Source organism: Garra rufa, chromosome 13, assembly GCF_049309525.1.
Source record: "Garra rufa chromosome 13, GarRuf1.0, whole genome shotgun sequence".
Lineage (NCBI taxonomy): Eukaryota > Metazoa > Chordata > Actinopteri > Cypriniformes > Cyprinidae > Garra > Garra rufa.
Window position 1 is genome coordinate 3050821 of NC_133373.1, and position 72089 is coordinate 3122909.

The following is a 72089-nucleotide window of genomic DNA, read 5'->3' on the forward strand; positions in this document are numbered from 1 at the left end:
GTGAGAGCAGAATGTGAGATCGCTTGGCCTTCAAAAATGATGAAGAAATCAATGGTGTGTCAGCCTGCTACAGTAAGTATAGCGCAGGGTTATATCAGAGACGCTCTACACATGGCCTTTAAGATAAGCTAGTTTTGACTCTCTGTCATTGCTAGACACATAAATGCTCTTCTTTTAAAAGATTTTATTTCAGTTTTCAATGGTGAGCCAGCCTCCAACTCCAAAGGCTGCATTGATGTATAAAATTTGAAATCTATGTAGTGTGGGTCAAAAGTTTATGTATTAAATGTTATCATAGCACACGCTTCAGAATATCACTATTATCCCAAATAATGGCTCCTTTGACAGCTATTGTGCGAGGACAATGTGTAATTACTGCATTGAAGAGTCGCACAGCACAGCTGAAATGCATCAAAAAGAGCAAGTCTTATATAAAGTCCATTTGGTAACATTTACTGAACGTTTTCCACTTGACCTTTATGGCCTGTTCCTGCTTCCCCTCTGCGTCACAGACCCCTGTTATTAATGCCAAGCCATGAAAGACCTTGCCTATGAGCCATGTAGAAATACAGACATAAGCATCACTTTTTAACAAGGCAATCATAAACAATCCCAATCTTGCCAGTGAATGGCAAATAAGATGCTATCTGGGGTTGGTGCCACTGAGAATTGCTTCTATAAATGCATGATTCCATTCTTTCAGGAAATACGCTGCATGATTCATAGCCTTACCTGTCACATAAATTTTTTTTTTTAATCTTTTAGTATTTTCCAGCAGCTCTTCTTCCTTCAAAAAACAGATAGCAAAATGTCCAGCATAATGAGTAAATTTGCCCTGGAATAAACGGTTGTTATTTTAAGTTTAACTAAAAATGTACATCAAAATCATTTTATGATGGCCTTGGGCATTTTTGAAGGAAGTGTTCAAATCGCTTTTTGATGTTGCGGTTGACATTTATGTGATGGAATGGGACATTATTTAAATGTACCGTGACCCTGAAATGCAGGGAGGCCACGCAGAGGCCAATGCACATACATTTTAAATGAACACTGTTGAGCTCCAGGGCTACTAGTACACATGGACCTCCATCTCAAGCATATATTTATATATTTACATTAAGTTGGTTAAGTTTGAGGCAAGTAGTTTCTATTTTAAGAAATAAACAGTTTTCCAGAAAAAAAAAATGTAGAGATAATTTATTCACCCCCTTGTCATCCAAGATGTTCATGTCTATTCTTCTTCAGTCGTGAAGAAATTATGTTTTTTGAGGGAAACATTTTAGAATTTTTCTCCATAAAGTTGACTTCTATGGTGCCCCCGAGTTTGAACTTCCAAAAGATCCCAGCCGAGGAAGAAGGGTCTTATCTAGTGAAATGATCGGTTATATTCTAAAAAAATAAAATGTTCAATTTATATGCTTTTTAACCTCAAATGCTCGTCTTGTCTAGCTCTGCGTGTACTCCAGTTCAATACAGTTAGGGTATGTCGAAAAACTCACATTTCATTTTCTCCTCCAACTTTAAAATCTTCCTACATCGCTGCAAAAGTACTGACCCAGTGTTTACAAAGTGAACGCTGAAGGAAGCTCAAACGCCCTTTACAAAAAAGGTAAAACAGCAAAGTAGGATGGTTTTGAAGTTGCAGGAGAAGATGAGATGGGAGTTTTTTGACACACCCTAACTGTCTTGAACCGGAATACACAGAGTTCTCAGAGAGCTAGCCAAGACGAGAATATGAGGTTAAAAAAAAAAAAAAAAAAAAAAGTATATTATTTGTATTTATTTATTTATTTATTTTTTTGTAGAAAATAACCAATTGTTCCGCTAGATAAGACCCTACTTCCTCAGCTGAGATCATTTAGAGCCCTTTGAAGCGGCATTTTGGAAGTTTAAAGTCACAGGCACCATAGAAGTCCACTACATGGAGAACATTTCTGATTTTTTTTTCCTCAAAAAACAATGTCTTTAAGACTGAAGAAAGAAAGACATGAACATCTTGGATGGCAAGGGGGTAAGTAAATTATCTGTAAATTTTTGTTCTGGAAGTGAACTTCTCCTTTAGGCACTTTTCTAAGCCATTTTGTGTTTTAAATGTGTTTTGGTCCTTTAAATACCCAGATCATGCACTTATGTAATCGTAAATACTAAGTGTGGTATGTTGGACACTTCATGAACTCTAATGTCGCTGTTTTCCTTATGTAGACAAAGGCGAAGGGCTATCAAACTCTGATCGATGCTGGATGGCAAAATAACTTTTTAAATATAATATACTAGATTGTTGAGTACAGTTAGTGCCTACGTTTTCACAGAAAAGAACATTATTCAGAGCAGTTCTGGTACTAAATATATATTTTTATATCTAACAACGTTATCAGCGGGGATATGAAAAATCTTGCCACCTAGGCTAATTTCTTCTTATTGTAGTCCTTGTAAGGGCGTGAATATGTAATGTTCCCCATTTTGGCAAAGGTCTCTCTGCTGATGCCTCATCTCAGTAAATATGCTGATTGCTCTCCCATAGTCCTGCCCTGAACCCTACCTTTGCTCCTCATTTGAATATATTAAAATATGGAATATGAACGTACATACAGTGGTGTGCTAATTTCATTGCTAGAGCGTAAAGACAGGTTAAAGATGTTCCTGCAAATCTCAGCACTTCCGCTGCTCAAAATTCCCATGGCGCAACTTATACAACTTATTTTATGAGCTCTTTTAACCCCATCTACATGTCCTAAGTTTACCCTTGAAATTTGCAGCTTAAATGCAAACACGTCTAGTTGAATGTCATGTTTGTGCTGCTTGTAAAAAAAATATATATATATCACCGGAGCAAGAAGCTGCAATGTTAGCATATACGCTAATTGGTCACAGATCACGGTTGACCTGATTTCTCTGTTTTTCCTTATTGTGTCACTCCCTGTCATGTATTCCGGCAAATGAAAGGATGAAGAAAGCGGCACAGATGGTGTTTTATGAGAGAGGATTTCTCAGCAGACGTTTCTTGAATGCTTATTTAATGTTAAATGCAATAAGTGTTGGGGGGTTGGGAGGTTGGACAGTCTTTGTTTCAGAGGCAAGTGCTCAGCATATCAATCAATGAAGGCAAGCGAATGGTTTCATAAATACCAATGAATACAGACATGCACTTGCCCACAGTCTCCGTACAATCCAGACCGTTGGGAATTAGCAAGCACGGAAAAACACACACACAACCCAAATTACTATGAAAACATGTAAACACAATCAGATGGAATATGGCCAGAGTAATTTTGCTCATTGTTCGGTAAATGCGTGTGGACGTCTGTGGCGTGTCTGTCAGACAGTATTTCTCATTCTGTTTTCCCAGATGACACTGCTGTGTTGTTCAGTACTCAACCTTTGTTTTGGCTCTTCAGAAGGACTCTAAATTAGATTGTACCAAAACTATGATTTATACGATTTCGCAGGACTATTTGGATATTTCTTGGCAGAAAGGACGTTAGATTGCATCTGCTTGAATGATAAGCGTGCTCAGCACAACGAATACCTGTTTAACACTGAAATCTGAGAGATGCTGGAGGTGTTCCCAGATACATATTTTCTCAGATATACATAGTAGAAGAGGCAAGAGCTAAATTTCATATTAGGGCATTGTCACAATTGCTATATATCTTATTAAATCACAGTCGATTTCAATTATACCAATATGTGTTTTCAAAGACTGGCATGAAAGAGAAGACGTTATTTTTGTTTTCTTTGTGCACAAAAAGTATTTTTGTAGCTTCATAAAATTAAAGTTGAACCAGTGCTATAACATGGACTACTTTATCGATGTCCTTATTACCTTTCTGGGCCTTGTTAGTTGTGTTGCTGTCTATGCAGGGTCAGAAAGCTCTCGGATTTCATCAAAAATATCTTCATTTGTGTTCCAAAGATAAACAAAGGTCTTATAGGTTTGAAACATGATGAAAGTGAGTAATTAATGAACTAACCAGAGCCTAAAACTAACTTTTTGCCACACCTGCCAATGGCCGGTGATGTAATTTTTTTTTTTTTTTTTTTTTTTTTTTTAACCTGGTCATGATTTATTTGATTATGATTAATCACATATTTATATTGTCATAATTTCACATTGAACCTACAAATTAATGATGAAACAAAATAAATACAGTATATTTTAAATATGTGTTTAATGGCATAATACTAAGTAGTATTGATACCAATACTGCTACTGGTGTCTCTATTAAATATATTTTCCTCAATTTTACCTATTAATTATAGCCATTTAAAATTGCGGTATAATTGAAAGCCATCATTTTTTAACATTTAATAGGTTCTGAAATATATAACAACGTTTAAAGTGATTTTAAAATCTTCACAAAACCTATAAACTGCATATGCACTAAATATAATACTAAATATATATACACTACCGGTCAAAAGTTTGGGGTCAATAAGAGTTGCAATGTTTTTAAAGAAAGTCTCTTATGCTCATCAGTGCTGCATTTATTTAATCAAACATATAGAAAAAAAACTGTAATATTGTGAAATGTTATTACAATATAAAATAATGGTTTCTATTGTAATTTACTTTAAAATTTAATTTATTCCTGTGATTAAAAGCTGAATTTTCATCAGCCATTACTCCAGTCTTAAGTGTCACATGATCCTTCAGAAATCATTCTAATATACTGATTTATTATTAGAATGATCTATATTGGATCTATATTGGATTATATATTGCAACAGTTGCCCTGTATTTATTATTTATTTAGAAATTGTGATATTTTTTCAAGATTCTTTGATGAATAAAAAGCTCAAAAGAACAGCATTTATTCAAAATATAAATATTTTCTAACAATGTAAGTATTTGCTATCACTTTTTATCAATTTAACACACCCTTGGTGAATAAAAGTATTAATTTCTTTCAAAAAAAAAAAAAAGAAGAAGAAAAATTTACTGACCCCAAACGTTTGACCGGTAGTGTATATGTACTTTATAGATTAAACTATACAGATTAATCTTTATTCAAGCTACTAAAGTTAACCAGCATTTAGAGCAGTCGAGTGATGATTTCTCTTTTTCTTTTGTTCTTTGATTTCCATCAATGACAGATTTCAGCAGGTTTCACTTTTAAAGCAGGTGGATCTGACATATATCCAATTTTCCCAACTATTTACGGTCATTTAAGACATTATAACTAGTTTAAGACTAAGTTTACAAGGTAGCTCACCAAAACCGTGGTGACAAAGACATAGACAAAAAGTTAAATACTAATACTGTCACAGAATTCAACATCACACTCATTCCAGCAATGGTTAAGAATGATAACTGGATAATGTCATGATGCTGAATACATCATTGGTCTGCGATCTCAGCACCATAGGCGAGTCCAGATAATACCTCTGTTGAAGTCTTTTCGATGCCCATCTTTCCCCATTAACCCCGATCATAGATATCCATTATACCAACTCTGCTACTGCCCCCGGCAGAAATCACATTTTAATTGTGTCTGCTTAGATTTACTGCTTTCATGTAATGCGTTATGAAAAGCATATAAACTGATTAGCAAACCACAGCACCCTGATCGCCCTTCTATTAGTGTAACGGCTATAAAATTATGAAAATAGCTGACAACACGAAAGAAATTTCTGTCCTCCTGCTGTCAGCCCTGTAATATCTCTTCTTAAATTAGATAACACGCCAGTCTATGCAAATATGCGGATAATAATAATAAAAAATACCACAGAAGCTAAAAGTTAACAAGGGCTGTAAGTTTATAACATCAAGTAATCAGTTGAGTGATCTCCCCTGTGAAAACAAACGCAATTAAGTTTCCTCCTTGAAATGACACTACGAAACTAAATTTAGTCACAGAACTGGAGACATATAGCAAGGAAGCACAAAATAATGAACACATCTGAGTGTAATGAAGCATTTTAGGGGGGAAAGCTCAAAGCTATTCCATGTTTTCATATGGAAAGAGCAAAAGGCATTTGGCCTCTCCACGGAAAGTGCTGGAACCCATCGGGAAGTAAATAGATTAACAACAGGGAGCTGCTGAATGATCGTAGTGGTCAATCAGAGAAATGAATCGTAATTGTCTCTTAAATGAGGCAGTGTGGGCCGTGTTGCTGCATTATGAGGACAGGGTGATGGATTCTTAAAATGCGAAACCACCCCAGCTGCCCATGATTCAAATCAGTTGGGGCCTGTGTCCTGGTGATATATTGAATTATTTTTAGTAGTGAAAGTTTCCGTGCCATTTTCATTGCTCCGGCATGCCTGAGATCAAGGAGAAAGATGGAGAATGGCTTGATATATGATTATGTTAAACCAAACACAGCCGAAATCAGGTCTGATAATGTCTATGGGAAGTACTTTCCGACTCACTCCTTAATCTCAGGCGTATGGTCAAGCTTTAAGACTCTTTATTGCCCAGCGAGGCAGTTTAAATACTGAATGATTAAAATGGGTGGTGGCCAGCCGCTATTGTTGATTTCTATAAAATGGTATACCAGCTAAATAAACAGTCACTCAAGAAAACAAAGGGGAAAAAAGGATGATATGGCAACTGATGATAGCAGTGGACAGTCTTTAAAATACTGTTTTTAGCAATAATATTTTTACTGTAGTTATGATTTTATTATATTGACATTTATTAGATGTTCTTGGTGTGTTAGATGTATATTTTTTAAAAATGACATTATTTAAAACATGTAATAAACAATACATTAAGCAATACCAGTTAAAATACTGTGTAATACATGTGAATAGAAAAAAACACCAGCAAATTACAACAAAATGACAAAGACAACAGAAATATTCACAAAGCAGCCAAATACAGAAATGTGCAACAAATACAACACAACCAAATACTGAAATGTACTACAAATATTTGCAATGAAGCCAAATACAGAAACACGCTGCAAATACAACACATCCAAATATAGAAAGGTGCTACAAATACGAGTAATGCACTGCAAATACTCACAACACAACAAAATACAGAAATGCACAGCAAATACTCACAACACAGCCAAATACAGAAACGTGCTACAAACACTTATAACACAACCAAATACAGAAACACGCTACAAATACTCACAACACAACTAAATACAGAAACACGCTACAAATACTCACAACACAACCAAATACAGAAATGCACAGCAAATACTCACAACACAACCAAATACAGAAACACGCTACAAATACTCACAGCCAAATACAGAAACGTGCTACAAATACGTATAACACAACCAAATACAGAAACACGCTACAAATACTCACAGCCAAATACAGAAACGTGCTACAAATACTTATAACACAACCAAATACAGAAACACGCTACAAATACTCACAACACAACCAAATACAGAAACACGCTACAAATACTCACAACACAACCAAAAACAGAAATGCACAGCAAATACTCACAACACAACCAAATACAGAAATGCACAGCAAATACTCACAACACAACCAAATACAGAAACACGCTACAAATACTCACAGCCAAATACAGAAACGTGCTACAAATACTTATAACACAACCAAATACAGAAACACGCTACAAATACTCACAGCCAAATACAGAAACGTGCTACAAATACTTATAACACAACCAAATACAGAAACACGCTACAAATACTCACAACACAACCAAATACAGAAACACGCTACAAATACTCACAACACAACCAAATACAGAAACACGCTACAAATACTCACAACACAACCAAATACAGAAACACGCTACAAATACTCACAACACAACCAAATACAGAAATGCACAGCAAATACTCACAACACAACCAAATACAGAAACACGCTACAAATACTCACAACACAACCAAATACTGAAGCACACTGCAAATACTCACAACACAACCCTTAAACATTTGCAATCTGGTCTGTGCATACAGTATGTGCAGTGCAATTTTGTATTTGGTTGCAATGTGAGTATTTGTAGCGCATTTCTGTATTTGGTTGTGTTGTGAGTATTTGTATTATTATTAGCCTAAATAGCTAAAATAAGCAGACGAAATATACAATTACTATAAATGTCAATTGTTATGTAAGCTGTCTAACTAAATTAACCATTGTTTTACTATAAAAAAAATAATAATTTGTTACTGTTATTAAACCATGGTGACCACAAATTAACTATAATTAACCATAGTTTAAAATCATTGTAAATATGCAGAGCAGTGGCACACCTAGCATATTTTCATGTCTCACATGCAGATTTCTTCTATAAAATAAAAATTTCCCATGGCATCACACCACATTTTTTCCACTTCTAATCACCTTTGTTCAGAGCCAATCGCGGTACTGTTACCATTCCCCTCACGCGAGCAGAGAGAGCCGTGTCCTCTCCGCTCATGAATATTTAGAAGATAAGCAAAGCAGTCGACATTCCTATCCCCCCCACCCCCAGGAACAACGATTTCTTCATCAATATGCATTTGCGAGGACTTCCGGAAAAGGCACTTCAAAGTTCATCAAGAATTCCTTTTGTCTTTTCTGTGAATCCTGCACGGCCAACCATGCAAACTTGCTCTCTCTCCTTCCTTTTTTTCCTGACGTCTATCAATAAATTATGGCTGAAGGCTTGATGTCTCACTCAGAAGATCTCAGTGTGGGAGAAATGCGAGTCCAGAGACTCCAGCTCCTCAGCTGTGAATCACACGCTTCAGCTGCGGCACACAATTAGGGAGAAACACTGGCCTATATTTTTCTGAAATACCCACAATAAAAATGCTAATCCAGATTAAATTTTTGCATATTGTGCCCTCATTAATATGATAATGTGGACAGAAGGAAACTGATCTGAGACTGTTATCGTTGGTCCAAGTCAAACTCAATATGTAAGTGACAGGATGAAAAGGCAAATGGCTAGAGATTTTACAGAGAAAGAGATACAATGTGAGGGAGGAAGGTTTTCACTAAATATTGGAGTATTGCATGGCCCAGTATATGTTAATAAAACAAGACGCTGGAAAGTTTTCGACAGAAAGGAGAAATTCATCTCCTTCAAGCCAACAGCAATTAGTCATGTATGACATGAGCGCTTGGGGACGTTAAGCCACTCAAAGGCTGTTTTAAAAATGTTAACAGCTTTACAAATATATGCAGATTAAGTGGAAACAACCTATAGCTCCACTTTCTGGGGGGCAACAGAAAAGTTAACTTTGTACTGCATACAAGCGATCCTAAGAAGTGAAGAGTCTGTTGGCATACTAATACAAAAGGTCTAAGAGTTTGCTGACTCTGTTGGCTGTGAGAGTACACAGACTCAGAAACAAGGAAGGTATGATGAATCGAAGGTCACTGTTCTTTATTAGGACCTTGGAAGTTAATAATGCATCATGGCAGTGTCTGATTGATTGCATTGAGAGTCAGGGAAATAATTCCAACAGGGGGCTCTTGCTCCCTCTCCAGGCCCCGCCCGGGGGAGGCCTTCTCCGCACAACACCTGCAACTCTGCCCCTGCCGCTGCTCCGGATGCATAATATACCCATCATTCTCACTCGGGTGAGAAGAGAGCATCGCTGGACTTCATCCAGGAGCCGGTGAAGGACACAAGAAATATATGTGTGTGTGTACAAAAGGGGAAAGGAATGTGTTAGCAAACCACCTGAGAACAAGTCTTGTGGCAGTACACCATATAAGACTTAACTCAGAGTAAAAATTTACTTTGTGCTTTTATTAGACTTTAAATATTTGCATTGGTAGATTTTAATTATGATGCTGTTTTCTCAGTTTTTTTTTTTTCAATTAGTTTTTTTCTCCTACAGTCAGCCAGAAATCCACTTAAGTAGCACTTACAGTTTTATTTAGGAGTTTGTTCTTATATCATTTTTTTGTTGGCTGTTGACACTGTTCTGTATGGAAGCCTTTTTCCACCACTGAACAAAAATTTTAAAAGTTTATTGCGACTTTGTTATTCAGAATTGCTCAATACAAAGTCGTAATTTTGACATTTTATAAGATAAAAACTTGCAACTGTGAGTAATAAAGTCAGAATTGTGAGATATAAACTCGCAATTGCGAGATATAAACTCTTTTTCTCTGAATTGCGTAAAATAAACTCACAATTGCCAGAAATAAAGTCAGTATTGCGAGATAACTTGCAATTCTGACTTTTTTAGAATTGCATTATACAAAATTTGCAATTGTAAGTTATAATCAAAATTGCATGACAAACTCACACTTGCATGATATAAATTCACAATTCGGACTTTTTTTCAGAATTGCATGATATAAACTCACAATTGAGAGAAATAAAGTTATAGTATTACAAGATAACTTGCAATTCTGACTTTTTTTTTAGAATTGCATTATATAAATTTGCAATTGTACGTTATAAAGTCAAACTTGCATGACAAACTTACAATTGCGTGATATAAATTCACAATTCTGAATTACATGATATAAACTTACAATTGAGAGAAATAAAGTCAGAATTGTGAGACAAAAACTTGCAATTCTGAGTTTCTTTTTCTCAGAACTGCATTACATAAACTTGCAATTGCGAGTTATAGTCAGAATTGTGTGAGAAACTTGCAATTGTGAGACATAGATTTACAATTCTTTTTCTACTTTTTCTCTGAATTGCGTAAAATAAACGCACAGTTGCAAGAAATAGTCAGTATTGCGAGATTAAAAACTCGCAATTCTGACTTTTTTCCTCAGAATTGCATTATATAAACTCACAATTGCGAGAAATAAAGTTAGTATTATGAGATAACTTGCAATTCTGACTTTTTTTTAGAATTGCATTATATGAATTTGCAATTGTACGTTATAAAGTCAAAACTGCATGACAAACTCACAGTTGCGTGATATAAATTTTTCTGACTTCTGACTTTTTTCAGAATTGCATTACATAAACTTGCAATTGCGAGTTATAAAGTCAGAATTGCGTGATAAACTCACAATTGTGAGATATAATTTCACAATTCTGACTTTTTCTCTGAATTGCATAAAATAAACTCACAATTTCAAGAAATAAAGTCAGCATTGCAAGATAAAAACTAGCAATTCTGACTTTTTTCCTCATAATTACATTATATAAACTCACAATTGAGAGAAATAAAGTCACAATTGCAAGACAACTCGCAATTCAGACATTTTTCTCACAATTGTGAGTTTATACTTTACAATTCTGACTTGTGTGTTATACATTTTTTTTTATTAAAAAATTTGAATAATGAGTTTATATCTCGCAAATCTGAGAAAAAAAGAATTGCAAGTTTGTATCATGCAGTTGTAAGAAATGAAGTAAGAATTGTGAGTTGTAATCTCGCAACTGGGAGAAAAAAAAGCCAGAATTGTGAAATAAAGAGTCGCAATTACCTTTTTTTTTTTTCTTCCAGTGGTGGAAACATGCTTACAAAATTCTGATTCATGGAATAATAAAAATATATCCAAAGCCCCCTATAGTGAAACCTTTGACTCTTAACAAAATTAAACAAGAATTTTGAACCTGTCTTTATCCAACATTCAGGTTTCTCTTTTGGGAGGTTATGAAAATGAATGCATATTTAATTAGATAATGCCCTTATTTGCATATTTAAATATAACCTTTCAGAAAACTAGTAAAAATGTTTGCAAATCGTAATGTAATCAATCAACTCAGGTAGCACAATAACTATAAATTACATTTTTACCCTATTCACCTAATGTGTTTTACCTTAAGAAATAAATATCAATTACATAATGCTGTGCATACAATACAATGCATAATGTTATATTATTTAAATGTTAAAAATAGGTTTCTTTTTCCTCCTCACAAAGTCAAACGGAACTGAGAAAAAAAAAACAATGATATTATTTCCATATGCAATGGAATCAGACCAATTCTTGAAGTTTCTGAGGACTGGGTGTTGAAAAGCGGCTGTGATTGCATGCAAGATTATACATGCGATTATAAAGGCTGTTGATGTAGTGCTTGTAGAAGTACCGAGTAAATCAAAAAGTAATCAACTCAAACTCCTTGCACAGGAAGTGGCCATGGCTGACCACATCGTCTGCATTCATAAACACCCTCTTAATGTCAAATGCTCTCAAAGGGAGGGTCAGAGAGTCAAGGGCTTTTGTGTATGTAGGTGTACTGGTCTGTTATTCAGACCACGGAAGAATGATTAATACAGATGGAATAGATTTTATACACACAAAAAAAACATCCCGTCATATACTTAATAGTTTTTTCTTCTTCTCCAGATTATCCAATTAAAAGGAACCTTACATTTTTACAGTTTTAATTCACTACTACAACAGCTCTTATAGATCTAAGTTAATATTTAGTACATTCAGACAAAATCTGGCTAGATAATGTAAAATAAGAATGAACAAATCATGATTTACTTGCTTGATTAGTAATATAAAACTAACATTATTTCCTCCATAAATTGTGCAGGAGACATGAAATGCTAAAACTGTGGTTGACAGGAAAATGCAAAGCTTTTCTGGAATTGAGTGACAGAGAAGTATTGCAGAGAGAGTCTGAAAGCATCCACGGCAGGTTGAAAGAGCCGTAAGGGAGAGAGAGAGAAATTAAGAAAGGAAAAGAAACTGAGAAAATGAAAGTCATTGAGACTGACATATACAGATGTCTGTGATGCAAGGAGCCAATATAAAAAGCAAACATCAATGTACACAACACTGCAGCGTCTCATCTTCTAGAATATTCTCTCTGTCTCGCTCCCACTCTTCTCGCCAGCCAATTCACTAACAGAGAAAGGTTTTAAGAACTCTTGAGTTCAGGAAGTTTAAGCTTAGGTAGCAGAGGATTTCAGAAACAATTATGTTGCATTAAAGTGGCATGTAAATAAGATAAGCATGCATGAACACTGCCGTCCAAAAGTTTGGGATCAGTAAGATGTTTTTTAAAGAAGTTTTTCTGCTCATCAAGGCTGCATTTATTTGATTAAAAATTCAGGAAAAACACATAATATTGTTAAATAGCGGTTTTCTATTTTAATATACTTTAAAATAGAATTTATTCCTGTGATGAATATTAGTGTCACAGTGTCACATTATTACTTATTATTACATATTTACTTATTATCAATGTCGAGTTTTTATCCTGCAATTCTGACTTTATTTCTCACAATTGTGAGTTTATATCATAATTCTGAGGAAAAAAAGTTAGAATTGCAAGTTTGTACCACACAATTCTGAGAAAAAAAGTCAGAACTGTGAGATAAAATGTCTTTTTTTTTTTATTATTCAGTGGTGGAAACAGCCTTCTATACAGAATAGTGTCAACAGCCAGACAAAAAAAAAATGTTTTTAGGAATAAAATGTTGTATAAAATCAGGCAAATTATATACACTGCCGCTTGAAAGTTTGGGATCAGAAAGATTTTTAATGTTTTTTTGTTTTTTTTTAATGTCTCTTATGTTCAAAGTTTTTTTTATTTTAATATACTTTAAAATAGAATTAATTTCTGTGATGCAAAGCTGAATTTTCATTAGCCATTACTTCAGTCTTCAGTGAAAGCATTCTAATATACTGATTTATTACTTTTATTATTAATGTTGGAAACAGCTGTGTTGTTTAATATTTTTTTAGAACCTGTGATACTTTTTTCTTTATTCTTTGATTAATAAAAAGTTTTAAAAAAGTACAGAATTCACACAATTCTGACATAATTTGTCAGACTTGCAAGTTTATATCTCACAATTCCAAGACTAAAAGAAGAATTGCAGGTTTGTATCATGCAGTTGTGAGAAATTAAGTAAGTGAAATTGTGAGATAAAGAGCCGCAATTACCTTTTTTGAAGAATTTTGAACCTGCCTTTATCCAACATTCAGGTTACTCTTCTGGAAGGTTATGCAAATTAATGAATATATGCATATTTAATTAGATAATGGTCTTATTTGCATATTTGAACATAACCTTTCAGAAAACTAGTAAAACAAATTGTAATTCTTAATGTAATCAATCAACTCAGGCAGCATGATAACTATAAGTTACATTTTTACCCTATTCACCAGAAGTATTTTATCTTAAGAAATAAATATCAGTTGTATAATGCTGTGTATACAACATAGAGTATAATGTTATATCATTTAAATGTTAAAAAATAGGTTCCTTTTCCTCCTCATGAAGTTAAACAGAACTGAGAAAAAAAATTCACCAATGATATTATTTCCATATGCAATGGAATTTCTTTAAAATATAATTTATTCCTGTGATGAAAAGTCATTTTCAGCATCATTACTCCAGTTGTCAGTGACACTTTATTACTTATTATTACATGATTACTTTACTGTTTGAAACACCTGTTCTGCTTAATATTTGTTCTGGAACCTGTTATACTTTTTTTCTAGATTTATAGATTAATAAAATGTAAAAAAAATATTTCAAATATAAATGTTATGTAACAATATACACTACCATTAGAAGTTTGGAGTCCATTTATATTCTCTCTCTTTTTGAAAGAAATGAATACTTTTATTCAGCAAGGATGGGTTAAATTGATCAAAATTGATAGCACTTATATTATTAGAAAAGATTTCTATTTTGAATAAATGCTGTTCTTTTTAACTTTTTTTTCCAACACTGATAATAAAAGTAATAAAACAGCATATTAGAATGATTTCTAAAGTATCGTGTGACAATGAAAACTGGAGTAATGGCTGATAATAAATCCAACTTTGCATCACAGGAATAAATTCTATTTTAAAATATATTAAAATAGAAAAAAAATATTTTAAACTGTAATAACATTTCACAATATTACTGTTTTTTGTTTCTGTATTTTGATCAAGTAAATAGCCCTGATGAGCATAAGAGAATTCTTTAAAAACATTAAAAATCTTACTGATCCCAAACTTATGTGTTAAACCATTCAAAGATGTATTCAAAAACTTCAGTTGTTCAAAACAAAAGTATGTGCTTAATTCCGATGGTAGAAAAACAATGTAAGACATACCATATTACCTACTCAACAACGAATGCCTAAAGTAGTTGCCCTGAATTTAATCTGTTTGCCAGACTCATTGCCAAGCAATATTTCCCGAATAGTTACTCTGGGTATAATCTCCTTTGAATCTATTGTGTTCAATAAGCCACTTCACCACTCAGACTCCATCTTAAGTGGGCAGGCATCACAAATATGATTTAAATAAGGTTACTTGTGAGCTGAAAGCTCTGCCTTGTAATATTCTCAATAATGTTTCAATAGCTCCGCTGTGAATGCAGTCATTGGCGTAGATCTGCTGAATGACACACGAGTAGTACCCAAAGCAGTCTGCTATCAAAGAGATAAATCCCTTATGAGCTTCAATATGTATGAAACATCCTGTTCATATGCGATATTACAAAATAGTTTTTGAACTCAGTGTTTGTTCATCAACAACAGATTCACCGGTGTACAGGACTGACTCGTCCTCAAGTCAAGGCTATATTATATTATACTCTATATTTATGAGTCATTTGAATAATTCACTCAACCAATTAGTTCAAAAACGCTGACTGACTTGGGAATAAAATAAGTCTGTGTGAGTAAATTGTGTGAATCATTCACTTAACTAATGCGTTATTTAAAAAAAAAAAATTAACCAATTTAAAAAAAAAAAACACTAATTGATTGAGGCTTTTTTTTACCATTGATGGAGAAAAGGCAGATTAAAAAACTGGAAATAGTTTCTGAAAATATAAGATATTCAGTATTAACTTCTTGTGTATTTAACTGTTGTATAAAAACACTTTTCTCTAGACCTATTTCCCATAGTTAGCATTTCTGCTGACACCTGTAAATTCACTGTATTGTAATCATACCCACAGCTGGCCTGTCTCCTTCTATAAAAAATAGTATCTATCTTACCTATTTTGACTTGCAGAACATTGACTGCTGGTTGGACAGAAATCCTTACATTCAAATCTAATTCATGCAAACCCTCAAACTGCAGAGTTGGCAACCCTGCATGTGGCCAACCTGTCGCAGGTACAGAAAATGAATGTCAGTATAGAAAGAGGAATACAGCAATTTAGTGTAAATCTTTTAAAATACTAAACCAATAACTGATGATCGCTGCAGAGGCCAGATACACAAATATACAATTGTTTGGAAATTAAATAAATAAAGTATTAATTAAAATTAATGTTATATTTATTTCTATTTCTATTCCAAAAATTTGGGATCAGTAAGTTTAATGCTTTTCAAAGGAGACTTTTCTGCTAATAAAGGCTGTGTTTATTTAATTATAAATACAGAAAAAAAAACTGTAATATTGTGAAATGTTAATGCAATTTAAAGTATTGGTTTTCTATTTTAATATACTTTAAAATATGATTTATTCCTGTGACGCAAAGCTGAATTTTCAGCATCATGATCCTTCAGAAATTATTCTAATATGCTGATTTGTTATCAGTGTTGGAAACAGTTGTGTTGCTTAATATTTTCTTGGAACCTGTGATACTTTTTTCAGGATTCTTTGATAAATAAAACATTAAATAGAACAGCATTTATTTAAAATCGAAAACCTTTATAACAATAAACACCTTGTTCAAAGTTTGGGTCAGTATTTGTTCTTTCTTTCTCTCTTTTATTCAGCAAGGATGTGTTAAATTGATAAAAAGTGATAGTAAAGACTTATATTGTTAGATTTCGATTTTGAATAAATGCTGTGCTTTTTAACTTTTCATTCATCAAAGAATCTCGAAAAAAAAGTATCACAGGTTCCAAAAAAATTATTAAGCAGCACAACTGGTTTCCAACATTGATAATAAAAGTAATAAATCAGTATATTAGAATGATTTCTGAAGGATCACGTAATACTGAAGACTGGAGTAATGGCTGATGCATCACAGAAATAAATTCTACTTTAAAAGTATATTAAAATAAAAAATATTTTGAATTTCAATATTTCATAATATTACTTTTTTCAGTATTTATGATCAAATACATTTTTTATGAGCATTTGAACTTGATGAGCATAAGAGATGTTTTTAAAAAACATTAAAAATATTTTCTTCCTAAAAACATTGTCAGTTTTTTTGTTTGTTTGTTTGTTTTTTTGTTTGTTTGTTTGTTTGTTTGTTTGTTTGTTTGTTTGTTTGTTTGTTTGTTTTTTCTGGCTGGTGACACTATTCTGTATAGAAGCTTGCCTCCATCACTGAATAAAAATATATATATATTACCTTTTTTATCTCACAATTCTGACTTTTTTTTCTCAGAATTATTATATAAACTTGCAATTGTGAGAAATAAAGTCAAAATCGCAAGATAAAAACTCACAATTTTGACATTTTTTCGCAATTGCGAGTTATAAAGTCAGATTTTGAGGGGGAAAAAGACTGACCTATGAACATAATAATACAAATGTAATTTAAAAAATAATAAACATTTTTAAATTGCTATAGTCAAAGGTAAAATATTTCACGGTTAAAACCTACAAATGAGGGTGAAACAGGAAAAAAACATCCCATTGCAAGATAAAACTCGCAATTCTGACTTTTTCTCACAAATGTGAGTTTATATTTTTAACAATTTTGACTTTTTTTTCCCCTCGCAATTCTGACTTTTTCTCAGAATTCTGTGATATAAACTTGCAGTTGCGAGTTATAAAGTCCAATTTTAAGGGGGAAAAAGATTGACCTATACGATTGAACATCATATATATATTTTTTTTTTACATTTTTAAACTGCTATAGTCAAAGGTTAAATATTTCATGGTTAAAACCTACACATGAGGGTGAAACAGGAAACAAACACCCCATTGCAAGATAAAAACTCACAATTCTGACTTTTTTTTCTCACAAATGTGAGTTTATATTTCACAATTCTGACTTTTTTTCTAACAAATGTGACTTTTTCTCAGAATTGTGTGATATAAACTTGCAGTTGTGAATTATAAAGTCCAATTTTAAGGAGAAAAAAGATTGACCTATACGATTGAACATCATATATATATATTTTTTTTTTAATTTTTAAACTGCTATAGCTAAAGGTTAAATATTTCATGGTTAAAACCTACACATGAGGGTGAAGCAGGAAACAAACATCCCATTGCAAGATAAAAACTCACAATTCTGACTTTTTTTCTCACAAATGTGACTTTTTCTCAGAATTGTGTGATATAAACTTGCAGTTGCGAGTTATAAAGTCCAATTTTAAGGGGAAAAAAGATTGACCTATACGATTGAACATCATATATATATATATATATTTTTTTTTTTACATTTTTAAACTGCTATAGTTAAATGTTAAATATTTCATGGTTAAAACCTACACATGAGGGTGAAACAGGAAACAAACATCCCATTGCAAGATAAGAACTCACAATTCTGACTTTTTTTTCTCACAAATGTGAGTTTATATTTCACAATTCTGACTTTTTTCCCCTCGCAATTCTGACTTTTTCTCAGAATTGTGCGATATAAACTTGCAATTGCGAGTTATAAAGTCCTATGAACATAGTATATATATATATATATATATATATATATATATATATATATATATTACATTTTTAAATTGCTATAGTCAAAGTTTAAATATTTCATGGTTAAAACCTACACATGAGGGTGAAACAAAAAAGGAAACACATCCCATTAGTCAGTGATCCTTTAGTTCAAAGCTTGTTCCAGACTCCCTGTCACATCTTAATCAAAGGCATCTCTTATTTACAGCTACTGCGAAATACGCAGCATTGTTTAATCCTCACAGCTGATGTTGGACCTTTTAATTGGCATTTCGACTTCTGCAGGGAGGTTTACATCTCTTACAGGTAATTCACTGGGAAGTTTTCATCCCGGCTGTGTTTAAGTGTTCAAATTGGTCTCGGCTCTGTTGCTCCCATTGTATACCCATAATGAGTCATCCTTTCAAAAAGCGGTGTCGATGACCGTAGTCAGAGACTCTGTGAAAAGGCCCAGACTGCACACGGGGCGCCATCAGCAGCGAATGCCATTCACAGTGTGTAAGGGATAGGTCAAATCAATAGAGTGTTTCCCCTATTTTCCTGTCAACCTCTATTGTTTGCTCCGCTCTGAAAGCTTGCGAACACACTCACAAAAAGGCTGCCAGCCCTAAGGCTGTAAAAATAGCAGGCGACCTGTGCAGCAAGCAGAGGACGGGAGAATATTTCTGAGAAGTGGCAGGGAAAGTGACGCCAAGATCAGGCGATTAACACCGCGCAGAGGGCGTAGCGATGCGAGAGGGGGGCTGGCAGAGGAGGAAAGCGGCACACCTGCTCAAACTCAATCTCCAGTCAGAGGGAAAAAAAAAAAGTAGGAGAGAGACTGTGAAATTGAGAAAGAGAAAGTGAGGGAAGGATGTTAAGGGAGGTGTAGATAAGGAGTTCGGAACAATCTCGTCCTCTGTCATGTGTACATGCTTTTACCCGCATCAATACTATTGGCTCCAGTGGATCTGTGTGATTTTTAGTAATGTCCAATTCAAGAACTAATCCATTTTTTTTTTTTTTTTGCCTATTCAACTAATCGGTTAATCTGGATCACAAAGCCAGATAAATCGGACTGACTTACTCAAACTCACTAAACCAAGAACCCTGACACGTCCAATCATCATGACCAGGTTTAACAATTCACTGACTCACTAAAGAAAAAACTTTTTTGAAGCATTAACAAAGTCCCTTTAAAGGGATAGTTCTTAGGACATGATAAGGCTGGCAGACTGCACCGGTTTTCATTAAAAATCTTCGTTTGTGTTTTTCTGAGGAAACAAAGTCACCTACATCTTGGATGCATTGGGGGTATGCAGATAAACGTCAAATTTTCATTTTTGGGTGAACTATCCCTTTAAGGTTTTTGGCATTAACCTGGTTCATTATGAGTTAAAGGAGAAGTCCACTTTCTTTCTTCAGTCAATAAGAAATTATGTTTCTTGAGTTCAGGAATTTTGCATATAATGTCTTTCAATGGTTCCCCCAAGTTTCAACTTCCAAAATGCAGTTTAAATGCAGCTTGAAAGGGCTCTAAACAATCCCAGCCAACGAAGAAGGGTCTTATCTAGCAAATTGATCATTTTCAAAACAAATTGACAAGTTTTATACATTTTAATCTCAAACGCTCATCTTGTCCAAGTCTGTGTGATCTCGTTTTTTTTCCGGTTCAATGCGGTCAATACAGTTAGTGCAATTCCTGAATTTCTTTCCTCAAGAAACAATTTCTTATCGACTGAAGAAAGAAAGTCACAAACATCTTGCATGACAAGAGGGTGAGTAAATTATCTGTAAATGTTTGTTCTGGAAGTGGACTTCCTCACTGACTCGTTAAACCAAGATCAAACTCATTCAGACATGTCTGACTCATAAAGAGCTGGTTTTAAAACTCACTGTACTTTGTCTTTATGAGTCAAGATAGTGAGCTGATTCAGAAATTTTATTATTGTTTATAGTAAATGCAAATTGCATTTGGTCTGAAGTTGTTATGAGCAAAATCATAGCTGCAACACGCAACAAGATGCGCTGAACTACAATAAATAACACATTTTCAATAAATAGAAAAATAATATATAGCAATATGTTCCTACATTAATCTTTACTAGAACATGTTACTTCATATACAGGTTTTACTCCATTTAAAGTCACAATATGTAAGATTTTCATTTAAAAAAATATGTAAAAACCTCTTGGACAGTGTGATATTTCATGCGACTGTGTAGAGCTGGGTGACAAAATCATAATTATTGCAATCAATTACACTGTAAAAAATTATATACTGTATGTTATGAAAAATAGTGAAGTCTTGTTTACTGTAAACACTGAGGTTATGACTGTTGGTCATCAGTCACTTCAGCTTTGTATCAATTAGTGTCATAACAAAAAAAGATGTGGCAAATGGATTTTTTAGTCTGGTGAACAAGTCTATGGCAGTGTAATTACATACAGTACAGTATGTGTTGCACAAAAGCATTGAGCCATTACTTGGGTTGCAAATACTGTGGGTTTGTTTAAATTTCTTTTTAGTGCAATTCTTTTAAACACGTAAAACTGTGCACCGTTAACTCGCCCAATCAATTGACAAATAGTCACATATCAGTAATAGGCTAATATAGCATTAAATTTCATGTTCCGTGCAGCTAACTCATTACGATGACATTAAAATATGGGATCAAATGTAAAGGTAATAAAAAAAAAATTAATGATCTCATCCATAATCATGATTCATGAATTCCATACATCTCTGGATGGTGAAAACGACATCTCCCACTGTTCCACACTCTGAAAATGCGACTTCTTACATATTGTGCCTTTAAAACATTGTTCTACTATTTAAAACCACTATATGATTTTTCAACCAGTTAAATGAAATAAATGATTCACAGAAATGAGTTCAATTTCGATTTTTGTTAGCTTTTCTAGCTGTTCTCATGTGATTTCTTTGCAAATCAGTGTTCTCTACATGCATGTAGCAAGATGTATGAGCTTTAGGCTACATGGATCCAGTGAGCATATATGAACACACAGGTCAAAGTGTGTAGCTTAAGCCAAGTTGGCCCCACATAGAAAACAACACACATAGACCATGCATAACTTTCCCGCATCTAATTACGTCCTGAGTTGCTAGTGTTATTCCAGCCATGTTTAAAGTGTGACCGAATTGCTGGCTTCAGTCTGCCGCTAGCGGACCACTGAAATTGAATTAGGCAGTAAGCAATATTAAAAAAGGGCACAGGAATCCCCACGGGCCTCCCTTAAAACACTGAATAAGTCAGAACTTTAATTAAACTTTCAATACACACACAGAAAGTGTACTTTAGCTTTTCGTAATTCTGGGACAAGCAAAGTCTGTGCTAATACAAATTCCATCCGAAAGGTTGTGGTAATATTGAAGCAGGTTATTGTGAGTCTACAGTATGTGCGAAGTTAAATATCACAGAACATTTATCTGATTTGGTTCATTTTGAAAAAACAAATTCAGCGAGTAAATAATAAAATTAAAGCTATTAAAAGTGTTTTAACAGAAATTATACTAGATTTTGTCATGAGTGAATACGTACCTGGCTAAAAACTGACATGCAAAAGTGCATAATGTTTTATGTATTTGATGCAAATGTGTATTGCAATGAAGACAATAAAAAAAAAAAAAACAGAATAACATCACCTTACATCATCCATCCATGTTATTACAGGTTAAACAAATTTCGAAAAAGTCGACCTGAAAACCTCACAGACTATATTACTCAATATTTAGAGGAGTATCTCATCATTTATGCATCAAAGCATGGTATGGTGCGAAATGCTACCTGATAGGACCTTCACCGTGCAGCATGAGGTAAAAACTTCTGTCTGTCTGCCTCTCAGATCTTTCTCTTCCCCTACTGTGTGCTGGAGGGGGCAACCAGGAATGTGGCAATTCCTTTCACACTCTTTTACGAATATGTTAGTGTCTGCAGACGGCACAGAGCTCCTGAGGTGAGACAGAGAGAGTTAGTGAGCGAGACAACGGGTAAGTTAGTGTTGTAATCAGCAGTAGCGGAAGAAGTAATCAATGCCATCTTAACTGTAAATATGCTCCAACAATACAATTTTAGAGAAAACTAGGTTTTGAACATACACAAATCAAGTTCAACTTGAATTTATTTGCAGATCTTACTCTAGAAGCACCAAGCGGAATTGCAAACATAATGACTGTTTTCAAACAGGTTTCTCTCCCTTTTTTTCAATTGATTTGACTTGACATATTCCTCTCCAAATTAAAGATAAGACAATAATCGATGCTAATTGACTGACCCCTAAAATGAGGTTAACTGTTTTAGGGGTTGACCAACATGTGTTATTTAGGGCCAATGCCGATACAGATTATTACAGATCAAGCAGACCGATAACCGATATTTTGAACCGACATTTTTTTAAGAATAAAAAGGATCTGACAAAAACTTTCTTTAAATGCTTTATACGCATTTCAATTATTTATCAGCAAATCGTTTTGAAAATGACCAATACCGATAATCATAACTCAATTTTAATATCGGTGCCGATGATTGGTCAACCTCTAAGCTAATTTTGGAAATCTTTTTAGATTAAAAGGGTTAGTTCACCCAAAAATAAAAATTATGTCTTTATTTCTCTCCCTCATGTTGTTCCAAACCCGTAAGACCTTCGTTTATCTTCGGAAAACAAATCAAGATAATTTTCTTTTCCCCTACTGTGTGCTGGAGGGGGCAACCAGGAATGTGGCAATTCCTTTCACACTCTTTTACGAATATGTTAGTGTCTGCAGACGGCGCAGGGCTCCTGAGACAACGGGTAAGCGAGACAACGGGTAAGTTAGTGTTGTGAACAGCAGTAGCGGAAGAAGTAATCAATGCCATCTTAACTGTTATATGCTCCAAAATTACAGTGGTAAAGAAAACTATGTTTTGAACATACACAAATCAAGTTCAACTTGAATGTGTTTGCAGATCTTAATCTAGAGGCACCAAGCGGAGTTGCAAACATAATGACTGTTTTCAAACAGGTTTCAGACTTGACATATCCCACAAATTAGAGATAAGTCAAAATAGTGATCAGTGCTAATCGACTGGCCCTACAATGAGGTTAACTGATTTAGGGGATGACCGACATGAGTTTTTCAGGGCTGATGCTGATACAGATTATTACAGATCAAGTAGACAGATAACCGATATTTTGAACCGATATTTTTTGAAGAATAAAAAGGATCTGACAAAAACCTTCTTTAAATGCTTTATACACATTTAAATTATTTATCAGCAAATCGTTTTTGAAAATGACCAATACTGATAACCATAAAAATGTTTAATATCGGTGCCGATAAATCGGTCAACCTCTAAGCTAATTTTAGAAATGTTTTTTCTGTCAATAATTACTCACCCTCATGTTGTTCCAAACCTGTAAGATGCTTGTTTATCTTCGGAAAACAAATTATATAAAGATATATATATATATATATATATATATATATATATATATATATATATAAAGATCTTAAAATAAAGATATTTTTGATTAAATCTGTGTGCTTTCTGACCTTGTATTTACAGCAATTAAAGTGACATGTTCAAGGCCCAGAAAGGTAGTAAGGACAACAGTCCATGTGATGTCTGTGGTTCAACAATAATGTAACAAAAATAATGAATATAATGAATAATGAATATAATGAAAATTCAACAATTTATTCTCTTTAATTCAAGTCTTCGAAAAACACACAATTGTATAATTAAAATCGAGTGTGATTAAAATTACTTATTGAGAGATATAGTCATTGTGACAGTGGCCCAATATGAAATTTAGCTCTGTTCTCTTCTACAGTGTATATCTGAGAAAATATGTATCTGGGAAAATCTCCAGCATCTCTCAGACTTTATTCAGTGATGTATGCATGTGGTACTCTCGTGAACGCACATCAAAGACTGACACGGAAGAGAAGAAAATGTTGTCGTTATTTTAGTTTTCTTTGTGCACAAAAATAATTCTTGTAGCTTCGTGACATTACGGTTGAACCACTGATGTCACATGGACTATTTTAACGATATCCTTACTACCTTTCTGGGCCTTTAACGTGGTTGTTGTGCTCGGATTTCATCAAAAATATCTTAATTTGTGTTCCAAAGATGAACGAAGGTCTTACAGGTTTGGAACGACATGAAAATGAGTAATTAATGACAGAATTTTCCTTTTTGGGTGAACTAACCCTTGGTATATCATGGTATATCAATGGTATACCAGTTATTTTTTAATATACCAATATTTTTGACCCTATAAAACCTAGTGTACCATGTTTAATACAGAAATTTCTAAGGCATCTAAATTACCATGATTAAAACTGCTGAAAACCTGTTGTACACACTCTAATACATGCCTTCTGTTGTCAGATTCAAGTCTGGTCAATTCTGATACTATAGTGATTGCAATCGTGTCCTACTTCAGGTCATGGCACATGTGTCTCTTTGCTGTAAACCTTTTCACCTTTAAAACTTTAATTTAGGATTTGACTGATCCAAATACTGTAGCTGCTGGAATGTTCACCAGTTTTAGAGAGTCTGACCTACAGCAAAAACATGATGCGATACATGGATGATCACATCCACCTCCAGTTGAGTGTGAGAGGTGCTGTGATGGAGCGGCCCACCCCAGCACTCAGAGGTGAATATGTGGGTGAGCAGACTGCGTATCGGTCAGTGATACAGATGGAGAGAGCAGTATGCGTCCTGGCAGCAGACATATAAATCTATGAGCAGTTCAACCTACATGTCACAGGTACACGTGTGGGTGTAACTGCAGCCACTTTTACATCCTTTTATTTTCTAATATTTATGTGAAGGTCACAAACTGTCTTGAAAAGTTTTTAAAATGCTTTTGGAATTTATTTTTTAATTGCCTTAAAGGCCTTCAGTCTGATGTTTGCTCGTGGTTCAGTCACTTTCTTTCTCTCTATGCATTTAAGATTCTGTCCCCGGAGAAGCAAACGTCTGTCCCCAAAGAAAAGCTCTTTGCTGCCATCGCAGTTGCCCCTGTTTGTTTTGAATTGAAGCTTTTGAGTTAATAATTTAAGAGCAATGACTCTCATACATGAATCATTGTCAGGTTAGCATGCATGAGCTATAGGTAAGTGCTTTCTAAACTCAATTTAACATCGAATAAACGTCACTAAAATCAGATCATGCAGCGTGAAAGCAGTGTAGTGCTTTGGTTTCAAAGGTCTCAAAAAGTTGAATTCAAAACAGCAGCTCGTGCGTGTTTCTTCATTCATTTGCCTTCTTCGCAGCTCACCTTTCTGCGATCTGAATCATTGTTTGTTGTAATCTTAAAACATATGCTAGACAAATGAACAAATCAAGTGTTTGAGCAATCATAATCATCTCTCTAATAAAGGGAAAGCAATAGGCACGGCGGCTTGACTGTGAGCTAAATTGTTACATTACATCTGATCAGAGCCTCCGGTGATTCCCCTCGCACCCGAGAATGCGTGTTTCTTGCGGTGTCTTGCTTTCTTCTCGTTCTGCATGGCTAATGGAAGACGCAGATGAGGCTTTGAAAGGGTTTCACGGAAAAGGCTCTCTCCTCTGCTCCCCAGAGAGACAGGACGGGAGAAGAGTCTCTCATCTGCGGTTCCACTTCATTTGAGTCTGTGAATGCAGTGAATGGATATGTAATTGTTCAGAGGCTGCAAAATAATGGGATCACTTTGAAATAAAACACAAAGTTAGACAATGGTAATTTAATACACTTAGTTTGTATAGATGTGTGTATGTGAGCGTCCCAGCTCTAAAAGATCTTGGTTCTTCTACAGTCTTTACTGATTGTGCATTAGATTCCTCCCTAGTGTCCTCATCCTGGAAGAGACCAGCTCAGTCGGGATGGGAGTTCGCTTGTTGTAGTGGATGGCCGTAATACCTCAACTCTCTACAGATTGTTCTGGAACGGTAGGATGACTATTAAACATGTTTTAAAGGACTGGAAACTTCATTAAATCATTTGGCCCTTGCAAATTGATGTCTCATCCAGCAAAAGCCACGAGGAATTGCGATAGAAACCATTTTTTGTTTAGGACAGATGGAGAGAGCTTCGTTCCCATGCATTCATGAGAAATTGATGCAACAAATATGTATCCTGCTGAGAAAAACAGCCTACGATGGTAATCTGGTCTCCCGGCATGTCCAAGCTGAATAGGCTGGTCTCTTTTAATAGTTTTAATGAGTTTTGGATACTTTTCAGGTCAGCAAGACCAATTTAAACTAGGTTAGCATAGTTTATTTTACTGCAACGATACAGGAAGAGTTTATTTTTGCTACAACTGGGTTTGTATGAATCAAAAAAGCCACACAAGTCAACGTGATTCAAGAGAAACGTGAAAGTAGAGGTGGTTACATACAGCACAGTGCAATGAGCACTGACCAATCAGAATTGAGTATTTCAGAGCCAAGTAATAACAATCCACATAAAGCTCTAGCATAGACTACTTTAACTTAAACATTACATGCTGTGAATACAAATGTAATGCGAACTTGATGTGCACAACTGGTAATTCAGCTGAAAGACTTTCATCTGCTTATTTAACACATGCTTGGCAATGGCATCTCTGCAAGCGATTAGCATTTTAGCAGCTATGGGAAACGTTAAAAGCCCAATGAAGTGCTTGAGAAGAGTGTCAGCTTGTTAATTGTGGGCGCTGTGTGTAATTTGTTGCTGGAAGGTGTGTTCTCTCACCGCCAGCAGGCATGTTAATAATTCAGTTCCTGCAGATTAAGAGATAGACATTTCAGCTGAGAGGAATGGATGGAGAGCACTTGTGAAAGTGCTGGAATGCCTTTTGACGGGATCGCTCTGGCTGTATGCAAAGTATCAGAAGACATGTCATGTCAAGTCATGTATGTTTACTATTCAAAATCCTATAGATAATGTGTCATGGCAACAAGTTCTGTCTAACCTGCTGACTGTAGTTTATCATCCTGCTTATTGCATGACTGTTTGTCTAATTAATATGTGGACATGAAATATTAATTTCAGTTCAAATCGACTCGTGCCAGCTGATTTTGCAATGTGTGTAGGGCCCTGTTATTTTTGTGATGCAGAAAATACGGAAGGAATTGTGGAACCCAGTCATAAAAATAGAATTTTTAGTGCCTGTGAATATTAAGCCGCATAAAGACTTTTTAAATATGAATCCTGCATATTATGCATGTCTCTGTGTGAATGAATGGCCAAGACGTGCGGTTTCATTTACTACACACATTTCGAAGCGCGCACAATGCTTGCGGTATTTTCAACAATATACAAACAGAAACGGTCTTCACAGCGACCCGTCAAAATAAAAGTTTGGTTTAACTTAAAGAAACTGTGACAGAAATATAGTACTTAATGTGATTATAATACTTCTTTTTAAAACATTATTATTTTTTACAGAATATTTACTTTTGATTAATATTTTACCAATAGTACAGAGTCTAGAAAAATTTGAAAAAAAAAAAAAAATGTAATCCAGGAAAAAAAAAAAATGAATTCACTCACCCTCATCCCAAATCTGTATAAAATGTATTTCTTCTGTTGACCACAAAAGAAGCTATTTTGAAGAATGTTACCAAACCAAGCAGTTGCTGGTAGCCATTGACTTCCATAGTAATTCCTGTAGCTAGCACAGAGTTGAATAATAGTTGAATCTAATGTCCCTATAAATCAATTATTAGTTTATTAGTAAGGCATTTGCATTGCTTGTTGTATTGTATTTTTAATTGAGCTTTATACATCATCTGAAATCTGAATAAATAAGCTTTCCATTGATGTATGGTTTGTTAGGATAGGCAGAGATACAACTTTTTGAAAATCCGGAATCTGATGGTGCAAAAAAAATCAAACAACTGCCATCAAACATGATCTTTACTTATGATATTTGGCATAAAAGAAAAATCGATCATCTTGACCCATACAAAGTATTTTTGGCTATTGCTACAAATATACCCGTGCTACTTAAGACTGGTTTTGTGGTCCAGGGTCACATACTGGTGTAGTGTTGCCACAAAAGGCATTCATCTGAGTAAATATCTGACCACTCAATGCAGCAATTGGCCAGTTAGAATCAAGAGACAATTAAGAGATATTCCATTTCTTATACAGTGTATATTACACATTGTACAATGTTTCATAGAAATTCAACATCAGTTAAGTACCAATTAGATCACTCTTAAACACACATCCATATGGGATTCAAAATAAAGCTGTCATTCATAACACCTAATGCTTCATAAAGCATCAACTGCACTGATAGGCGAGTAACATGCAGCATTAAACTGCAGCAATGTTGCAAAAGATCAATGAAAACCAAACTGAGACACAGGGCACATTTAAAAAACACTGTAATCTCACCACAGGTCTAGCAGCTTTTCTGCACCATGAACAAGTGATGAGTTCCGAAAGTCTGCTCGTTTACTTCCTTTCCCTGAAATTGATTCAAATATATTCCTCCTGCAACAGCATTCTTGCACCTCGGTTGAATCACAGAGTTTGCTTAATTAATGCAAATTTCCCACAAGTGAGAAAGTGCTGGAAGAGAGTTGAGGAAGTCAAGTAAACTGTGATACCATCCACGAGCTGCTTAAGGATATACGTGCACTTGCAAAATGAGCTGTAAAGAAAACAACTCGACAAAACTCTTTCTGAGTTTAGCCGTGCTCTGTGGTACTTTATTTTTAACGAATTCCATCTGCGAGCTCTCTCATTAGAGAACGAGCATCTAACCTATGCATAAACTAGTTTTATCTAGAGCTCCTTATGATGACTGAACAATTACATTAGCATTACAATTGCTTACAACTTTGTTAGAGCAATTGTAACAATACGCGTAATTATTGTCTGCTTCAGGGTGTTAGTTTAACATCATCATTAGCAATTCCTTTAGGAGTGAAACTGTTTTAAGAAAAAACATAGTTAAACACAACTATAATGCAGGCATTTGATTCACTAGCCTATTTTCTGAACCTTACGGCTTATTAGAGAACTGAACTGATTGTTTAAAGCACATCTGCTACTAAGCATCCACTGGTTTACTCTTTCAAACACACTCCATACAGACAATCGCACAGTTGAGGAGATATGATCAATACACTGTATGTGAGAAGGCATCTGGCTTTTATATCATAAATAATAACAACAACACAGTGTAATGTCATGTTCTGCAAGTGAGCTATATAGTCTCAGAGAAGCAGTATACACTTGGACTGAAGTATCAAATCGATCTTCTGGATAGTGGGTGTGTTTGCTCCCAGTCTCGGCTCTTGACCTTTCTAAAGGTCTACAGTACTCTTAGCTCTCAGAAAATGAACTCGTTGAATGGCAATGTTTTTAGACTGTTAAAATCTTAATGAAGACTGCAAAAGCATTAATAAGCTGTCTTTTCCTACAATAAATGACTACATCTTAAAAGAACCATTTTGTCTAAATGGTTCCACAGAAAGGTTCTTTGTGGCAAAAGAAGGTCCTTCAGATTATAAAAAAGTAAGAAAGAGATTTGACTGAATGGTTCTTTGTAGAACCAAAAATGGTTCTTCTACACTCCTAAAAACAAAGGTGCTACACGATGCCATAGAAGAACCTTTTTTGTCTAAATGGTTCCATAAAGAACCATTAACATCTGAAGAACCTTTCTGTTTCAAAAAAGGTTCTTTGTGGTAAAAGAAGGTTCTTCAGATTATAAACATGTAAGAAAAAGATGTTTTTTAAAAAAACCTTTGACTGAATGGTTCTTTGTAGAAGCAAAAATGGTTCTTCTACAATCCTAAAAATAAAGGTGCTTCATGTGGTGAACGAAGGTTCTTCAGATTATAAAAAGGTAAGAAAGAAATGGTTCTTTAAAGAACCTTTGACTAAATTTTTCTTTGTGGAACCAAAAATGGTTCTTCTATGGCATCACTTGAAGAACCTTTTAAAGCACCTTTGTTTTTAGAAGTGTATATTTAAAATTACACTGTGAAATCAGAAATAAAATCAGAGTGTACTTACGTTTTCTGGGAAAGTCAACATACAAAATGGTTTACTTGTCCATGCATTAAGCTACGATAAGAGAAAGTATTGTAAGATTGGAAAAAATGACACTCTTCAGCTTTAAAGTGTGCCACAATCACAGTTATTTCTTTAGATGGCATGAATGAGAGCAGAGTGCCCTGGAAATAGTGTTTCTGGCAAGAAAAAAGTGGTAAACAAGCTCTAAACACGCATCATTATCTCAGGTTTACAGCATGGTGATAGAGAAGAACATTTAGAGCAGAATAGCGAGCCGTCCACTCGAGCAGAATAGAGAGCTTGTACGTAGGTGTACGGGAGAAGAAAACCAATTATGTTCCAACTCTTCACGAGCATTTCACACATGAGAATCAGACAGCTGTGCAGACCGAAGTACGGCATTTGGTGTTGCGAGTGTGTTTGAGTCCACTAACCCATTTCCTAATGATAGGCTGGTGGTAGAGTCCCTCTCTGTCTCTTATGCATCGGTGAATTCAGACGTAGTCATGCACCATGCTGTCATGTGACATTTGTCAGCCTTCATTCACTCAGATGTCAAGGGTTTGTGTTTAATTGAGCAGCAGTTACAGGTTTAGCGTGCCGCTGCGCACGGCTTCATCTGCCGTAGTGGGCTGAATATTGTTTGGCACAGCAGAGATAAAGTTTTGTGCAACGGCACAAAGTTGCTGCAGGCATCTTTGGTTCACAGCTGTCATGATGTCAAAACAATGTTTACTGCACAAGAATACTGAATTCCCTCAAGCTTGGCCATGCTCTGAATAATAATCTCTAGTGAACTCTGAAGTGTTTAAAGCAATCCTAAATAGTGATGACATAAGAATGCATGTAAAGTATGTGTAAGTCATTTTGCAAATGCATAAATAAACCAGTTAAAACTAGAGGGGAAAAAAAGGTGTTTTTCTTACCCAAGAACTACTAGTTGCCAGTTTCTTAAAAATATAGCGCAAACTTGTTGTGATCATGTTGTTTAAAAATTTCAGATCTTTCTTAAACAAGAGCAGGAAATAAATAGATGTCAAATGCAATTTTGGGGGAACTAGTTACAGCTCTGGTGATTACTTACATAATGTTTCTCCTCAAAATGTATTTGCAAAGATAGCAATTTCTCATGTCTTATGACCAGCAAGTGGCACCGTGCCAAAACTGGGCAAGTAGCCTCAGGTCATGCTTATAATGAATGACAGGTACCAAGATTTGTCACAATATGCCAGTACAATCCCAGGATTTTGGAGTTAAAGCATAACATTCATTTTAGCATGCTCTTCCTCAAAGTTTTTCTCAAATTAACTATATGAGAACCATACAAATGTAAAGAAAAGTAAAAAATAAGGTAAAAAACAAAGAGGTGAAGAAAGTAAAGAAGGTGAACAAGAAGGTGAAAAAGTAGGTGAAGAAGGTGAAGACAAAGAAAGTGTAGAAGGTGAAGAAGAAGGTGAAAAAGTAGGTGAAGAAGGTGAAGACAAAGAAAGTGTAGAAGGTGAAGAAGAAGGTGAAGACAAAGAAAGTGAAGAAGGTGGTGAAGGTGAACAAGAAGGTGAAGAAGAAATAGGTGAAGAAGAAAGTGTAGAAGGTGAAGAAGAAAAAGGTAGAAAAAAGTGAAGAAGGTGAAGAAGGTGTAGAAAGTGAAGATGATGAAGAAGTAAAAGGTGAAGCAGAAGGTGAAAAAGAAGAAGGTGAAGAAGAAGAATGTGAAGAAAAGAAGGGAAAAAATAAAAAAGTTGAAGCTGAAGAAGAAAGTAAAGGTAAACAACAAGGTGAAGAAGAAAGTGTAGAAGGTGAAGAAGAAAAAAGGTAGAAGAATAAAGTGAAGGTGGAAAAGAAGAAGAAAGTAAAGATGAAGATGAAGAAGAAAGTGTAGAAGGTGAAGACGAAGAAGAAAAAGTTGAAGCAGGTAAAAAAGAAAGTTAAGAAAGTGAAAAAGAAGAAGGTGAAGAAGAAAAAGGTGAAGCAGAAGGTGAAAAAGACGACAGTGAAGAAGGTGAAGCTGAAGATGAAGGTGAAGAAGAAGAAGAAGAAAGTGGAAAAGAAGACGACAGTAAAAAAGAAGAAGAAGGTGGTGAAGGTGAGGAAGAAGGTAAAGAAGTAGAAGAAGAAAGTGAAGGCGGTGGCGGTGGTAAAGAAGAAGGTGAAGGTGAGGAAGGAGAAGAAGAAGAAGAAGAAGAAGAAGAAGAAGAAGAAGAAGAAAGTGAAGAAGAAGGTGGTGGTGGTAAAGAAGAAGAAGAAGAAGAAGAAGAAGAAGAAGAAGAAGAAGAAAAAGTAGAAGTAAAAGAAGGTGAAGTAGTAAAAGTAGAAGTATTAGTAGTAGCGGTGCTGGAGAGCTGCCAATGAGATTAATGGGAACACATTTTGTTCATAATTTAATGTTTGTTTTTTTAAGCTGCACAATCAGTATGAATAATGCATAATGCATGTAAACAAAAACTAAAAAGGTAAAAAAAAAAAAAAAAAACAGATGATATTGCTTACTAATGATTCCTGTGTTATATGCTTTGCTGCATTAAAAATTTGGGAAATGCAGCTTTTCATGGTCATCACATGCAAACTAATGTATTTCAGGGAATAAAAGTAAACAGAAAAGACTAAAACACAGCACTTGAAGAGAGTAAGTCTCAGTTGTTAAAAGAATATTAAGATATTAAGAGAAAATAACACAAAAGTAACCTAAAAAGTAACACTCCCCAACACTGGTCAAATGTACTGAAATGATTGAGTAATTCACTGCTCAAATGATTGATGATGTGATTTAACTTTGCACATGTACTTCAGTGACATTCCCAGCTTCCTCACGCCTCTATTTGTTCCTGCACACTCTGCAGTGTCAAGGTTTTCCTCTCTATAAAACATCTGGCATCGCGAGTATCCTCCAAGAGAGGCTGTTTTACATGGTCTCAAGAGAGAGGGCAAGCAAAACAATGGAGAATCCAGATTGCGAGGTAATAAATCTGTTAAACCGGTTTCATTGTTCTTCCCTGAAGTCCTAGTTGCCATGAATTATGTTGACATAATTGCCAACATGCCTCGAAGAAAGCATAAGCAGCTTCAGGAAGCAAGGTCGCAACCCATCATGCAATAACCGCCAACAACATACACATACATGTACATATAAATACGTAGTCCAAAATATTACCTCCTGATCCATCTCTGGAGGATACTGATAGATAAGTTGCAGATGAAACAGACGGGAATTGGTAGTTTATGCACCTTAGTACACAGTTAATCATGCAGGTGTCAACTGAAGCTTCTGGCCTTGAGAACAGTCGAAACAATGGTGAATTCCATCATCGACTTTGGGAAATAAAGTAGTTGAAGGCTCCCAAGCAAAAACATAGAAAAACAAGCCGGTGAAATTCGAAACTGAGAATTACTAGACAACAGTGTTTATAAAAAAACAAAAAAACAAATAAATATGCACAGTGCTGAATGTCGCTATTAACCGATCAAACATTAGTGAACTTCTCAAACGTATAGCAGCATTGACCATAAGGGGATTCAGTATTCTTAAAGGATTAGTTCACTTTAGTTTACTCACCCATATGTCATCCAAGATGTTCATGTCTTTCTTTTTTCAGTCTGAAGAAGAATTTCCAGGATTTTTCTTCATATAGTGGACTTCGATGGTGCCTAACAATCCCACAATCCCAGTCAAGGAATGAGGGTTTTATCTAGCGAAACGAAGTAATTTTCTAAAAAAAAAAAAAATAATAATAATAATAATACAATTTATATGCTTTTTTTTTTTTGCTAGATAAGTCCCTTATTCCTTGGCTGGGATCGTGTAAAGCCCTTTGAAGCTGCATTGAAACTGCAATTTGGACCTTCAACCCGTTGGGCACCATGGAAGTCCACTATATGGAGAAAAATCTTGGAATGTTATCCAAGATGTTCATGTCTTTCTTTCTGAAAAGGAATGAAGGTTTTTGAGGATTTTTCTCCATATAGTGGAATTCAATGGGGATCAATGGGTTGAAAGTCCAGATTGCAGTTTCAATGCAGCTTCAAAAGGGCTCTGCACATTCCCAGCCAAAGAATAAAGGTCTTGTCTAGCAATCAGCCATTTTCTAAAAAACATGAAAAAGTATATACTTTTTTTTTTTTAACTAGAAATGCCTTGTCTTGCACTAGCTTCAATTTCATGCATTATGTAATCACATTGGAAAGGTCACACGTGACGTAGGTAGAAGAACCAGTGTTTAAAAAGCGAACATGCAAAAAAAGTCATACACCATTTACAAAAAAAACTCCCATGTCAGATCATTTTAAAGTTGGAGGAGAAAAAGAGATGGAGTGTTTTGCCCTACCCTAATGTTTTGAACCATAGTACGCAAAAGAAGAACTAACCCTGCATGACCTTTCCTACATGATTACGAAATCTTAAAGATGCACATCGTTGTGCTAGTACAAGATGAGCATTTGTGGTTAAAAAGTATATGATGTTTTTTTTTTTTTTAGAAAATGGCCAATCGTTTCACTAGACTCTTCCTCAGCCGGGATTGTGTAGAGCCCTTTAAAGCTGCATTGAATTTCCTTGAAACCGCTGATCCCCATTGAATTTATGGAATGTTTTCCTTAAAAAACCTAATTTCTTGTTGACTGCAGAAAGAAAAACATCTTGGATGACATGGGGGTGAGTAAATGATCAGGAAACTGTAATTCAGAAGTGAACTAACCCTTTAAGGGAGTTGTAAAGTGTTTATCATTGTGAAAGACACTATATGAAAGGCCATTTTAACAAGGTTAGGTTTGTTGCAGCACAGCCAGTACATCTGATCATAACCCACAGGGACGAGCCATTTCATTTTTTACTCTTTACACACAAACACATCTTATATTTCAGGTCTGCAAGGCCTCCTGTTATGCGTCATAATGTATTGGGGTCCAATAATTTGCACATTTATCTAGACATTTGACCTTGCAAGGCTGAGAAACACAAAGCGATGGAGCTGCTTATGACAGTTTGTATAGACGAAGAACTGAAATGTGTCATCCAATAAATGCACACATCTCAAATGTGACTGTTGTTAACAAAACTGGCAATCAATGGAACTAAGTGCAGTTCAGGTTTGGGTAAAAGCCAACAACTGGTTCACCATACGAGTGCTATATTCATGCTCTTTTACACGTTTTCAAAGACAAACAAGGCTCTGATGGAACTGCAAGGTTTGAAAGCTTTTCACAAGCTTCAATCTCAGGTCTGACCCACATAACTGGCTTTCACTTTCAGGCTGGCCTCCATGTCACCAAGCTGACGCGATTCTGAGATGTAAACATACCACACAAATGCATCGCAGGAACACATCTTAGTTAACTAGCACTCCTGCAATATTCTCAATACACTACAGAATGTGCCATTAAGGCCAAACCTGTCAGGATGGTTCCCTGCTGGCATTAACTCATAGGGGAGACTCCTGATGGATGAAGGTGAGGTATGCTCTGCAGGTGTCCGCTGGGAACATCTTCATTCCCCCTTTCTTCTCCTCGCTCACCATCTCTCCTGGGAAAAGAGCGGTAAGGGTAGCATCCTCAGCAGCTTCCAGCGCATTAGCTCTGATCAAACGGCTTCATGCGTCTCCCGTGCCCCTCTCAGCTCCTGCTCCCCGGAACAGAATATGTGCATTAGTGCTCGTGCATTATGAATGGAAGCAGACATATGTTTTCAAACATCGTTGCAGAGGCAGAGGATGAGGTTTAAAAACCATTATGGTTCATATATACACACATACAAAATTGCTACTAAAAATCACTCTTAAGATGTCTAAAGAGAAACCTTCTGTCATGGCAAAGTATGTCAGTCAGGTTGAGGTCAGGACACCTACTGGGTCAGTCACAACAGAATTTCTTCTGCTAAAGCTGTTCTGTTGTTGATTTACTCCTGTACTTTGGGTCGAAGTCCTGTTGGATCACTCAACATCTGCTGAGCTCCAATTGGTGGACAACTAATTTATCTCTGATAAACAAGAGAATTAAATTTTCCGTTAGTGATAGCTCTGAGGTAGCAGCTCCAAGCCATGATGAGCATTTGATGTTGGCCTGCTGTGGATTTTCCCCACAACACCACACTTTTTTGGTTTTGGTCCATAGAATATTTTTTCCAATTGCACTCTGGAGCATCCAAAGTCTCTTCACACTTTCAACATTTTTTTCCACTTTTTGCTTTCTAGTTTGTTTTGGACAGTGGCTGCCTTCATGGTGTCCTCCCATGAGCACCATTTTCGTTTAGTGTTTTACGTACTGTCGACATGTGACAGATATATTCCAAAACGAAACTCACATACTTTTTCCACCCTGCACTGTGGATGTTTGCATAATGTGTTCATTACAGACAAGAAAACTTATCACACTTTTTGTGGATTTGTTTGGGCAGACCATATTTTACAAATTTAGTTTTTTTTATATGATCAAATCTACCTGGTCTCACGATGAAAACGTAGCTCTGGGAATGTTTCCGCAAGAACCAAAAGTTGTACCAATAAGTACATATCACTGCAGTAATCCAACAGAAATGAACACTAGAGGCACTTGTAATCGTTTTTGTATACAGTTATGATTACAGCTCTATATGGTTGACTTTCCAGATGTAACAAGCTTGCTCGTTTAGCTCAGCCAGCACTGAATTAGACTTAGGATGCGGAATCCTTGGGTACAAATCCCGTGAAAAACATGACTCACGATGAAAGAGCTGAAAGATGAGAGATTGAAAAACAAGCTAAAGCGGCATTTTTGCGATTGCGTTTTTACATCACATTCGTTTTTGTTTATACTATCGGGTAGATTTAGGTGTAGTGCATATGGTATGTTATTTTAAAACGTCACAGAGCATTAGTTATAGCACTACTCAACGGATATTGCAAGTTAGAACTGCGGTGACACGTACAAAACCTGTTCCAGGGAAAACACTGTTTTAGCGCCACCCAGTGGACATTTCACGTCGAATGTGTCACGACACATACATGGCAGCACGTATTCCGTGTCTTGCGAAAAAGTTCCCATGTCATGAGACCAGGTTGGATCAAATTGTATGATAAATTAAAGCAGAAATTAATGGGTTAATCTTTATAATAGAATATACACAACAATTCAAAAGTTTGGGGTCTGCAAGATTTTTTTATATTTTTTAAAAATGTCTTATGCTCACCAAGGCATTTATTTGAAAACACGGAGTAAAACAGTAATATTACGAAATATTACAATTTAATATATTATAGCAAAATAGCGGTTTTCCATTGCAACACATTTTAAATGCAATTTATGATGGCAAAGCTAAATTTTCAGTATCATTACTCCAGTCTTCAGTGTCACATTATCCTTCAGAAATTATTCAAATATAATGATTTGGTTCTTAAGAAGCATTTATTGTTATTATTAAAATAGTTGTGCTGTTTGACATGAATTAACGGACCTATAATGCAAGCTTTATTTACAGACATTTTTAGTATAAAACACACATAAACACTATATTTTTTTCTTTTACTCGTTAAATGCACTTTGATATTTTTCTGTACTATTTCTACAAAAATTAATTTATGGTTTTTATGCATCATAACCATAACAATAGAGAAAACGCATCAAACAACACAATAAACCAAAATACGGTATAGAAAAATTACATTTTGATAATTGGAAACAAAAAAATTAAAGCAACAAACAAAAATCCCTAATATTCAATGATATTCCAGAAATTCAATGACCCGTTGGAACCCTGTATACAGGAACACTTTACCATAGTTCAATTCAATTTGTGAACATTTGTTCATGCATTAGGTATCCTAAACTAACAATGAACAATAGTTTAACCCAGAAAAACTCTGTAAATGTTAAATTCTACTTAAGATGTATAAATTAACCTTAATTAAATTAGTTAATGTATTATGAATGAACTTGAATTAACAATGAATAAATGTATAAATGAACATGACCTTAGAATTATAATAGTTAACGAAATCTAATGCATTAATTTTAACAAATTAATGTTAAAAAGTATTGTGAAGTGTTACTAAAACTACAGTTTCAGTCTATTTATAAGACAAAGTGAGACAGCAGATCTTATCTGTACCCTCTGTTTGAAAAGCTTATTTATTTTTTGGCTTATGATGCAGTTTTCCTCAATTTCAGGACCATCATTTCAAGCTCACATCTTCATTAAACAGGTTGTGTTTTATTAGGAAGAAACATAACCTTGACTCACAAGGACAGGCAGAAGAGAAAAAAAAAACGCATCTCTGATTTCTGTTAGAGTCATTAATATTTATTAGAAGGCAGCAAGTGCAAAAGTATAGGCACCAGCAAAAAAGTTTATCAAAGTACAAGCTGTTTATCAGGGTGGTTATGTAATTAGTCCTGGGTGAATATAGTCTCCTTTATATTACCTTAACCTGGACAGGGGGCAGATTCAGGGTCTAGGAACAGGGTCCTGCCAACACTTCCTCATAAATAATGTTCCTCTGCTCATCTCCAGCTCCTCTGCTGATCAAACACTCTGAGACACAGTGGGAGTGAAATACGGGGATGTACTCCTAGTATTTGTGAGAGTTTCAGCTCTGCGGGAAGAACTTAGGAGATGCTGAATAAACGTAATCGTAGCTTCTAAAGTCATGCAATTCTGCTGAGACTTGAGTATAATTTTATCATCAAGTATAATTTTTTGAACATATCCCTTACGTACTACATAAATGCCTCAACGGTAGGTCTGTATGTAACTTTAATGGGACATTTTTGAGCTCATTTAATGTATCAGAGAAACGACTAAGCTAATCAGGGTACAAAGCAGGCTAGAGTTAAACCAAAATCTCCTATTTTGCCATTATAAAGTTGTAAAATGTGTCAGGAAGTGACATTGCCTGTCATAGCATCAAACCACAAACATGTTTTCATTTAAAAGGTAATCTTCTGTGTCAATGATTGCAAATGCTCATGCATATCCGTGTCTTAATTGTTCAGTTTTTAGCAGGTGTCAATGGCAATTTCCTTTTCTGCTATACCTAATCAGACATTAGAAAAGAACCAGGCTTGGCCCCTGCTGTGCATAATCATATTATTTCTCTTGTGCTGTTTGTACATCACCCCCTTTTTGATATGGCTTGATTTTATGCTGGGATTTATATAGAGGGATTTAAGATCTTTTTATGCAGCCTCTGTTTCATGCTTCTTATGCAACTAAATTGAAAACTTGAGCAAACTTCTGCTGTGCCCCCTGTTTGACAGTGCAACACGAACTGCATGTTATCCATTATTTATGGTCCTTTCGATTTACTTCAGAACGCTTCAGCTCAGCCCTTTAACTAATTTTCGTTACCATTTTCCCAGAAATCTTTGGTTTGTTGACTAGCCAGGAAAATTGGCTATTGCTTTTCATTCCATTGGCAGAACAATTCCAGTTTGGGTAGAAAATTTCTGGAAAAATACAAATAAATTAAAATATTTATGCATTTCTCTTTCCTAGTCCATTGCTCCAAGTCATGCTGGAAGGTTTTCACATGTGTAATACATTGCTTCATATTCTATAACTTAAGAACCAAAGGAATGTATAAATTTACAATGTATGTCAATACACAAGAGCACCAGCTCTAGGTATGCCTCCATTACTCACAATGTGCAATGTATTCTTAGATTTCTGTAGCATTCAGCGCAGTCTTTGTTCACATGCACTGCTCCTGCATACGTCCCTCGTGTAATCAGACTATGTATAAAGCTGCTGTTTCTCCTGAAGCATTGCAGCAGGTATAGAATGAGGGTCAGAGAGAGGCAGTAAGAGAGAATGGCGATACAAAGCACCATTATTTGCCAATGCAATAAAGCACATCAAAATGGCAGAAGCAAATGACTGTGGAGGGAAAAGAAAGAGAGAGAGCAAGCAACTCAAGGAAAACTTAAGATATAAGTAAAGATAAGACGGAGAGTAAGAGAAAACGGTTTAAAGGAGAGGAGATCTGAGTTGAGTGGGGTGCTGTGATGCCCTCAGCTCTCTGTAATCCCAGATCACAGTGCTCTGATAGCATCTGCCCCTCTCGCTCAGGATTAACAATAAGGAAGCGCAATCTAACGGTCCCCCTCATACATCCGTCAGACATGTGGTTCCTTCTATAGTGGGTGGCCAACCAGAACACAACCATGGGTCGGTGCGCTCATTACGTGATGCATGCTGAGAGTAATTGATGCCAATCTCTGTTTAAATGCCAATTAAACTAAAGATATTTGTTCTTCCAAGCATGTCGCAGAGGTATCTCTATAACAGAGGAACAAACATCTTTTAACCATTGAACATGAGCAAATTAGACAACCGTTTTGGTGTAATAACAACATACATAAATGTGTTCATAGTAGGGGTGTAATGATATCAAAACCTGATGATACGATAGTATTGTGATACGAAGTCCATGATACAATATTTATTGTGATATTAAAAAAAAAAAAAAAAAATTAAGAACATTTTAAAGTTAAATTATTCTATATAATGCACTTTGATAGTTCAACATTAAAGGAGAATTTCACTTCCAGAACAAAAATGTACACCCCCTTGTCATCCAAGATGTTCGTGTTTTCTTTCTTCAGTCGTAAAGAAATTATGTTTTATGAGGAAAACTTTTCAGGATTTTTCTTTAATTAGTGGACTTCTGTGGTGCCATGAGTTTGAACTTGATTCCAGCTGAGGAGGAAGGGTCTTAATAGCAAAACGATTGTTTGCTTGTTTTTTAATTACAATTTATATACTTTTTAACATCAAATGTTCCGATTGTCTTGCTCTGCCTGAACTTTGTTTTTTTCTGGTTCAAGACAAGGGTATGTCAAAAAAACTTCTCCCTCAACTTATCAAATGATAACTTGGTAACTTATTCTTCATATTCTATTTGTTCTTATTCTATTAATTTAATTAGAATTTTTAAAAAGCTTATATATATATATATATATATATATATATATATATATATATATATATATATATATATATATATATACACACACACATTTCAAATTTGACATAAAAACTGAATACTTTTAATTTAATTAGAAATATGCCATTACAAAGGTAAAAACAAAGTTCCCCTGTAAATCACTTTCAAATATCACCTCGTAATGGGAAAGCTAATTTTTTAATTGAGAGCGCAAGCGTTCCTAAAAAAAACAAAAAAGAAAGTGTTTCCTGAAATCTAAAGGCCAATATTTAGTTATAATCATACACCACCAGCTGGCAACAGAAAATGGATTGTTTTACACTAAATTAAACATGCAATGTCCGATCTGGCCTAAACTTCACATGCTCGATAGAAGTCCTGGCCTGAAGACATCTACGTGACAATATTCAGTTATAGTTATAGCTCCATCAGCTGGCAGCAGGAAATTTGGCTCATTTAAATTGACACATTTATAAAATATTTAACACTTTAAATGCATATTGCCCACCGTTCACTGTTTTTCTAAAGCCACCAGATGGAGGTGGTTCCTGGTGCGAGGGCTTTTTCAACGCTGGTTGCAACTTAAACATTAGTATTCTCTATAAATATTTTTGGTTAAAAGGGTCTAATATTAGAATTACAAATGTATAGTCTTTCAATAAATAATATTTTACTGTATAAAAAGTTACTGTATTTTGTTTAGTAATATATTGTTTGATGTAGTCAAAGATACTTTTCTTTATGAAGTGAATTGCAAGTGTATTTCAAAAATATTTATATGTGAATGCTCTAAAGACAAAAATGAATTTATGCACATATGTGGGTACATTTATCATTAAAACTCTTGTAATTATCAGTGTTCACGCTGGTTTTATTTGCTATACGGAAAAGCTTACCAAGAAACTGCAATGATGGCCCAAAGTTTTAGTGTGACTGATGAGCGCTTTATGTTGATTAAAATGTGAATGAATCCCTAATTTCGCCTGCAATTTAGAATCGGCATCTCAAAAGTGCCACTCAGTATAGACAACAGCGCTGCTTTACACGGCTCTCACAGCTGTGGGCAATTATGCTCTGGAGCACCGGGGCCGCCATACTCTCATCTAACTGTGTTCATCAACTCGCTGAAGTTTAAGGAAAGCTGCTGATGCAAAGCAGTGTGTAAACAAGGTTTCCCCTTATGTTCACATTGAAGAGTAAGTCATACAGCAGGAGGGTGTACAGTGTGTGTGTTGGCAGATGGGAGCGGGCGGTTCTGATTGAATGTGTCGCATCTGTTGGTGTGTGTTTACGTTGTAAAAATATTCCTTTCAGCATTTTAATGTCCGAGCAGAATGTCCCCATCACTGTGAAATTCACCAGCCTATTGAGAGCCCGCCTCTGGTGACATTTGGTTTCCCACTCTGAAGTTTAATACTCAAACATATTCAAAAACAGTCAGGCTACAAAATCCAGGTGATATTGACTCCATGCTGAGTTTATCCAGACTGTCAGAGTTTTCAGTAACTGGCACCCTTACAAAGTAGCCATAACAGAACTCGCTCTAAAAAAAAAGGTCCCTTTGCTCTTGTTAAAACAGACCCCTGAAGACTAGCAAAATAGCTTCCCCTCAGCATTACTGGGTAAGACGATGCTGGAAACTCTAACAACCACCGGCCTCAACGCATTCGCGGATGGCTGTCAACCCAATGCCACATGCAAACCTGCAGCAAGCGAGGGGAACAAATTCGATTTATGCATTTTAGAGTTTCTCATTATGCATGTGCAGAGTGGGCTGAGCTGGAACACTTATGCAAAGCAGAAGCCAATTTGAGCCAAGTAGATGCGAAAGCACAGAAATGTTCTTAAACTGCCTGGTTTTGACAGCTATTTCAGCTGAGGGGTTCTGACAAATACATTAAGGATATTAGCTCACAGTCAGTATTTACTTAGCATGGTTTTTAAAGGTGCGCTTGCCGCGTTAAAAAGTTCTGCAAAGAAATTATTAGCAGTTTTGAAAAATGTTTACAAATCACACACTCGCACTGTCATTTAAAAGTATGCTTTCAGTTAGATTTCTTTAAAAGAAATAACTTTTTTTTATTCAAAAGGATGCATTAAATTAATCAAGAGTGACAGTAAAGACATTTATAATGTTATAAAAGATTTCTATTTTGAATAAATGCTTTTCGTTTTAAGTTGTCTATTCATCAGAGAATTTTGAAATACAACAGTTTCCACAAAAATATTAAGCAACTGTTTGCAACATTAATAAGAAATCACTAAATCAGCATACTAGAATGATTTCTGAAGGATCATGAGACTCTAAAAACTGTCTTCTGAAAATTCATCTTTGCATCACATGACTAAATTATAATATAAACGGTAATAATATTTCACATATTACTATTTTACTGCAGTTTTAATCAAATAACAGCAGCCTTGGCAAGTATAGCATACAAAATATCTTCCATATATATATATGTATGTATGTGTGTGTGTGTGTGTGTGTGTGTGTGTGTGTGTGTGTGTGTGTGTGTGTGTGTGTGTGTGTGTGTGTGAGAAAGTCTTTTCATATCAATTCGCTTCATTTAAAACAAATCAGCTTTTAAAAACGCTATTGATAGGTTACTGAAAGGCTATTGAGTCTTCCTCTCATCTGAGTGACGTCCATTATTTTAAAGCATTTTTTTAAAAGTACTAATCATTTCTTCACCTGTAAAACTTTTTTAATGAGGACAAAAATGATCGAGTGAACTTCTAAGTGCTCTGACCTTTCAAAATCCATAAAATATGAGTATTATATATCTCAGCGCTCACTCAATATTCAGTCTCTGTCAAGGACCCGGGTCGTTCATAAGTTGCCGCGGTTCTTTTTGGCTGTAAGTGTTTATTGAAACTACATCTAAAAGAAAACACTTTCTATTAAAATATTGTTATTTTCCTACTAAATCTACTATATATGTTCTACTCCTCCCCAAGAAACATTTGTGACTGTCGTAAATGCATTTGACATTTTTGTTGGCCAAAGCTAGAGGACAGCTGAGGATGAAGCGGCCGGCTGACATTTATGGTAATAAACAAGGTAGTGGACTGACGCCATTGATCCCATCTCTCGCTCCCCAAGTGTTGACTATGCAATGCTTTGAAGTAGGCTGGTACATAAAAAAAGTCACAGCTTAGTTAATAAGAGATACAGAAGAGATGAAACCTGTCAGGACTGCTGTTCCACATACAAGAGGAAAACAAAAGAACGCTATTTTCTCATCAAAAGATGAAGAAGAGGGGGGAGGGGTGTTGCCTTCACATGGGATGGCGAACATAAAGGATGGCGTGATGCATTTTTGACCTGCATGCCTCAGCCTGTTGTTTTTCATACAGCTATCTATATGAAAGAAGTCGAGAGAATCATTGCTCAATCATTATTATATTTCACAACAAAGACTGTATTCTTACATTACCAGAATGAAATGATTGGCATTGTGATTTGTCCTTGAGACAACCAACAATTTCTTAGACCGATACAACCAACCACACTCAAATTCTTAAAAATGGGTGGGCACAAGATAGGCTCACGGTTTGTGTAGTTAGCATGGCACCATTAAAAACGATTCTTTAAAGAAGTTCACTTCCAGAACAAATATTTACAGATAATTTACTCACCCCTTTGTCATCCAAGATGTCCATGTCTTTCTTTCTTTCTTCAGTCGCAAAGAAATTATGTTTTTTGATGACATTATTTTATGATTTATCTCCATACAGTGGACTTCAATGGCACCCGTGAGTTTGAACTTACAAAATGCAGTATAAAATGCAGTTTCAAAGAGCTCTAAACGATCCCAGCCATAGAAGGGTCTTGTCAAGCAAAACAATCTGTCATTTTCTAAAAAAAATGAAAACTTATATACTTTTTAACCTCAAAGGCTCATCTTGTCTAGCTTTGCACAAATTCTGTGTATTCAGGTTCAAGACAGTTAGGGCAAGTCAAAAACCTCCCAAATAATTTTCTTCTCCAACTTCATTATCCTACATCGCTGTTTTACCTTTTTTTGTAAAGGGCTATTGATCTTCTTTGCTTGTTTACTTTGTAAACACTGGGTCAGGTTAGGGTTTTGTTGGGGCGATTATGATTTTTGGAACACCCAGAGTTCACTCAGAGCTACACAAGATGAGCATTTGAAGTTAAAAAGTATATAAATTGTCAATTTGTTTAGAAAATGACCAATCATTTTCCCTTTGTCCTCGGCTGGGATTGTGTAGAGCGCTTTGAAGCTGCATTTAAACTACATTTTAGAAGTCCATAGAAGTCCACTACATTGAGAAATATCCAGAAATGTTTTCCTCATAAAACTATTTATCAACTTACAAAAGAAAGACATGAACATCTTGGATGACAAGGTGGTGAGTAAATTATCTGTAAATTTTTGTTATGGAAGTGAACTTCTCCTTTTTAAAATTTGAAGATCAGGGTAAATTGAACCTAATTTGTCTTCTGAGAAATATAAGTATCTACTATCGCTTCTGAAGGGCAGTACTTAATGAAAAAAAAAAAAGATATCAAGGCAAAATAGGAAAAATCTTAATTCTGTTTAAAACTTTACACTCCTGGCTCTTAATGCATCGTCTATCATTCTGAAGCATCAGTTTGCGTTTGAAGCCTCTGTAATAATTGCATGTGTCCTTCAGTTGTTCTTAGTGTGAAAAGACGGATCTCAAAATCATAGTCATTGTCAGAAAGGGTTCAAATTCAAATCAAAAGATGCTGTATAACCAAATAATTTGTGAAAGCTAAATGATTTTTCTGAAGAACAGTGGGCTTTTAAGGACAAAGAAGGGACAGAAGAACAACTACCACAAAACAAAACAAAATACATCTTTGGATCATCTAGGTAACAACACAGTGTTAAGAATCAAGTGGATGTAAACTTTTGAACTGGGACATTTTTATAAATTCAACTATTATTTGGTCCTGTGGCTTATGTGTAAACATCCTTTATGTGAAATGTCTTATTCAGGTCAGTACTAAATTAAAAAAAAAAATTGTAAAAAATCAATTTTGCATGATCTCTCTTATTTTGGTAAAATTAAAAATACAGCCTACACACTATATATTTTGTCCAAACAACTACTACTAATAATAAAGACACTAAAGACTGAAGCAATGACTGTCAAATTCAGCTTTACATTCACAGAAATAAAATAACATTTACAATAAAATTACATTTTAAATTGTACTAATATTTTACCATATAATTGTATTTTAGATTAAATAAATGCAGTGTTTGTGACCTATTTTTGTTTTGTTTTTTCAATCTTACCAACCCTTTAAATAGTAAGGTGTGTGCGCTTTAAGGTGTGTGTTTGTATATTGCATGCATTCTCAGGTCAGCACCTGCTCTTCTGTGTATGAATTTGATAATGAATAACACTTAGCTTTGAGTATGTCTTAAAAAAATAATTTCTAATTAAAGAACAGCTTCATGCAGAATGGAATAGACTGCCTGCAGCTATGCTGACACTGTCCGTGATGAAACATTATAACTGGCTGATGGAATCAATTTAACTCTATTTATTTCATCAGAAATACTACTAAATGAAAGAGCAGCTAAGAGCAAGGCTGTTTGCAGAAAATTAAGTCATCTTACCAGGGAAAAAAAGAAAAAGAAAACCAGGTAATTTAAGGGAAGAGTCGGTAGGGGTTTTTTACCATACAAAGAATTGACCAGAATGTGAATTAACACTTTTATGAATGGTTTTTGATTAATATTTGATGTGTTCTGAAGTGAAGTGACCTTACAGCATTTTATAAAGGACTTTCAAGTTCAAACATAATAAGCGCTTAGCTGTCGGCAGGGCTTTTCAAACATATATATTTTCCCGTCTGTCTAGTGTTTTTTCAGGGACAAACATTTTATACTTTCCAAAAGGAAACAGTCGATAAGGGTTAACCTCAGTTACTTTATTGCAAAGTGAATAGGTGAACTCGACCAACTTCAAAAACAAACTTCAAACACTTAAAAGAGTCCCTTCATATCAAACAAGAACAGTCAGTCGAGAGCTTCCTCAGTAGCTCTACCAACACAAGCAGCCAGCACCACCCTACCTGTCCTCCACCGACACACTCAAGGTCTTCCGAGGAGGGAAACTTCTTTAACTGATGGCATGCTGGAAACATCTCCAAACGTTCTGTTCTGCTCCATAAGCACAATTCCAGCGGTTCCTTCGCTTGTCCAGCCATCACTGCTATAATCAGAGGCTGCCAAGCTGCGAGTCGAGGAACCTGATCTCAAAGAACATTCTGTGTTGAAGCGTCATTAGCCTCTGCTCGACCTTCACCTCCCTCCTGAGCGTGCCGAAAAAAGAAACATGAAGAAAAGAGGTGAACTGACAGGTCTAGGTGTCCAAGACTTTCTCCTCAGGCAAAAGAGGAACCACTTGGTGGCCAACAGCACCACAGATTAAATTGGTTGCTCTACTTGTTGAATAGAGTGTGGCATTAGCTCATTCTGTGAGCTCTGACTGGGCTGAATGGCCCATTCACTGTAAATGGAACCATTAATGGGTCTGTCAGGTAAAGGAGAGAGCTCTTAAACAATTATCTGCCAACACTCGAGAGCTAGGTGGTCCGGTGTAATGAGAACGCCTGCGAAGGCGATGGAACTACCAAGGTGGCTCTGTGCGATACTAAGGCTAATGTTGAAATATAATATGCCAGTATTGTCATGAGCCAGGAACACAAAACAGCAGCTCTTGGTCATGCTTTATTGAATTTTTATGATTCACTCAAGCCCAAATAGTCTAATGCAGTGTTTGTTTTTCAGTCATTCTCATTTCCATCAGCCAGTTCCAAATCACAGAGCATGGCCTAGAAAACAAAATTATACCTCAAACATGGCCTTGCCAAAGATGCTGATGGGGTTGGGGGAGATTTCTATGCTATATTATTATTTAAAAGAGCGTAATTTTCAGAGACAAAGGTTAAATCTGCCAGCGCTGAATTTTGCTGAACCAGAAGTTATGATTTTCACCGGCCGCACCGCAAATAAATTATTTTCTATTTGTAGCAATTCATTTTTAGATTTGCTAGAAATATTTCTACTTTTTATAATTGTTTAACTTTTTTTAACAAAACAAAAACACTCAAAAAGCTGGAAATTATGTTTACAAGACTTAACCCCTGTGCGTCAAAAAAAAAAGTTACACATAGGTGAAAAATGGATAAAAATGTCCAAAAACTGTCATAAAAATATGATTTATTAATATTTTTTTCAACTTTCACTAATGTCGATTTTTTAACCAGCATCTGTTCTATCCATAGATACCAAACATTCATTAATTTTCAGAATTGTAACCCTTTAAATGCTGGTTTGTTTACATAATGCCACAGGTGTTTTTTTTTGTTTGTTTGTTTTGTTTTATATGAAGAAATTAAAAATAGTAGTTAATTTCCATATACTAAATGCTAAGCAAATTTTTTTCTTTCTTTGCTTATTAGATTCTTGGGTGTGTCAGGGAAGAACAACATTAATTTTGAGGCAATTATATGTTTATGTAGTGTTAGATTTAAAAAAAAAATGTATATGCCAAATTTGAAAAAATGGCACAATCTAGTAAAAATAATAAAAATGTGAAAATATTTGAAGCCTTGCTGATAGAATGAATGCCTATTAGCAAATATTGTGTCATTTTATAGTCAAATGGCCCTGGTTTTAAAAAATTGCAGTTTTAATGGGTTTCAATGTGGACATTTTTGTCCTTAAGGTCCTGAGTGCGAGTGTTTTTTGCACAGAGGGTAAAATTGATTTTATGAAGGAAATGAGGGTGAAAAAATTAACTTTCAATAAAAATAAACACCTGAGCCAAAATGTATGCAGTTGGCATTAACACAGGCACACTTATAACAAAAAAAAAAAAAAAAAACTGAAATGGACAAAAATGTCCATAAGGTCGCACAAGGGTTAAAAACTGATGCAAAAATAATCACTGTTTCGTTAACTGCCACCAAGCTTGGCAAGAATTGTTTAAAAATGAAAATTGTGGACATAAAAAATGTCGATGCAAATCTGTATGACCTTCCATCTTCTGTGGAACATATAGATATTTTGAAAAATGTCTTTTTGTTCATACAATGCAAGTCAATGGTGAGCAAACCACACACAATGTTTCGCAAAAGGAGGAAAGTAATGTAAGTACATGATGACAGAATGTTGATTTCTCTTTATAACTGATTTGACAAAGGTTGGTGGATTGAAAAATGTTATGAACCCCTGACTGAGCTGTGCAATGGGACAAGCCTGTTCAGGCAGTATAGTTTTCTCACTAACCACACTGCATGGACAGGAATGAAAAAGCAGGTGTTACCAGGGATTCCTCTGAGAATAGTTTCATTTCATCTGTTCTTTAGATCCCTAACCTCTGAAGGACCTGTACCACATGCCTGCCTCCAGCAGCAGGAAAAACAACCAGTTGGATGCCAGTCAGATCTGTCATATAGCTTTATAAAACCCTATAATTCTCCAAGTACACGTTACGTGGGGCAGGAAATTTCGGAAATTCGGAAAAGGGTGACATTCAAATATTTGTCAGTGAGAGGTACATTTTGATGTGGATAGACTTTGTATGTGATCTTTTTGTCTGATGTAATATTGATGGAGTCAACCGTGCTTCAAATAATATCCCAGTGTAACAGGATCAAACCAGCATAGTGATAATATACATGAGACTCTATGTGGAAAATTTCCTCAGGGGGCATCAGAGATAGAGATAAAGATATCAGGTTTGACATAATGAGCTCCTGTGAGATTTCTATTTTTTTCTCTCTCCCTCAATAAAAACTACAGAACACCTCAGAGGACTCGTGGAATACAAATTCTCCTCACTAAAGGATAAAGGGTTACATCACACAGCGGTAAGCAGGTGACAGACCAAGCACACAGCATCTTGTAAACCTAACTGAAGTCAGCTAGGAGGATTCTCACTGCATAACAAGAGATGCTTAACAACCAAGAGTGGAATTCAAAGAGAAGTCCAGTAGCCTGATCTGTCTAATCTTAAAATTAGTACATCATTTCAGCTGAATGTAATCAACAAATTCATTGGTACCAATATTTATTTTAGTTAATAATATTCCCCATCAACATTATGTTATTAAAATTTAGTGAAAAATATTGCCAATATGTAATTAAGGTTATTTCACGAAGTGCTGTGGCTGTGTAAATTCTTTTGACAGTAACGTTACCCTTACATTTTTTTGATTGAACATTACAAAAATATTGAAATGTAAATTCAGATACACAAAATATAAGTAAAACAGTGAATAAGAGGGAAAAAATACATAGACAAAATAAACTAATAACCACATAGAACATTCAATTTGAGGCATTTATATTTTATATATGTAGTGTTCGTTTTTTTTTGTTTTTGTTTTTTTTTAAGTATATGCTAAATTTGAAAAAATGGCACAATCTAGTGAAAAAATTGTAAAAATGTGAAAATATTTGAAGCCTTGCCGACAGAATGAATGCCTATAAGCAAATATTGCATCATTTTACAGTCAAATGGCCCTGGGTTAAAAAAAAAAATTGCAGTTTCAATGTGGACATGTTTGTCCTTAAGGTCCTGAGTGTGAGTATTTTTTTGTACGAAGGTTAAAATTGATTTTTTATTTTTATTTTTTAAGGAAGTGAGGGTGAAATATTAAAATTTCAATAAAAATAAACACCGGAGCCAACAATTAAATTGACAAAACTTGAAACAGGGGTGGAATTCAAGTCCAGTTGTCTGATCTGTCTAATCTTAAAATTAGTAAATAATTTCAGCTGAATGTAATCAATAAATTCATTGGTACCAATATTTACTTTAGTTAATAATATTCCCCATCAACATTATGTTATTAAACCAAAACAAAACGATTTAATTTAGTGAAAAATATTGCCAATATGTAATTAAGGTTATTTCACAAAGTTCTGTGGCTGTGTTAATTCTTTTGACAGTAATGTAACCCTTACAATTATTTTTTTTTTTTAATTAAAGAATGATTGAACATTACAAAAATATTGAAATGTAAATTCAGATACACAAAATATAAGAGCAATCTTAAACATTAAAACAGTGAATAAGAGGAGAAAAATAGATAGACAAAATAAACTAATAACCACATAGAAAAAAAAATAAAAAAAATAAAAAATAAATAAAACATAGAAACAACTAAACAATAGTTCAAATTTTCTTCCTTTTTCCTTAGGACATATTCTTACAAATTACACTTTGGTATGCATTTAACAAATTTCTGTTTATGAATATAATATTTACCTTGCAAACCCTTACGAGAATTAGCCATGGTTTTATTATAGTAAAGTGTAGTAAATTAACCCTGTTTTTTGGCACATAGATTACCATTTGTATAACCATAGTTTTACTACAAATACCACGGGTAGACTCTGGTTTAATGTAACAAGACCATGGCTAATTTGTGATTACCATAGTTTAACTAAAGTAACCATGTTTTTTTTTTTTGTTGTTTTTTTGTAGTGCATGGCTAATTTTCGTAAGGGATTAAGAGAAATACGTCAGCTGAGAAACTCACCATTCCGTCCCAGAACAGTATTATCTTCTTTCTTCCCTGTAGCCAAAATAAACACTTTAATCTACTGTTGCATATTCTCGACGCGTTCAATACAAACGGCGCAGTTTGACTCACGCTGTTAGTTTGACGTCACCTACGCGAAACACCGGTGTCACGTGACCAATCGTTTATTTTTGATCATATTATTTATTTTTATTTAGTGTTAAATTATGAATATCTAAAAGTAAAATATGAATTATTGCATGATTAAGTCTAACATTTGTGGTTAAAAAGTATATACATTTTACTTTGTTATTTATTTATTTATTTATTTTTTATTTATTTTTTTTAGAAAATGACCAATATTTCGCTAGATAAGACCCTTATTCCTTGGCTGGGATTGTGTAGCTGCATTGAAACTGCAATTTGGACCTTCAACCAGTTGGACCCCATTTAAGTCCACAACAAGCTGAAAAATCCTGGACAGTTTTCCTCAAAGACATTAATTTCGTTTTTCGACTAAAGAAAGAAAGACATGAACATCTTGGATGACATGGGGGTGAGTAAATTATCAGAAAATGTTTATTTTATAAGTGAACTAATCCTTTAATGCAATGATGATCTAACTTTGAAATAGTTCAAAAGATTTAAAAAGATTTAGTTACATAGCATATGAAAAAAGATTTTTTTACCTAACATTTTTATTTTGCATCATTTCTATCATCTCAGCACAGGTGTCAAGTGACCAATCATTTATTTTTGATCATATCATTAATTTTATTCAGAGTTAAACTATGAATATCTATTCAAATGTGAATTATTACATGATTAAGACGAACATTTGTGGTTAAAAAATATATACATATTATTTTTTTATTTTATTTATTTTATTTATTTTTTTAGAAAATGACCGATATTTCATCAAATAGAGCCCTTTAAAGCTGTATTGAAACTGCAATTTGGACCTTTGACCAGTTGGACACCACTGAAGTCCACTACATGCATACAAATCCTGGACAGTTTTCCTTAAAAACATATATATTTTTTTTTCGACTGAAGAAAGAAAGACATGACATAGGGGTGAGTAAATTATCAGGAAATATTAATTTTGTAAGTGAACTAATCCTTTAATGCAATGATGATCTAAATTTGAAATAGTTCAAAAGATTTACAAAGATTTAGTTACATGGCATATGAAAAAGATATGCACCTTTTTACCGAACATTTTTTATTTTGTATCATTTCCATCATCTCAACACAGGTGTCAAGTGACCAATCATTTATTTTTGATCATATCATTCATTTTATTCAGCATTAAACTATGAATATCTATTAAAATGTGAATTATTACATGATTAAGACAAACATTTGTGGTTAAAAACTATATGCATTTTATTTTATTTTTTGTTTTGTTTTTGTTTTTAAATGACCCATATTTTGCTAGATAAGACCGTTATTCCTCAGCTGGCATTGAAATTCCTGAAGCTGCATTGAAACTGCAATTTGGACCTTCAACCAGTTAGACACCATTTAAGTCCTCAAAAACATTAATTTCTTTTCGACTAAAGAAAGAAAGACATGAACATCTTGGATGACACGAAGGTGAGTAAATTATCAGGAAATGTTTATTCTGTAAGTGAACTAACCCTTTAATGCAATGATGATCTAACTTTGAAATAGTTAAAAAGATTTGAAAAGATTTAGTTATGGAATATGAAAAAGATATGCACCTTTTTACCAAACATTTTTATTTTGCATAATTTCTATCATCTCACTTTGTTAAATTAGATTTACAAAATGTTATTTAATTGTGTGGCGTGACAAAGGACGTGTTTTTTTAGTTAGTTAAATGTTAGTTAACTTCCAACATCAGCATTTGAGAAGATTAGATACAGTGAATCATTTAAGATAGAATTGTGCATGGCTTTCAGTAAAAATCAAGAAAATGTACATAATTTCTTCTGCAATGCATGTACACTCTTAAAAATAAAGGTGCTTCAAAAGGTTCTTCACAGAGATGCCATAGAAGAACCATTTTTGGTTCCACAAAGAACCATTCAGTCAAAGGTTCTTTAAAGAACCATTTCTTGCTTACCTTTTATAATCTGAAGAAACGTATTTGCCACAAATAACCTTTTGTGAAACAGGAAGGTTCTTCAAATGTTAAAGGTTCTTTATGGAACCATTTAGACAAAAAGGTTCTTCTATGGCAATGTGAAGCACCTTTATTTTTAAGAGAGTATGGGTGTAAAAAAAGTATGTTTTAATAAAATGTATTTTATAGTCAACATGCCAAGAGTTGATAAAACACTCATGAATTAATATTTAAATACACTCCTAAGAGGAATGTCACCAACAATTCCATATCTGTCTTCATTCCCTGCAGCAGTATATTCTATGTATCTCTATATAAATAATTCTGCCATCAGTACATTTCAAGTTTGGTTGCTACGGGTCATATTGACGTCATTTCTTTTGATGATGCAAATCCACCTAGCTGAACCGTTGTTAGCAAACAGCTGCAATCAAACACAATGTTAATCAAGTGCTCGTGACAGTCGAAAGTGCCTTGTAGACGCGTGTCTCGCTGTGACGTTTCCACCCACTGCTCTGGTTCCCTGACTGAAGCGTCCTCTCCCACAGAGCAGAGAGGCCTGACGTGGCTTACACGTCCTCTCTGTTTCTTTTCATTCTGCCTACCCTTGAGCCTGGGGAAAGTAATTTTCATGCTCTGCTGTCTCAATCCAACCCTACTTCACTCCACAGTCACTGAGCATGTAGAGCTCCTCCATCAGGGTCACAGAGAAGAACACTGTAGTCGCTGCCATTTTCTGTCGCAAATCTGTAAAGATATAATGAAGAGTAATGAAATGCTTTGAATCATAATGTAAATGTTACAGCAAATAATTAAAAGTGTAATTAAGAAGAAAGAGCTTACAACAATGCCCTTTATTTAAGCCACAGCAGCTCCTGTATAATACAAAATGCTACAGTATGTACCAATAACAAATAATAGTGGCACAATTGAATGTTTTAAATATGTTTTCTTAAAGGGATAGTTCACCGAAAAATCCCTCATGTCATTTCGAACCTGTAAGACCTTCATCTTGGAACACAAATTAAGATATTTCTATTTAAATCCAAGAGCTTTCTGATCCTGCATAGACAGCAACTACCATGTTCAAGGCACTAAGGACATCATTAAAATATTCCATTTGACATCAGTGGTTCGATAGTACGTTTATAAAGCTACAAGAATACGTTTTGTGCACAAAAAAACAAAAATAACAACTTTTGTTCAACAATTTCTTCTCTTTCGAGTCACAGTTGGCCACCATTATCGAGAGTACCATTAAATTGTTGAATAAAGTCATTGTTTTTGTTTTCTTTGCACACAAAAAGTATTCTTGTAAAAAGATTATTTGTTAACTCATGTCATTTTATGGTTTGGAATGACATGAGGGTGAGTAATTAATGACAGAATTTTAATTTTTGGGGGGAACTATTCCTTTAAAACTTGAAAACAGATGAGTAAAAATTATTACTTTTGAATATTTTTTTTAAAATATGTACTTTTATTAATTAATTACAATTTTTTATTGATTAAAAATATTTATATTTATCAATTTTATTTATTAATTCAGGATTTTTTTATTATGATTTCAGACCAGTTTTAACATCCTGACATTAATTAAGAAATAAATAATGATAAATAAATAATGAGATATTTTCTAGTTGTAATTATTGAATAATTTGCATTTTAAAATGAGTAATGAATAAAGCACGGCTGTAATTGACTCATTGACAGGTTTTTGCCATAGTGTAACATGTATTAAGTCATATTCAATCTGCTTTTAACATAAATAAGAATACGAAAGAATAATAAATGTTTCTTGAGCACAAAATCAGCATATGAATACATTTCTGAAGTATCGTGTGACACTAAAGTCCAGAGTATTGTCTTTTACTTTATTTTGAACATAAAGAATTTTAAACAAATCTTAAAAGTCTGAAGATGTTAAGATTTTAAAAATGCTTTTAAAGAAGTCTCTTATGTTCATCAATGCTGCATTTATTTGATCAAAAATATGTCCATTGCACATTTTTTTTATTTTTGCAGCGAAGAGTTGAGTTCAGGTAAGCTCTGTGTTCCTGAACCATGGTTCACTGGAGACTGTGATATGCTCTTGTTACCCATATCTCACCTCTTAATGTGCTGAGCTCGGTACTCAGAAACAGATGGGTAAAAGACTGCAACCTGTTCTCCCACTGCAGGGGAACCTTGACAATTTTATGACAACACTAAATGAGAAAAAGGGCCTTGGACTCAATATAAACCCTCAGGTCAGGTTAGTGTTGAGCAGAGGCATTGGCACATGAAAAAGAAGCTCACATCTATATTTATTCATGGTTTGTGTATTAAGTTATTCAGGTCATGAAATGTGTCGAGTTTTACAGCTAGAAAACCCATTAAGGATTGATGTAGATGCTAATTTAGCTAAAGGCTGCTTGGAAAATCTAGCGATGGGTTATTGACGTTGACATTAAGCTCAAGATAAATCCTAACTTATCAGCAAAACATCAAGATTAGAGCATTTTTCCAGTATCCCCAGCCATTTAATTTATTTCTCCTGCAACAGTTGTTGTTCCACAGCGTTTAACTAAGGCAGACTTGGTCTGGGCTTGTTTGAAGAATTAATGTCTGCTGGGAGAAATTATTCCTGCAATAACACTAGCTAAATACTGTCACCACCCTGTGAGCCGTTTGTTCAGATTGCTTCTGAGAAGCTTGATGTATTTTCATCAGCAGTATTTTTCATTTGCGAAATTTCAACAACCCAGTCATCATTCTGTCTGATGATGTAGCGAGCAAGATGCATCCTGACACGAGCAAGATGAGAAGTTGTCTTTGTTTTCAAACTGCTGTTCGGCCCATTTCATCACAGGCCATTTCGACGTCTCAAGGAAAGAGAAATTGTGTTTTCTATTGTGCAAATCAAACGAATAAGCTCTTTCTCTCATATGCCAGTCGCAACGTGGATTTGAGTGACAGAGATTGCAGAGGATAAGGTTTCAGGCCACAAATTTCCGGGTAAAAACACTTTGAAAATCTGGCTTAGCATTGAAGCATGAAGAACTGGCTCTGGAGATGAATTTACTTGCATGGAAAGTTTGAGTTTTGCAAAGGACTTAGGACAAAGGTCTTCGCCTTGCAAGGACTCAAACTCAGCACATGTGTCTGTTTTAAGCAGATCATAGTGACGTGATGTTCTGGAATTCTTTCTTTTATAAATGAAAATTTTGACAGTTCCATTTACCATCTGCTTTCCCTGGTGATAATAGTGAAATGTTAATTCCACGATAGGCTTTTGAGAACAAGACGCAATAGATGAGTCTCGTTTACATAGAAAAAAGAATCCAAAAAAAGTTTTGAAATACTGCATCCAAAATGGTGCAACTTCTTAGTGAGTTCACCCCTGTTTGCTTTGCATAAGATGACAGATTACAGCTCCTGGTAACTGTGTTAGCAATCTGAGCCAGATGTTAGCACTCTTTCCATCACCAGAGCTCTGCTGGAAAAGTATGTGCCAGTCTGCTTTTCTTGAGGAAGAGAAAAAGCAATCAAGAGTTTCTCTCAATTGTAGCTTCGTATGGTTCCTTTTATTCTGTTCCAACGAAGGGAAACCTATCTCATGGCAGCTGACTTCTTTTTCAATCGAATATGATGGGCTGTCAGTAATCCAGAGCAAACGTATTAAAATAAAAGACATTTTTTTACATTTACAAGCATGCATTTAACATTTAGATTTTACTAGTTCGTGCCACCAGCATTTTGGTGTAACTAATGCAAGCCTTGGTAAACAAAATAAAATAAAAAACAATATGTATAAATATTTATAGCATGTTATATAATATAATATAAGGCATACATTTTTAGATTTTCATTTTCAGAAATTTGAAAATCAGTGTCTGCTAATATAGTTATAGATCAAAAGTATTCAACCCCACAGAGACTGTAGTACTTTACAAATGCAAACATTTCACATTTTTTACAACTACTTTTTAATCTATAACAGTTCACTGAATAGTGTCAATATATAATGCAATATTTATGAGATATAGGATTTTTTAATAACATAGCTATGTCACATTTATTCAACCCTTATTTAACATTGCTGTTTTTAAGCCACTTATTTTTATGGTAGGAAGCAAAAGTGTCTTAAAACTCAGTTAAGCCTTAGAGACACCATTAGAAAACTGAATTAGCTTGAGCCATCACAAACACATAAACTAGACCAAGTATGTGCTAAAGTTGAGTAGCAAATATGGCAAAGTCAACTGTGCTCTCGCAGAAGTTTTACTACATTAGAAAGTCTAAGGTTACATGAAGATTTCCAAGTCACTAAAGTTCCTAAATACACTAGCTGGCAGCCTTATTCCTAGCTTAAAAAGTGTTGTACCAGAGAAACTTTGTTGAAGAAAAAGTCAAATTTTAGAGCAACTGAGAAAAACGTGCAATGTATTGCCAAAGACTTGCAAGATGACCTAATGAAAGAAGAACAAAACATTTCAATGCAGAATATAAGAAGAACACTAGAGAATACGGCCTTCATGTTACCCTTACCAAATGCCACCCTTAACCAAGAAGAACATAAAAAGCTGACATGAATATGCAAAAAAACCTCAAATTAATCTAAAATAAGCAGCATGTCTGGTGCACGCTGATGAGCAGAAGAGCACCATCTCCATGGTCAAAGATGGAGGTGGACCAGTCTTATTACAGGGGTGCTCGACTGTATAAGTGACATGGATTCTTTAAAATATCAGGCCATTTTGGCAAAGAATTGTGATGCTTTCAGTGCAGAAACTGAAGCTGCATTATCAATGGACTTTCCTGCAGGAAAATTAAAAATATACATCCAAATCTACTGAAGCTTGGTTCAGGAATTAGTCATAGAATGTTCTTGACTGGCTCTTTTCAGTCTTAAGATTTAAATCTCATTGAAAGGACTTTGAAAATCAAAGATTATCAGTGATCTGGAATCTTTTTCAAGTGAGAAATAGGCTGAGATTGCAGTGACAGAAACTTCTAAGCAGTTGCTAGCAGTTTTTTTTTAGGTTATACAGAATAAATTATTCTTCCAAATGTGACTTTTGGGGGTGAATAATCATATATTCATCAACTTTACGTTCTTAGAATCACTCAAATGTGTATTATTAAACTTTTCTAATAGTTTACTGGTGTCTTTGTTGAATTGTTGTCATAAAATTTTGCTCTGCAGCAAAAATGTCTTTCAGGTCAATTTTGATTAATTTCGACTGCAACTGTATAACAATGAGGTTGTATAAGATCTGAACATGTATGCAGTAAAATATAACAAATTACAGAACTAGTAGCTGTTACAGCTGTATATAAGATATGCGTTTGTATAAGATATAAAAGTGAACAAATAATGAAATTTAATATGGACAATTGCAGACAGCAACAACATACCAATCTTTCCAAATGCCCCCAAAATCAGTTTATTTAGGTTTCTTTAGATTTGAGCAACTTTCACAAACTATTTACTGGTAAATTACCATTAAGAGATTATGTGTAAACAGGACCTTTTCAAAAATACCAACAAATTTGTTCTGGCAATTTACCAGTAAGGGAAGTTACTGGCAAATTACCCTTATTATGCTGTGTGTAAACGCAGAATGAAGATTACCGGTATGAGCATGTACGAGTTCAGAGTTCATCTAATGCAGTTGACGCAATTACTGTGTTTGAAGTTGTGTAATACAATGTCCCTGGGCTAAAAGCACTGCATGAATGTGAACATTTGACACAAAAGTGAAAACATCAACAAAAGCAGTAATTGTTTACCACTGCATTTGTACAAAAACAACACTGGGAGGCACAGCCCTTATAAGGTCATTTCTGGTTAATGATATCATAGAATTAATTAGTATTTTAAAATGGTGCTTTACCAACAAAAAGGCATGTGAACAGAGCATTATTGTATTTACCGTTAAAGTTGTTTCTGTAATTTTACAGCAATCTGCTGGTATTACTGTATAAAAAAGGCTTTTTAAATTGCAATGCAAAATCCAAACAATTAACCACTTCAGACTTTACGGTCAACACAGACATTGCAGACAAAAATTGTGCCTGTGAAAAAGATGTTATTGATTTTTCTAGCAATATAATACAAATGATTACAGCTCAAACTTTTATCACTCAAATGTCATTCTGAACCCAGCCAAGTGGAAAAGGCATCAAGCGCTTCTTTGTATAAATATATCATAACATTTTTAACCGACAGAGTTCTCCAAACTGGCTATGCAGCAATACAGTCTCAAATGCCCAGTCACCACTCTTAATCTGCAGATTTATATATTTGGCACAAGTTTTTCTTTTTAAAACCCTCCTGTGGTCTCTCCGTTGACCTTTGCATGGCAGACACCATCATTAGTGGCAGGCCTGTCCTCACCCAGACACGGCTCGGCCACACGGAGAGCCTGCCTCACTGCCTCAGGTGCTAATGACATCACGGCTCTCTGCTGTCCAGCGAAAGGTCACGGATGATGTGCATTTCACTGCAGCCCTTTCAGAGGATCCCTGGCCAAGCACATTCTCACTCGCACACACCATGCTTCCAGTTTTATTGCACACAGCATTGGAAGCCCTTAGACAGACTCTCAGAATACTCTTGCAGAAAGTCTGATGCAAAATGGCTGAATAAATAGAAAACGACAAGATTGTTCAGTATTTGCCATACGCTTGTTTGATTTAAATTATGGTGGGCTTAAGGAAGCCTGTATGGCTTTGTCATTTAAGTAAAATCAAGTAAATATATCATACCGAATATAATTAGATACACACAGGTAATCCTGAGTGCATGACTGAGAGTCTGACCCAGTTCTTAGAGAGCATGAGCCACACAGTGTGCCGCCAGATGATTATGACTCCTTAGAGAAAGGATGAAAGAGAAAGTGACTGTTTACAAATTAGGCCAATCTTCAAGGATGATAAGTTAGGTAAAGTTGGCCAGGTGAATATTCTTTCTTTCTTTCTTTCTTTCTTTCTTTCTTTCTTTCTTTCTTTCTTTCTTTCTTTCTTTCTTTCTTTCTTTCTTTCTTTCTTTCTTTCTTTCTTTCTTTCTTTCTTTCTTTTAAGCTCCTGAAATATAAATAATCGTTTTTCTTTGGTCAAAGCCAGTTGATCAGTATGGATGCCCGTTTCCGCCACTGAATAAAAAATAAAAAAGGTAATTGCAACTCTGACTTTTTTCTCAATAATACTAACTCACAATTCTGACTTTTTGTCTCACAGCTGCAAGTTTACATTTCACAGTGCTGAAATTTTTTTATCAGAGTTGTGAGATATGAACTTGCAATTGCAAGTGTTTAAGTCAGAATTATAAGATATAAACTCGCAGTTCTGACTTTTTTCTCTGAATTGATTAATATAAAAAAAAGTCAGAGCTGCATGATATAAACCCGCAATTGCAAGCTATAAAGTCAGAATTGCGAGATACAATGTTTTTCTTGCAATTAAGAGCTTATATATTGCAATTCTGAATTTTTTCTCAGAATTGTGACCTAGACTCGGAGTTGCAAGTTATAATGTCCAATTCTGAGGGGAAAAAAGACCGATATTTTCTGAGAATTGCGAGTTCTGCGATTCTAAATTTATAACTTACAATTGCAAGTTTATATCTCAGATATATATGATCATTTTTTTTTTTTTTTTTACAAAACATTTTTAAAAAATTAATGGAAAATCTGAGAAAATCCCCCACCCCAACACCTTTTGCTAATAAATGCTGTATTTTTTCCTTTAAGATCGTACATTTAATGCATTTAGGCACAAAAACACTACATCAAAAAAAAGGAAGTACTGCCTATAATGTGATCTTTACCTCCGTCCATCAAGAAAGAGTACAGAAACACATAAAGCCTGCCAATTTGCCTGACAATTTCCTGAATACAAAGGTGGCAATTTGTCTGCGCTATTTTTGAAAACAGTCGCAAGAACGTTCCCACACCTTTAAAGTTGCCAAGGCACCAGCCTCCACATCGAGAGTTGCTTGACAAGGTAATCAGTAGCCGGCTCAGCCGCAAATAAGCCTGACCGCACTCTGTTAATGCTGCCAGAGACATGTTCAAGGTTATTACTGCTGATACAGACGGCTCTCTGCTTTATTCGCCTCTGAGAGGTAAAGCAGGTATATGAGAGTGAGAGATAGAAAGACTTGAGAATCATTGTTTCATTCCCTTCCCTTCACTTCTTCAGAGTAATCCATTGTCATCAAATAATAAAACAGGCAGGGACATTGGAATCAAACCTATAACGGTGGGATTTTCTGTTCTATCCTTTCAGTGGGATTGCCGTGAAACTTGGAAATGTCAGCAGCACTTTTCTGAAATGCATGTCATATAGGCAACATTTCAGCCTCAAAATATTGATCCTCCATATGTCAGTCAATCCATGGGTGACTTTATTAAAGCCAGAACAAGGACACTAATGAACAAGTTATAGGGTCACTGCATGAAACAGAGGCCTTTTTCAGTTTGATAGTCTTCTTTAGACTTTCTACTAACTATAACTTACTACATGTCAAGATTCCAGTCAGTATTAGTGATCTCTCTGCCTAATATCTACAAACACTTTATTTTGATGGTTCCCCAACACTCTACTTTTCTTCTGAAGAATTCTAATGCCAAAAGCAAAATGTGTAATAATTAACAGTTTTAAAGCTTCATGTATCATACATTATAAGAACAAATGTGTGGACTTAATCTTACTAATTACATATGTCTGTGGTTTCTCCTGGCCAGCAGGCACAATTGGCCAGTATGGCCTTTGAAAAAAGTCAAAATGTACCAATTAGGTGCAAGCTAATTGCTCTATTTATATTAATGACCCAAGGACTATCCTATTTTAAATATGCCCTGAGCCATTAAATACAAGTGTATTTATAATTTCTCAATTATGGTTTTAATAAGACTTTGAACTGGGCTTGTAAAGATCTTGGGGGAAAAAAGCCAGCCACTTAAAACAACTGCTTTAAGTCCAAGAAGAAGCCTCTGCCAACCCGTTGCATCAGCAGTTTAGGGTCACCTAATTAATATTCATTATCTATGCAAAAACTCTCTTCAGATAATTTCAACACCCTTGCATTTCTAAGTTTTAAAGTGCATATTATGACATATTTTAAAAACTCTTAGTTTTTTACTAAAATAACTGTGGAACAATGTTTTCTCCTAAGAACATAATGGCCCTAAATGTTCCAAACAATCCAAACATAATATCCAAACAACCTGTGATCAGCTGCTTTCCACTAATCGGCCCTCACCAAGAGACCTCAAGAAGGATAAAATTACTGTCTAAGTCACTGAGCCACAAGGAGGAGAAATTTATATGTGTTTTTAATTGAGATGGAGAAATAAATGTTGCATTATATCACAGTTAGTAAAGCTCGCCCACTTGAAAAATGTTCATATTCCAGGAATTCATAAATCACTACTTTGGAATCGGTTAGCTTTTATTTGTCATGTGAATTCTAGTCAGCATGAAATGAAAATTCACCTCATCTATTTTGCAAATGCTTGTAATTGATTGTTTAGTTAAAATATAATTCAGTCTTCCAGTGAAATGACAAACCTCTCTCTGGTGATGTATGCCTTCTTCAGCCACTTGGTTCATTCAAAGGAGTAGTTCATGACTGTATTCAACAATTTCTTCTTCTCCCTTTCAGTTTCAGACAGTTCATTGGAGTACCACGACGCATAAAGAAAAAAGTATTCTCATAGCTTCATAAAATTAAGTTTGAAGTACTAATGTCGCATGGATTGTTTTATCAATGTCCTTACTACATTTCTGCGCCTTGAATGTTTCAGTTGTTTTGCTGTCTATACAGGGTCAGAAAGCTCTCAGATCTCATTGAAAATATCTTAATTTGTGTTACGAAGATGAACAAAGGTCTTACGGGTTTGCAATGACATGAGGGTGAATAAATAATGGGTTAGTTCAGCCAAAAATGAAAATTAGCCCATTATTTACTCACCCTCCTGGCATCCTAGGTGTATATGACTTTCTTCTTTCAGACGAATCTAATCAGAGTTATATTAAAAATGATCCTGCCACTTCCAAGCTCTATCATTGCAATGAGCGGGTGTTTCTCTTCATCAGTCCAAAACAAGTCCAATAAAGTGCATCCATCCATAATACCAGCATAAACCAAAAAAGGTCCAGCTTAAACCAGCAAAGGACCAGCATAAACCAGCAAAGGATCAGCATAAACCAGCAAAGGACCAGCATAAACCAGCAAAGGACCAGCATAAACCCAGCATCAAAACCTACCTTACCAGCATATGCTGTTTTTTCAACAGGGATTAGAAGTACAAACGAGGATTTGTAAAGAAAAATGTTGGAGGATTTCGATATAAGCCAAGAGAAGACTGGCTTTCCTTTGCTAAAGTAAGGAAACTTTGCTTCCTTTGCTCCTGTAAACAAACACTGTTTTTTTATAAGACTCACAAGCGCATGCGCAACACCAACATCCTACGTCATCTGCCCGGATCAGTTTCCATGTACAACAGTTGGCGCAAACTAGATTAAAAAATGCATTGATTTACTAGAGGAGGCCTTTATTCATCCCCTGGAGCTGTGTGAGGCACTTTTTATTATGGATGGATGCACCTTATTGGACTTGCTTTGGACTGATGAAACACCCGCCTATTGCCATAATAGAGCTTGGAAGTGCCAGTATAACTTTTTAATATAACTCTGATTGGATTAGTTTGAAAGAAGGAAGTCATACACACCTAGGATGCCTGGAGGGTGAGTAAAAAATGGGCTAATTTTCATTTTTGGATGAACTATCCCCTTAAACCCCGCCAGTGACTGCCAGTTGTCCAGAATCAATGATAGAACCAAGATACATGCAGAAGTACACACAGTTTTCTAATGCATTTCTAGAAGAAACTGACACTTCAGAGCCGGTTTCACAAGATATGCATACAAAAACGTATGAATTGTTCATCAGAGCCTAAAATCTCAGTTCTGAGGACTACTAAAATATACAGCGAGAAATCTGAAGATAAAACTCTCACATCAGTTGCCTAGATAATTGCAAAAACGACCCCCTGCTAGAATCCCTTTCTCCAGGTATTACATTTAGTTAATTTTCACCAGAATGGGAGAGCTGAAATTGAGTGTCATTCAGACCCCCTGACTCACCACTGAATTTGTGGTGAAATGTCCAAATTAAACTTCAATGACCTTTATGGAACATGAAATACCATGGGTCTCATTATCGCCCAACATGACGAAAGAGACAGAGGGACTATCCACCAGAGGTCTCACCTCCCACTCTGTGCCAGCTCTATATCTAATTAAACATAATTCCTTTTACTCCGGCCCTGCTGGGATTACGCATTTGACACGTTCTAACAGCACTATGCATAAACTACATGTACTTATGTATGTGTTGATTACCTGTGGAAGTTTTCGGTGACATTACAAATCCAAGCGGCAGGGTATGTGCATCAAGTCTCCAACAACAAAAACAAAGACCGAAATCAATCAACCTCGTGAGACTACAAACAAAGCAATCAACCTTGATTACGGACACATTTACAGTTGAACCCTATGTCAGGTTCTTGTGACTTTCACATGGATGTGTCACAGCAAGGAGACAGGATAGTTGGCACTAGTGAGCGCAGCAGGTGTGAGACAAAAGGTATGAAAATGATGGCTCGTGGTCTACGTGATCAGCCAAGCTTAGCGCTGGCAGAGCCCACAGCAATACTCACGAAGTGATTGTTGCCAGGCATAAATATTCATTAAACACACATACAGGAGCAAACCGCCTTGATGAGGTCACAGAATTGCACCAAAATGGAGAGTATCGCTGCTTTTAACAGCAGGGGGTAGAAGATTTTCCACGGTGTAAGAGTTTCTTCCATCTTTGATAGCATATGAGGATGAATATGCTTTTTCTGGGCCACTGGCCAACAACGAGGCCAACTGGAACCCAATGCTCTCCAGACAAGACAAATGCAGTTGGATGAAGCATGACTTTTAAGGACTATCATTATTAGTTAGGTTTGAAGAGAGCAAATTTTTGCTGAAGAGTCGGGATGAGAAATGCTGAGAGGTCATGCTGGGATTCGTCCAGGCCAACGAATTGTTTCTCGCTCGGATTCGATTGGGGTTATTGTTACGTTACGGCCGTGAGATTAGCAGGCTTTGGCGTAATGCTTACTCAGAGGGTTTCTCTAGATTCCTGAGACTAACTACTTTTCCATGTTTCTTCCGTAATGTACACTATGAAGAGAGGAGTTTTGAATTAGTTGACATTGAGCTCATTATCTTGATATGAATAAAACATAACTGTCACAATATGTAAAGTAATGGAAATGAAAAATTCATGCATTTAAGGACCTTCAGGAAACAGAGCACATATTTGAAAAAATAAAATAAAATAAAAAAATGAATGGCCCTCGTCGTTCTTCTCACTGACAGCGTGACTGTTAAATTTCCATGTCCACTGGAGCTAGTAAATACCTTAACGGAGCGTCGCCGCTCATTGTTACGGCTGCTAATTGCACGGTGACTTTTACATGACTTCCCACAAATGAGGATGAGACGGAGAGGCTGGGCTGTATGCGGCAAGATGCATTGTCTTCCCTTAAATGCCCCATTAGTCCCAAGCCAAAGGATTATGAGAAGGCTCATTAGCTGGCCTATTCCTCACGGTGACAAACTATCTCTTATGGGCATCTCTTTGCCCTAACTCCAGGGAACGCTCTGTGGTCAACAAGGATTTCTGCTGAAAGAGAAAACATGAGCTATTAATGTTTATTGCATCGTATTTCCTCACCAAATAGCTCATTTTGTGCATAGGGTGAGCATTAGTTTCTCTGTAAGAGCTAATTGTTCATTCTTGTAAACTTAAAACCGTGATCTGTGGGAACATTGCTGGGTTGATGGCAGTATTGTTTTGTGCTGATCTAAATTGTTTAAAAATGAATACTTCTAAAACATTTATTTGGTTATGACAGTGACACAACTCCCTTAATATCATACAACAATTCAACTCCTGAGAAGAAAGCATTAGTACATGTAAGTAGCATACTCTAAACTTTTATCCACCACAATTTTATCAAAATTAAATGAAATATGAATGATGAACTCATTTATTATACAGTAATGAAGTTTTTGCTAACTTGTTGACAGTTTTTGCTAATTTATGATACAGTATAATTTTTTTTTAAAGGAAGCAGTGAAACATTTTATTCCAAAAAAGTTTTAATAAACTAAAAAAAAAATTTATACACCAAAATTCAAAATTTTTTCCCCAACAAAATTACATTTAAATATGAATGACAAACTAATTTATGATACAGTATTAAATGAAAGTTTTTGCTAATTTATGATACAGTATTATTATTATTTCTTTGGAAAAAAATAAGCAGTGAAACATTTTATTTGAAACAAATTAAATAAAAAATAAGGTTTTTCAAAAACTTATATCAACCAAAACCAAACAAATTTTATCCAACAAAATTAAATGAAATACGAATGACAAACTCATTTATGATACAGTATTATTATTATTTCTTGGAAAAAAAAATAAGCAGTGAAACATTTTATTTAAATAGTTTTAATCAACAAAAAAAGGTATTTTTTCAAAAACTTTTATCAACCAAAATCAAAATAATTTTATCCGACAAAATTAAATGAAATGAATGACAAACTAATTTATAATACAGTATTAAATGCAAGTGTTTGCTCATTTATGATACAGTATTATTTTTATTTCTTTGGAAAAAATAAGCAGTAAAAACTGGTGCAACCAAATGCTGACAAAATACAGACAATAACTGTATGTCAAGGTCAATAAGCTGTTAAATTCCAGATAACTAAAAAACAAAAGAAATTTATGATATAGTGTATAAATAAATAATTTAAACTAAATGAAGCAAAATATATATTGGTTTGTTTGTTTTTGTGATGCAACAAGATGCTCAAAAATTCAGAAAACTATTATATATACCCTTATGATTGTGTCAAGGTCAGTAAGCTGTTAAAATGCCAGATAACTAAGAACAAATAAATTAATTAATAAAAAATTAAATTAAATATGAATGACAAACTAATTTATAATGCAGTATATAAATAAAACACTCAGAGAAACTTATCAAAAAAAAAATGTTATATGTGATAATGTGTTTAAAACTGTTTTCTAAAGATTTATCCTCTTCACTTTTGCTCTTTATTCATTTTTTTTTTCATTGTCCCTGCTATAGTTAATGTTTGCTCATCATTAACAGCTTTTTATGATAAATAACACTGATGTGATCGTGTAACCGGCTAATTGAAAAAAATGTTCTTTGCTCACTTTTTCACTTTCCCCGGATGAAAAAAGGCTTTCATGGCACACAGGGATATAACAGTAGTAGGCATTCAGAGCAGGATTAGCTCTCAAATAGCACAGAGTTTCAACGTCACGCTAGCTTAAGAGCTTTTACAGGACATGCGCAACAGTGATATGTGCTCCACTCCTGCGTGCTTCTCAGCTTGACACTAAACGGTCAAAGGCCGAATGACAAACAGAACAGGAAGAAGATGGAAAACCTCTTTCCTCCGGCATCAGAGATAAAAATGAATCAGCTTATTGTTTATTAGAGCACTCGCAAGGTCATATTTACAATTCTGAGAGACTTTGAGTTTTACTTTGGCATTTATGAAGTGAAAAATGGCCCCATGCATAGGCAGACCATAAATATAAATTTGTGTCGCCTATTTGTCAAGCCTTTTATGGATGCCTGAGCTCGTTCCGCATATTGTGTTGTGGCTAGACACGATGTAGTCTTTCAACTCGTCCAACTACAATGACAGATTCACTTCTCTTGAGAGACTCGTCCTCCCATTTGACATTGCACTTTGTCAATTCAAAGCAAGACAATAAGCAATCTCTGCAAAGTAATTTTCTCCCTCACCAACACTTCATTTTTTCCTACGAAGTCCAAGGTGTCACAGTGAAAGAAAAGCAGGCGAAATGCACAGAACGGCCAAGAGGGTCAAAAACGAAAAAGAGGAAACTGAATGCGCAGCTTTTCTAGGGCAGTCCTGTAATCCCAGCCTCATCAGCTGTGAGCATTGATCGCTGCCTATGAGAGAATACAGGTAAAATCAATCATAGTGCTCAGGGTAAAAGAGCATAGATGGACCAGATCATCCACTCATCAATAAAGAAACGCTTAGATCAATGGTCTGACCCGAAACCTCAGCTGAGTTCAGCTAAAGTTGGGCGCTCCCTCTTTGACCTTGAATGTGTTATTGCAAAAGAACGTATGTGCATTTTGCTGCTCGAATGAGCCACGGAGTGGCTTCTTTCATTTTGTTTTGAGGGTAACTACCACGTTCAAGGCCCAGAAAGGTAGTAAAGACATCAATAAAATAATCCTTGTGACATCAGTGGTAACATCAGTGTAATGTTATGAACCTACAGTGGGGAAAATAATTGCCCACTGACAAATAAATGAGCAGTCTACACTCTTACAAATAAAGGTGATTCACGGTGCCATAGAAGAACCTTTTTTGTCTAAATGCTTCCATAAAGAACCTTAAACATCTGAAGAACCTTTCTGTTTCACTTCTGGTTCTTCAGATTATAAAAAGGTTTGACTGAATGGTTCTTTGTGGAACCAAAAATGGTTCTTTTATGGCAACCTTTTAATGCACCTTTATTTTGTGTAAAATGTGTACAATTTTAATGGTAGGTCTATTTTAACAGTGAGAGACAGAATAACAACATATAAATCTATAAATTAGCAAGACTTCTTGCTCCCAGGTGTCTTTTATACAGGTAACAAGCTGAGATTGGAGCACGTTCTTAAAGGCAGTGCTCCTAATCTCAGTTTGTTACCTGTATAAAAGACACCTGTTCACAGAAGCAATCAGTCAATCAGATTCCAAACTCTCCACCATGGCCAAGACCAAAGAGCTGTCCAAGGACGTCAGGGACGAGATTGTAGGCTGGAATGGGCTACAAGACCATCTCCAAGCACCTTGCTGAGAAGGTGACAACAGTTTATTCGCAAATGGAAGAAACACAAAATAACTGTCAATCTTCCTCGGTCTGGGGCTCCATGCAAGATCTCACCTTGTGGAGTTTCAATGATCATGAGAACGGTGAGGAATCAGCCCAGAACTAGACAAGAGGATCTTGTCAATGATCTCAAGGCAGCTGGGACCATAGTCACCAAGAAAACACTTGGTAACACACTACGCCGTGAAGGACTGAAATCCTGCAGCGCCAGCAAGGTCCCCCTGCTCAAGAAAGCAACAGCCCGTCTGAAGTTTGCCAATCAACATCTGAATGATTCAGAGGAGAACTGGGTGAAAGTGTTGTGGTCAGATGAGACCAAAATCCAGCTCTTTGGCATTAGCTCAACCCGCTGTGTTTTGAGGAGGAGGAATGCTGCCTATGACCCCAAGAACACCATCCCCACCGTCAAACATGGAGGTGGAAACATATGCTTTGGGGGTGTTTTTCTGCTAAGGGGACAGGACAACTGCACCGCATCAAAGAGACGATGAACAGGGCCATGTACAGTCAAATCTTAGGTGAGAACCTCCTTCTCTTATTGAAAATGGGTCGTGGATGAATATTCCAGCATGACAATGACCCAAAACACACGGCCAAGGCAACAAAGGAGTGGCTCAAGAAGAAGCAGTAAAGAAAGTGTGCAAGCTTTGTGAGTACTGATGGACACCATCTACTGCATCTTTGCTTTGATAATATTACTAAATATGATACATATGTAGTTTTTGATAAATGCAATTTTCTCAGCTTTTTGGTCAAAATGTTGATTTATTTATGAAACCTACCAACATTCAATAAAATGTTGATAAAACAATGCTTGAAGCTAGAATAAAACTGATTTTTTTTGTTTGAAAGTAAAGGGTCTGGTGTTTATTTTGATGTATTGCATGTTCAGATTTTGATATGACAAAATATTCTGGGGGCCATGAAATTTTAGTGAAAATCAGCAAAAACGCTGGCAGTGGCTGGCAACTTTTTTCAAAAACACTGTCGGGGAAAAACATAAAAAAAACATAAATTATAAAATAAATCAAATTTGATTTAAAGCAAAAGGAACTGCAAAGATATAATAAAAAAAATATGGTATAGCCTTTGAATATAATTATCAAAAACAATTTATTTAAAATGTATAGATTTGTATATGACTAAGATTTTTTTTTTAAAAGTTAATAAAAATATGAATATTGATATTATCATAATTTAGTTTTATGGCAATTTTTTGAGAGAAAATATGTTTCTATTTTATTTATATTTAAAAAAAATGGAATTTATTATGTGAAGGCAAATTTGAATTTTCCTCATCCTTCAGGAATCATTGTAATATGCTGATTTGTTCATCAAGAAATATTTTTTTTAATATAACCAATGTTGAAACAGCTGTGCTGCCTAATATTTTGGTGGAAACTGAATAGATATTTTAATATTCCTCGATGAATAGAAAGTTCTGTTGTGCTCTATTTTTAAAAAACTCATTTTATGTGAGATTTGTGAAACACCAATACACTGTATTTTTAATTAAAACTTGAAAACTTAATTATTGTAGTGCTGTTTATTTTAGTGCTGATTAAACTGTTATGACCATAGTAATTCACAACCTTTTCCCTCATTGTACCTCCACTCACGGTTGCGTTTAATTCCAAACGCATTCTCAATTTCATCTCTTTGACTGCTGTATTACACCCTTTTAGCTGCTCTACTTGTTCAGGTAAATACATTTCAGATTTCAATTCATTTTACGAGGGCGTTTTTTAAATGAATGATTTGAAGCTGTCATTTTACCAGTATCCATGACCAGTTTAAGAAAGGGGCAGCCGGGGTCACTCGCCCTTTCCTCCATAATCACAAAAGGTTCCGCTTGTATTATTCACGCTCTCCTGTGAAGCTTTCACAGCCTTGCTCGGTGTCACCAATACGAGAGACAAACTGTTTAAACGAACTGACTGGCTAAAATATGAGCATTATCCTTGCTTTGAATAAACCAGGCAGCCAATTAATTACAGTGATTAAAGCACTGACTAACTAGATTGAAGTTAAGAAGATTGAGGTCAAACTGTGTTAATTTATTTTTGCGAATCCTCAATTCTGACTTTTCATACACAAATTATCAAAGG